This window comes from Bufo gargarizans, chromosome 3 (genome assembly GCF_014858855.1).
Source record: "Bufo gargarizans isolate SCDJY-AF-19 chromosome 3, ASM1485885v1, whole genome shotgun sequence".
Classification (NCBI taxonomy): domain Eukaryota; kingdom Metazoa; phylum Chordata; class Amphibia; order Anura; family Bufonidae; genus Bufo; species Bufo gargarizans.
The window spans coordinates 274,657,443-274,729,531 of NC_058082.1; positions in this window are offsets into that span (position 1 = coordinate 274,657,443).

The following is a 72,089-nucleotide window of genomic DNA, read 5'->3' on the forward strand; positions in this document are numbered from 1 at the left end:
TGGAATATGAGAGTTTCTAAGAAAAAAAATCATCATTTTCCGTTAACTTGTGACAAAAAATAAAAAGTTCTATGAACTCACTATGCCCATCAGCGAATACCTTAAGGTATTCCGTGAGGGTCATGGCAAGTTCCTAGAATTTTTAATTTTTTGTCACAAGTTAGCGGAAAATTATGATTTTTTTGTTTTTCTTACAAACTCTCATATTCCACAAACTTGTGACAAAAAATAAAAACTTCCATGAACTCACTATGCCCATCATGAAATACCTTGGGGTGTCTTCTTTCCAAAATGGGGTCCCTTGTGGGGTAGTTATACTGCCCTGGCATTTTAGGGGCCCAGATGCGTGAGAAGTAGTTTGAAATCAAAATCTGTAAAAAAAATGGCCTGTGAAATCAGAAAGGTGCTCTTTGGAATGTGGGCCTATTTGCCCACCTAGGCTGCAAAAAAGTGTCACACATCTGGTATCGCCGTACTCAGGAGAAGTTGGGGAATGTGTTTTGGGGTGTCATTTTACATATACCCATGCTGGGTGAGATAAATATCTCAGCAAAAGTCAACTTTTCCCATTTTTTTATACAAAGTTGGCATTTGACCAAGATATTTCTCTCACCCAGCATGGGTATATGTAAAATGACACCCCAAAACACATTCCCCAACTTCTCCTGAGTACGGCGATACCACATGTGTTACACTTTTTTGCAGCCTAGGGGCGCAAAGGGGCCCAAATTCCTTTTAGGAGGGCATTTTTAGACATTTGGATCCCAGACTTCTTCTCACGCTTTAGGGCCCCTAAAAAGCCAGGGCAGTATAAATACCCCACATGTGACCCCATTTTGGAAATAAGACACACGAAGGTATTCAATGAGGGGCATGGCGAGTTCATAGAAAAAAAAAATTGGGCACAAGTTAGCGGAAATTGATTATTTTTAGTTTTTTCTCACAAAATCTCCCTTTCCGCTAACTTGAGACCAAAATTTCAATCTTTCATGGACTCAATATGCCCCTCAGCGAATACCTTGGGGTGTCTTCTTTCCAAAATGGTGTTAATGCCCTGGCATTTGAGGGTCTCCGCAATCATTACATGTATGGCCAGCATTAGGAGTTTCTGCTATTCTCCTTATATTGAGCATACGGGTAATGAGATTTTTTTTTTCCGTTCAGCCTCTGGGCTGAAAGAAAAAATGAACGGCACAGATTTCTTCATTTGTATCGATCAAAAAAAAAAAAAGGATGGGAAAGGCGTCTGCCAGGACATAGGAGCTCCGCCCAACATCCATACCCACTTAGCTCGTATGCCCTGACAAACACGATTTCTCCATTCACATCAATCGATGTGGATGAATAAATCATTGCCGGGAATATATATATTTTTTTTATATACAAAGTGTTTGCCAAAGCATATGAACACTGCCACCTCCTCAGCTCATATGCCTTGGCAAACGTATCTTTTACTGCAGAGGAGAAATCTCGTCTTGCAGCGCCGCATACACCGACTTGTGTGTAATCTGACAGCAGCGCAATGCTTCTGTCAGAATGCACATCAGTGCTGCAGCTAGTCGATCGGTTGGTCCACCTGGAAGGTAAAAAAAACTAAACAAAAAAGAAAAAAACAGGCCGCAACGCAATAAATTTTATTAACTTTATAATAACTTTAGAACGGAACATATAAACTTTATTTAACTTTTTTGCTTACTGGTGTTTTTTTTTTGTTTTGCTTTATAGGACAAACCTCTCCTTCCCCATGGGACAATGTGCAAAGCGCAAAGCGCCCAAAGATGTGGCGAAGTACATTATGCACTTTGTCCCAGGTGAAAGGAGAGGTTTGCAGCAGCTCTGTGTGTGAATGGGCCCTAATAGCCCTGTGTGCCTGTCCTGGTGAGATGTGATCCCTATGCTAAGTGTACCTGTGTGTGGTACTTCCGGAAACACTCTCCAAAGCATAGGGCAGGGTGGTCAGGGCAGTCAGGACAGAAATAGCGAGTGTCACGCCTTATTCCACTCCTGCTACAGACACGACATCTTTTTCAGGGTGACGGTTGGGTTGAGGTACCAGGAACGACACTGGGGAAATGTCGCTCGTGTAGATGGCTAACTACACTGGTGGATGGGGCCACGGAACCTCCTGGGTACAGGAGGTTCTCGATGATCTCTTCCTGAAATTTGAGGAAGGATCCTGTTCTCCCAGCTTTACTGTAGAGAACAAAACTATTATATGCAGCCAATTGAATCAAATATACAGACACCTTCTTATACCAGCGTCTGGTGCATCGGGAAACTAAATACGGGGACAACATCTGGTCATTGAAGTCCACCCCTCCCATGAGCAAATTATAGTCTTGGACCGAGAGGGGCTTTTCAATGACTCTGGTTGCTCGCTCAATTTGTATTGTTGTGTCTGCGTCAATGGAGGAGAGCATGTAAACGTCAAGCTTGTCTCTCCATTTCACCGCGAGCAGTTCTTCATTACACAAGGCAGCCCTCTCCCCCCTTGCAAGACGGGTGGTAACGAGCCGTTGGGGGAAGCCCGCGCGACTAGTTCGCGGCGTGCCACAGCAGCCAATCTGTTCTAGAAACAAATGCCTGAAGAGGGCCACACTTGTGTAGAAATTGTCCACATAAAGATGGTACCCCTTGCCAAATAAGGGTGACACCAAGTCCCAGACTGTCTTCCCACTGCTCCCCAGGTAGTCAGGGCAACCGAGCGGCTCCAGGGTCTGATCTTTTCCCTCATAGAGCCGAAATTTGTGGGTATAGCCTGTGGCCCTTTCACAGAGCTTATACAATTTGACCCCATACCGGACGCGCTTGCTTGGGATGTATTGTTTGAAGCCAAGGCGCCCGGTAAAATGTATTAGGGACTCGTCTACGCAGATGTTTTGTTCAGGGGTATACAAATCTGCAAATTTCTGGTTGAAGTGGTCTATGAGGGGCCGAAATTTGTGGAGCCGGTCAAAAGCTGGGTGGCCTCTGGGACGAGAGGTGCTGTTGTCGCTAAAGTGCAGGAAACGCAGGATGGCCTCAAATCATGCCCTGGACATAGCAGCAGAGAACATGGGCATGTGATTAATTGGGTTCGTGGACCAATATGACCGCAATTCATGCTTTTTGGTTAGACCCATGTTGAGGAGAAGGCCCAGAAATTTGTTATCTAGCAATACCCGGCCGGGTACGCCTGGTGGTATCAGGGACCTCAACCTCCTCGTCCGAACTTTGAGTCAGACTGCCACTGCTTTCTACAAGTTCATATTCTGACCCTCTAGATTCGTCAGAAGAGGGTTCCCATTCCTCATCCGACTGGGTCATAAGCCTGTAGGCCTCTTCAGAAGAATACCCCCTGTTTGACATTTGGGCAACTAAATTTAGGGGTATTCCCTGAGACTACCCAAGAGAAAAAGCAAGCCTGTCTTACAAATGGGAGGCTAGCGAAGTACCGGAGGCTGCTGCGGTTGATAAAAAATATCAAAACAGATTTTTTTTTATCGCCGCAGCGCTTGTAAAGTGAATGTGCAGTGATAAAAAAAAAAAAAATGTTGTCACTGCGGCGGGGCGGGCGTGGGCGAACGCACGTGTGGGCGACCGATCAGGCCTGATCGGGCAAACACTGCGTTTTGGGTGGAGGGCGAGCTAAGGTGACACTAATACTATTATAGATCTGACTGTGATCAGTTTTGATCACTTACAGATACTATAAAAGTACAAATGCTGATTAGCGATACGCTAATCAGCGAATAAGTGACTGCGGTGCGGTGGGCTGGGCACTAACCGATCGCTAAACTACCTAACCAAGGGGCCTAAACTATCCTAAAACCTAACCGTCATTACCAGTGAAAAAAAAAAAGTGACAGTTTACACTGATAACTTTTTTCACTTTCACTAGTGATTGACAGGGGCAAGAAGGGGTGATCAAGGGGTTAATTGGTGTGCAGGGGGGTGATCTGGGGCTAAGTGTGCTGTTTGGTGCTACTCACTGTGAAGCCTGCTCCTCTGCTGAGACCAACCGATGAAAAGGACCAGCAGAGGAGCAGGGAAGCCATTTAACACATCATATTTACTAATATGATGTGTTAACTGGCTTCTGATTTGATATTTTAAAAATCGCCAGCCTGCCAGCAACGATCATTGGCTGGCAGGCTGGTGACGTGACCCCCCCTCGAACTTTTGCCGACCCGCGATGCGCATGCGCGGGCCGGCTAAGCGCGTCATCTCGCGTCTCGCGAGATGACGCGTATATGCGTGACTGTGCGCAGCGCTGCCGCCTCCAGAACGCGATCCTGCGTTAGGCGGTCCGGAGGCGGTTAAAGACCGGGCCCATTTTCATTTTTACATTAGCCATAACCTTTTTATTTTTCCATTCACATAGTCATATGAGGGCTTTTTTTGTGTGGGACAAGATGCATTTTTTAAATGTCGCCACTTAATTTACCATGTCTTGTATCAGAAAGCAGGAAAAAAAATAATTCTTTGTGGGTTAAAAAAAAAAAAAAAAAAAACACACAATTCCGCCAAGGTTTTTGAGGTTTTGACATCACGGTGTTCACTAAAAATGACGTCTTTATTCTGCGGCTCAATACGATACAAAACTTGTATAGTTTTTATTTGGTTTAATTACTTAAAAAAATTACTTTTCTATATTTCGGTCTATGTGAGGGCTTGTTTTTGTGTAATGATCAGTAGTTTTCTTGGGGGGGAGGGGGCCCCATACAAAAATTTAGTGTGGTGCCCAGTCACTTCTAGTTACACCCCTGCTACAGAATACACTCTAGAAAACTCTGCTCCCTAATATACCATCACTCTGCCACCTAAAAGCTACCACTCTGTCCCCTGGGTAGGCCATCACTGTTCCATTTGTACAGTATGTCACCACTCTGCCCCCTGTATGCCATCATTTTCCCCTGTGTATCACTACTCTGCCCCCTGTATGCCATCTCTTTCCCCTGTGTGTCACCGCCAGTGTTCCCTGCAAGCTGCGTGGACGCAAGGCCACGTAGCTTCCTTTATGCCTCCGCTCCTGACCTCTGCAGGCCTGCTCACTGCTGCAGCCCGGACTTCATGTAATGGTGCTTACACGATGGTCTACATAGCAGCCGGAAGTAAGTTTTATATAGTAATGCCATTCATGCTGGCTCCCTGCCTGTAAGGCCTCACGCACACGACTATTCCGCAAATTGCTGATCCGCAAAACAGGGAAGCCACCCGTGTCACTTCCTCAATTTGTGGAACGGAACAGGCATAGAAATGCATTGTAGAAATGCCTATTCTTGGCCGCAAAACGGAGTCACAAGACAAATAAGCAATGAGATGCCCTGATTCTGTCACTGCTTATTGGCCAGCTGTACTTCAGCATCACCACATCTAGCCTCTGGCACGGCAAGGGTGTGTCTCTGGCTGCTGGCACCATTGCAGTGAGGGGACAAGTGGCCCATGGTTCTTAAGGGGAAAAGTTTGGAAATCTCCCCCAGTGTGACAACCGTGGCCCAGTGACTGCCTCAGTGACCAGCACTTTGTCAACCTCGGTAAGTAGGACAGACTGCAGGCCTGGTGCAGCAGTCTACATCACTTTGTGTGTGACTGTACTAGTGTAATAATCAGTCAGTCACACACACTGTCCTGCAATGTGTAACGGGGGGGGGGGGGGGGGCTACACTGTGGTCTCTGGGTGGTGCGTATAGCCACAAAGGCTATCAGTAATTGGACAATGAGAGGCAGAGAAGGAAACCCCATCAAATTACAGCATTTCCTCCATAGACATATGCACTAATAGTCTTTGTTGATTGTATTAAATAATAGTTCTTACACCAATGAATAGTCCAGCAAATAAACGGCACTCCGGTAAATCATGAACAAATGACTCCTTTAATCACCCATGCGGTACAACGGCTCTAGTATTGAGCCGAAACGTTGTACCGCACGGGTGATTAAAGGAGTCACTTGTTCATGATTTACCGGAGTGCCGTTCATTTTCTGGACTAATACATATATATATATCTATACAGTACAGACCAAAAGTTTAGACACACCTTCTCATTCAAAGAGTTTTCTTTATTTTCATGACTATGAAAATTGTAGATTCACACTAAAGGCATCAAAACTATGAATTAACACATGTGGAATTATACATAACAAAAAAGTGTGAAACAACTGAAAATATGTCATATTCTAAGTTCTTCAAAGTAGCCACATTTTGCTTTGATCACTGCTTTGCACACTCTTGGCATTCTCTTGATGAGCTTCAAGAGGTAGTCACCTGAAATGGTTTTCACTTCACAGGTGTGCTCTGTCAGGTTGGATTTCTTGCCTTATAAATGGGGTTGGGACCATCAGTTGCATTGTGGAGAAGTCAGGTGGATACACAGCTGATAGTCCTACTGAATAGACTGTTAGAATTTGTATTATGGCAAGAAAAAAGCAGCTAAGTAAAGAAAAACGAGTGGCCATCATTACTTTAAGAAATGAAGGTCAGTCAGTACGAAAAATTGGGAAAACTTTGAAAGTGTCCCCAAGTGCAGTCACAAAAACCATCAAGCGCTACAAAGGAACTGGCTCACATGCGGACCGCCCCAGGAAAGGAAGACCAAGAGTCACCTCTGCTGCGGAGGATAAGTTCATCCGAGTCACCAGCCTCAGAAATCGCAGGTTAACAGCAGCTCAGATTAGAGACCAGGTCAATGCCACACAGAGTTCTAGCAGCAGACACATCTCTAGAACAACTGTTAAGAGGAGACTGTGTGAATCAGGCCTTCATGGTAGAATATCTGCTAGGAAACCACTGCTAAGGACAGGCAACAAGCAGAAGAGACTTGTTTGGGCTAAAGAACACAAGGAATGGACATTAGACCAGTGGAAATCTGTGCTTTGGTCTGATGAGTCCAAATTTGAGATCTTTGGTTCCAACTACCATGTCTTTGTGCGACGCAGAAAAGGTGAACGGATGGACTCTACATGCCTGGTTCCCACCGTGAAGCATGGAGGAGGAGGTGTGATGGTGTGGGGGTGCTTTGCTGGTGACACTGTTGGGGATTTATTCAAAATTGAAGGCATACTGAACCAGCATGGCTACCACAGCATCTTGCAGCGGCATGCTATTCCATCCGGTTTGCGTTTAGTTGGACCATCATTTATTTTTCAAAAGGACAATGACACCAAACACACCTCCAGGCTGTGTAAGGGCTATTTGACCATGAAGGAGAGTGATGGGGTGCTGCGCCAGATGACCTGGCCTCCACAGTCACCGGACCTGAACCCAATCGAGATGGTTTGGGGTGAGCTGGACCGCAGAGTGAAGGCAAAAGGGCCAACAAGTGCTAAGCATCTCTGGGAACTCCTTCAAGACTGTTGGAAGACCATTTCAGGTGACTATCTCTTGAAGCTCATCAAGAGAATGCCAAGAGTGTGCAAAGCAGTAATCAAAGCAAAAGGTGGCTACTTTGAAGAACCTAGAATATGACATATTTTCAGTTGTTTCACACTTTTTTGTTATGTATTGTGATAGGATTAGCTCACGGGACCGCCGTCTCCTGGGATAGACGGGCGCTATAGGCACATAAAACACAGTCCAGTCCAAGCAAGTATGGTGCAACTGGCCTCAGCCAGTTTTATTGACTTTTGCAGAAAAATAAATATTGAACAAAACAGTTCAAAACAAATGAAATACCTGGCCGTCTGGCCACTACGTCTTAACAGGCAGTAGTCCCTAACTACATGAAACGGAGCCTTGTGCCCAGCTCCATGAACAAAACACACTGTTGTTTTTCACTCACCCAGCAGGGTTCTTCCCAGGAGCAGACAGAGCAGCTAGTGAGCTATTTGCCCTTTTATAGCACATCCAGGTTCCAAGGTGATTAGCCACAGTTACCCTGAATACCTGGAGTGGCTAATTGGAGCAGGGACCCACCCATCTCTCCCTGCTCCAAGCAGCCAGGCCCTTCTAACCAGGTTTTTAACAAAACCCTTGCAAAGAGAAAACCTAGTTTCCCTTGCTGTCAATTCCCTGGCTGCTTTTTTTAGAACGTATAAGACAGGAACCTAGGTGAAATGTAGACTCCTTCTACCACTTTTCCCCTGGTCCTGTCACATATCCTCCCTCCCTGTTTCGACCTTGGGGTAGGAACTCTCTGTGCCCTTAAACAGTACATCCTGGACAGGGCATCGGCATTTCCCAGCTGATGCCCGGGCCTATGCTCAACTGTAAAACTATAATCTTGAAGAGACATGAACCATCGGGTCACTCGCCTGTTTTTTCTCACTGTTTTGGCACATCCATTTAAGGGGGGCATGGTCAGTTACCAGTTTGAATGTTCTCTCTACCAAATAATACCTGAGAGCTTCTACAGCCCACTTAATTGCCAAACACTCCTTTTCTACAATGGAGTATTTCTTTTCATGTTCATTTAACTTTTTACTCAGGTACACTACTGGATGCTCTTCCCCAGCCCTTACTTGCGACAACACAGCCCCTATACCAACATCCGAGGCATCTGTTTGCACAATGAACTCCTTTTTAAAATCTGGTGTGACTAACACTGGGTGGGCACATAGAGCCTGCTTCAGGTTCTGAAAGGCTTGTTCCGCCTCCGTGGTCCATTTGACCATGGTTGAATCCTTCCCTTTTGTAAGGTCTGTTAAAGGGCTCGCAATGCTGTCAAAATTTTCAGTAAAACGCCTATAATAACCCGTTAAACCTAGGAACGCTCCGACTTGTTTTTTGTTCAAAGGCCTTGGCCAGCTCTGGATGGCTTCCACTTTGTTTATTTGAGGTTTTATAACTCCTCGCCCAATTGTGTACCCCAAGTACTTTGCCTCTTCTTGCCCAATGGCACATTTTTGGGGATTCGCTGTCAAACCCGCTTCCCTAATAGAATTCAGGACAGCTTCTACCCTGGGTAGATGACTTTCCCAATCCGTGCTATGGATTATCACATCGTCTAAATAGGCAGCTGCGTATCTACGATGTAGTCTTAAAATTTTGTCCATCTTCCTCTGGAATGTGGCCGGGGCCCCATGCAAACCAAAGGGAAGGACTACATACTGAAAATTGCCATCAGGGACACTAAAAGCCGTTTTTTCTTTGGCCCCTTCAGTTAACGGTACTTGCTATTAACCTTTTGTAAGATCTAAAGTGGTAAAGAACCTAGCATTACCAAGCCTATCAATCAGCTCATCCACTCGAGGCATTGGGTAAGCATCAAACTTTGAGACAGTGTTCAGTTTCTTGAAGTCATTACAGAAACGTATGGTGCCATCAGGTTTGGGGACCAAGACTATAGGACTAGACCAGTCACTATGGGACTCCTCTATAACCCCTAACTGAAGCATTGTTTGGACTTCTTGGGAGACAGCTTTACGTCTAGCCTCAGGTATTCTATAAGGCTTTTGGTTGACTCTGACCCCTGGTTCGGTTACAATATCATGTTTAATTATATCTGTTCGACCAGGTAGCTCAGAAAAGACATCTTTATTTTTCTGTACAAACTCCTTTGCCTCTTGGGTTTGAGATCCCGACAAAGTGTCTGCAATTTTTACCTCTGGTATCTCAACGCTACATCCCGTTTTCCCACTGCTGTAAGCTGCTAACACCTCTCGGTCCTTCCAGGGTTTGATTAGGTTCACATGATAAATTTGGTAGGGCTTACGTCTACCTGGTTGGTGAACCCGGTAATTCACCTCTCCGACCTTCTCAACTATTTCATAAGGTCCTTGCCATTTGGCCAAAAATGTACTTTCTACTGTGGGGACAAGGATTAATACCCTATCCCCAGGGTTGAAGTTTCTTACTTTAGCCAACCTGTTGTAAACCCGGGACTGACTCTCCTGGGCCTGCAGCAAGTGTTCTTTTACAATGGGCATTACTTTTTCAATCCTTTCCTGCATTTGGGACAAGTGTTCAATCACACTTTTGTAGGGTGTAGCCTCCCTCTCCCAGGTCTCTTTGGCAATATCCAAAAGACCCCGAGGGTGCCGACCATACACTAGCTCGAAGGGAGAAAATCTGGTAGATGCTTGAGGCACCTCCCGTACAGAAAACATAAGATATGGTAAAAGACAATCCCAGTCTTTCCCATCCTGTGCCACTACTTTTCTGAGCATCCCTTTTAAGGTTTTGTTGAATCTTTTGACTAGTCCATCTGTTTGGGGGTGATAAACTGAGGTACGCAAGTGAGTTATTTTCAACAGTTTACACAACTCTTTTGTAACCTTTGACATAAAGGGCGTCCCCTGGTCAGTGAGTACTTCTTTAGGTATGCCCACTCTAGTGAACATCTGGAACAACTCCTTGGCTATCACTTTTGCAGAGGTTTTCCTTAGAGGTATTGCTTCAGGATAGCGGGTAGCATAATCAAGGACAACCAAAATTTATTGGTGACCTCTGGCAGACTTAACAAGAGGTCCCACCAAATCCATTGCAATCCTCTCAAAGGGAGTTTCAATAATCGGGAGTGGCACTAACGGACTCCTAAAGGTCGCTACCGGGTTGTGTAATTGACACTCTGGGCATGAATCACAGTATTCTTTTATCTCTTTATGTACCCCGGGCCAATAAAACCTCTGCAAAATCCGGTCTTTGGTTTTTTCATAAGCCAAGTGCCCTCCTAGCACATGTGAATGGGCTAGATCCATCACCTTTTGGCGATGCGATTTTGGGACCACAAGTTGCTCCACAACTTGTCCATTTTGCTCATCAACTCTATATAAGAGTTCATTCTCTATAGAAAAATAGGGAAATATTTTCTCTACCCCAGTTTCTTGAGGCACCCCATTGACTACTTTCACACTTTGCCATGCGTGGGTTAATGTAGGGTCCCTGAGTTGAGCTGTCCCAAAGTTATCATTGGAGACTGGCAAGTCAGGGAGACCAATTTCCAGAACATCATCAGTATCACCTGCAAGTACTGCTAAGGGAAAGTTCTCGGTTTCACTCTGGGTCACCCCTACTGTTTGCACATTTTCAGGTTCAGCCAGGGGAAGGGGATCTACAGCAGACCCACTTAAACACTTATCAAGCATATTCCACATTTGCCAAAACAGAGGAAAATCACACCCCACAATGACAGTATGCAATTAGGCTATTTACAACCCCCACTTCATGGGTTACTTTCCCGCACTGGGGTTTCAAAAGAGACTATAGCAGTGGGGTACTCTTTTGTATCCCCATGTATGCAGATAACCCCCATCTGTCTCTTTTGCAGCTTCCTAGTGTCCACCAGGCTACCATGCACAAGAGTCACTAGACTACCAGAGTCCAACAGAGCTTGAACTGAATGTCCTTCAATCACCAAGCTGCAAGTTTGTCGCTCCATATCTGGGGTCGGCAAGGCAGAGTAGGCCGGACCCGCAAACAATGACCTCCTCCGCCCACTGCCACACTCCATAGGCTCATCAGCCAAAGGGACAGTTAGGCAGCCACGTGGCCCAGTCCTTGACATCGCCAGCAAACAATGTTTTTGACCGCCCGAGGCTGTCTAGGGCTAACTGGCTTAAGAGGTCTGGCTAATAGATCAGTCTCAGTTCCTACTTTACGGCCCTCCCTCGCCCCCTTTAGATTAGGAACAGTCTTACCGCGATCAGTAGACTTCTGGCTCCCTGGGGCCGGCCAAGTAGGAGAGAGGTCTTGGAGATACTCCTCGGTGTTCAGGATACTGCTCCACTAGGGCGACGAGCTGATCCACATCCCTGGGGTCTGCTTGTCCCACACAGCGCTGTATCCGAACTGGAAGACCACTGAACAAACCGGTCCAGGACCACTCTTTCCACCACCTGAGTGGCTTATACCTCTGGCTGTAGCCTATTTTTTAGCCAGGTGAAAAAGATCATACATTTGCGACCTCGCTGGTTTATCCAATTGGAAAGTCCCAGTTGTGCACTCGCAGGGCTCTGACCGCAGATGTTACACCTAAGCGAGCGAGAATTTCTGCTTTCAGTTTTGGGTACTGTCTGGCATCCTGCTCACTCAAATCATAGTAGGCTTTCTGTGGCTCCCCACTCAGAAATGGAGCAAGGGTGTCTACCCACTGTTCGGACTGGGAGTTTCTCTCTTTCAGCGGCTCTTTCAAAAATGGTGAGGTAGGTCTCCACATCATCCCCTGCTACCATTTTTTGAAGGGAAGCTTGTACTCTCCTCCCCACAGAGATGGATTCCTCCTGGACATGCAGGCCTTTCAGCCAGCACCGCTATCTGCTCCACCAGACTTTTATTAAGCGATTGCTGTTCTCTGAAACCAGCTTGCGTAGTCTCCATGAACAACCGATTGGTTTCCTGCTGGTTAGCATTCGCCTTTTGGAGCTGTATGTTAGCCTGGATCAGCTGTTTCAGCACTTCCTCCATATCTGCACTGTTTGTTTTTTTCAGAACAGCAGACGTAACCCAGGACATAAAACTTGCTGGATTTTTTTTGCTCGCATCCTCCACCATATGTGACGGGATTAGCTCACGGGACCGCCGTCTCCTGGGATAGACGGGCGCTATAGGCACATAAAACACAGTCCAGTCCAAGCAAGTATGGTGCAACTGGCCTCAGCCAGTTTTATTGACTTTTGCAGAAAAATAAATATTGAACAAAACAGTTCAAAACAAATGAAATACCTGGCCGTCTGGCCACTACGTCTAAACAGGCAGTAGTCCCTAACTACATGGTCTTCTTTTCTTGGATGTTTAACCAAGCTGTTGTTCTGTTGGCAACGTGTACAACGGGAGAAGAAACTGACTGCTGACACTCAATGTTTTATATTTAGTTGGGGGAACCCACAATTTTTTGCTATGGGGCCCCTTGATTTCTAAGTGATCCTTTGGTCAGAAGTCAGTTACTGTGCGGCGCTCCAAGCTGGCCCCGCCTCCTTCCTAATGCGCAGCTGCTACTGGAAGAGGAGAACATGTGCAGCATGGGAAAAGAGGAGGGGACGGCATGTTCTTAAACCTGAGAAAAGCAATACAACAAAAGTCAGTCCTGTGTCCCAATAAGGGCAGATACTTGCGCTGCTGCAGGCTCCGGAGTAGTGTGGTAGGTATTCACACTCAATGCAAATAGTAAAAAGTTTGGAGCCGCGCTGCTCTAGACTAGATTCCCCGGTCACTGATGGATGGTATTGGGCTCCACAAGCCTTTTCTTTATCACCCCAGCAGGGTCCGATCTTCCAAACACAATAGCCTCTATGAGGTTCAAAAGGATAGGCAAAAATAGTGAAGTACCCTTTATCAGATGGTCTAAAAAGGTTTTAATCTACTCACAAGAGAGTTGTTCAACAAAGGCATATAGTAATTACACTTTAAAACGTCTCGTTCCTGCCCGACCCGGGTTTCGCTGCCTCGCTTCTTCAGGGGCGAACTGCGCATATGCGCAATCAGGCTCCTCAAGTAGCCCAGCTGCCTCGTTACATTCAATGTTTAACCGGATCGTATCCGGGAAATATACAGCAAACTTTTACATTATACACTTTTAAAACAGCATTATTTTCATCTGGACGTATGCATAAATACTGTGGAAAAAGAGAAAAAGGAAGAAAGTGACAACACAAAGGGAATGGTGAAGAAAAAGGAGAATAGGGACTATAAGTTTTCATTTGTGACAAAGTATTGTTCCATGTCCGATAATTTTAAAAAAAATGGTAAAAAAGAACTGGGGGACACTGAAGAATGATCCGGTTTTAGGAAAGATCATACCCGAAAATCCTTCCTTTATTTTCAAAAAAGCGGCTAATATAAAAACCAAGCTTGTACACAGCGCTATTCCACCTGCAAATATCAAAATAAATAGAGAGGGAGGAAAGTTTACTTGGTGTGGTTTCTGCGCAGGCTGCAGAAACCGGAACACAAAGGAACATAAGAGAAACAGCAATAACATAATATCTAGCAAGAATGGAATGGAATTCCGCATAAGAGGGAACTGTTCATGCGAAAACGAGAATGTCATATACGTACTGGAGTGCCCATGTGGGCTCCAGTACGTGGGTAGAACAATAAGGAAGCTAAAAGTTCGAATACAAGAACATATACGAAATATTAAAAAAGGTCTTATCACCCATAGCGTATCAGCCCATTTCAAACTTGTACACGGGAAAAATCCACGGGGTTTGAAATTTACTGGAGTCGAGACTGTTAGACCACACTGGCGAGGAGGGGATTCACTGGCACAAATAAATAAGAAAGAGGTCGAGTGGATCTACCAGCTAGGGACTCTGCAGCCAGGTGGATTAAATATCGAATTTGATCTGAAACCGTGTCTTTTGTGATATAACCTTACCTGGTGCGGTATTTGATTTTCCCCATCTCGCCTCTTGAGGACCTTCGGGTGACGTCAAGGGGCTGGACTGCCTTGATAGGGCAGCGTCATGGTGTGACGTGGCTGGAGGTAATAAGGGAGGCGGGATTGGGCAGACTCGAATGACGCTCTAGGAGAGGGTGGGGTGAAATGACGGTATTATGATTATTGATAGGTAAAAGGAGATGACGGACAAGGTTATGAGATGTGAAAATAATGTATAACAACTTTTGGAAAATGTGTTTAAAGTGTGGCTATTAGTAGGAATTGTTGTATTAGATAAATGTGGTCATGGATTATGATTAGGCTGACTATAATGATATTGTGACATAAGAGAAGAGTGGTCATGATTTATGATAAAGTTGACGATAACAACTATGATGAAAATAATGCTGTTTTAAAAGTGTATAATGTAAAAGTTTGCTGTATATTTCCCGGATACGATCCGGTTAAACATTGAATGTAACGAGGCAGCTGGGCTACTTGAGGAGCCTGATTGCGCATATGCGCAGTTCGCCCCTGAAGAAGCGAGGCAGCGAAACCCGGGTCGGGCAGGAACGAGACGTTTTAAAGTGTAATTACTATATGCCTTTGTTGAACAACTCTCTTGTGAGTAGATTAAAACCTTTTTAGACCATCTGATAAAGGGTACTTCACTATTTTTGCCTATCCTTTTGAACCTCATAGAGGCTATTGTGTTTGGAAGATCGGACCCTGCTGGGGTGATAAAGAAAAGGCTTGTGGAGCCCAATACCATCCATCAGTGACCGGGGAATCTAGTCTAGAGCAGCGCGGCTCCAAACTTTTTACTATGTTCTTAAACCTAGCCCCCCAGCCAAAGTGTTAAAGTGGTGTCCGAGATCCCCAATGGCCAAGCCAAGTAATTGTAAGTTTTCATGTGGAATATGTTTATGTTATACACATATAGCCTACACTGTGCCACACATTTCAGGAAAATTGAAATAGAAAATATATTGGGAGAGCACTCTAACATCAAACACACATTTATTATATAAAAATATATCAGACACTATAAAATCAATATAAAATCAATTAAATCACAATGTCCACAAGGGGGGCAACTACTAGTGTGTTTGATGTTAGAGTGCTCTCCCAATATATTTTCTATTTCAATTTTTCTCTCTTTTGAGAGGTAGTATGTCCTCTCTATTGGGTTGGCAGCACCATACCATAGGTAATAGGGAGTGAGCCACCACTACAATCGATTTTGATCTGAACACAGTCTGACATGTAAAACAGTACATTTATTAGTATAGTCCATGCAGGGAGATGCTCAGTGGCTGAGGTCCATGTGCTGGCGCCCCCACTTTGGAGGATCACATAGGCTGTGAGTTATTCCCACACCAGGTGCCTCTTTTCATTGATCGTTTCTCCTATAAAAGACTCCCCCTCTATCTCCACACTCTACTTCTACCTGAAGAAGACACACAAAACACGCATTGGAGGGTACTGAGTGGGAACACGGCAGGAACTTTGCAAAGAGACAAAAGGACAGTTTGAGTCGGTAATGCAGATATGTAATTCATTGAAGTGAGACTGTCAAAGTGCACATTGTATTTTTTTAGATTATTTTTTAAGACATCATTATATACTATATGACTTCTTGCTGTGTCCCCCCACTGCTCTTTTTTTGTACTTTTTTAAAATGTCTCATGTGATATCTGTGTTATGTGTGGACGTTATGACCCCTGCTTTTAATACTGTATTTTTCACCCCATAAGACGCATTTTTCCCCCCAAAAGTGTGGGGGGGGGAATACCCCTGTGCCTTATGGGGCAGATACTAATGAGCGCTTTCAATATGGAAGCGCTCATTAGTACCGGAGGACCAGGAAGCGGTGAAGGCTTTGTACTCACCGCTTCCTGGTCCTCGGCTGTCAGCTGTGAAGGCTACGCACAGCGTGAGGGGGCTCTGTGTGACCTCACACTGTGTGCTTCAGATCACAGCACAGCCGACAGCAGGAGGAAGAGGATCGCCGGCGGTGCGGAGCGGCGGCGTCCAGGAGTAGGAGAGGTAAGTGTTTCATTATTTTATTAAACGTGAGGCTGCTGGAGGCATAATGGGGGCTGCTGGATGCATAATTGGGGCTGAATGGCATAAGGGCTGATTATGGGGGCTGATGAGAGGCATAAGGGCTGATATGGGGGGGTGATGAGAGGCATGGGGCTCTTATCAGAGGTCTGATTGGGGGTCATTTACATTGTGGTCTGAGCTGAGGTCTGATTGGGGGTCTGATTTGAGGTCTTATTGGGGTCTTATTAACATTGGGGGTCTGATTGGGGCTGTCAGCTGAGGTCTGATTAACATTGGGGGTCTGATTGGTGGTCTGACCTGAAGTGTAATAAAAAATATTTTATATCTTATTGTCCTCCTCTAAAACCTTCGTCTTATGGGCCGGTGCATCTTATAGGGCGAAAAATACAGTATATTTGTCCATTTAATAATAATTATTGCAATTTTTTACAATCTAGTAGCATTGTTTTGTTTCTTTGTATATATTTTTTTGTAATCTGTTAGTACTTAGTCTTTGTGGTATGTAGGTTTATTACATGCAGGGAGATGAGAGGCAAGCAGAGAAGCTGTGCCTCAGCAGTTACAGTTAGCACTATGTATGTCTGCTTCACTCTGCCTTTGATTGGCTGAAATGGTTATACTGCTGTGACCGCTGAAGCCAATAAGAGAAGTGAGTTGTTGGCAGTAGTGATGGACGAACATCTGCCGGGACGGCTCGCGATCAAATGTTCGCGAACCGCAAGTTTGCGGCGGGTCCCATTCATTTTAATGGCAGGCGAACCTGAAAAACCTTCAGCTCATTGCACAAATAGTCCCACAACATGGACAGTGACATACCAGATGTATCATTCTAATTTGCGATCTCCATAATTATTTTTTTTCAATGCAAAATATCGGCAATATAATTTTCGCGTACGCGCATGCGCAAATGCACTATACAGTACCCAAATGCACTATAAAGAAAGTATATTGGTATATGACACCTCGCTTCAATCAGTTTTTTGGGGGGACGACTGGTATATCACACCAGTAGAAATTATGTGTTCCTCTAACGCTTGTCCCTCTATATACCTGCAGTATCGCAGCAGAACCACACAACTGCCGCACAATACAAATGCACTATAATATACTTTCTAACATATAAAGTATATTATAACATTGTACAAGGAAGGCAATCCATTAGAATATACATGAAGATAAAAAGTAACCTTTAATAATTTTACTATGAGGGTCCATTCACGCGTCCGTAAGTGTTTTGTGGATCCGCAAAACACGGACACTGACAATGTGCATTGTGGACCGCACATCGCCGGCACTATAATAGAAAATGCCTAATCTTGTCTGCAATTGCGGACATGAATAGGACATTTCTATTTTTTTGCGGAAACGGAAGCACAGATGCAGAAGTGCGGATCCACAAATGTGGAAGTGCGGATCCGCAAATGCGGGCAGCATATTCCGGCCCCATTGAAAATTAATGGGTTTGCACCCGTTCCGCAAAATTGCGGAACGGATGTGGACCCATTTTCCGGATGTGTGACTGGAAAAGATATCCCTCAAAATGAAAATAAATTATAAAAGTTAAGCAAAAAGCATAGATGTGGTAGGCAATAACAAGTGCTCGGCGGCACCAAATCAGAAACCATATGTCCTACCACAATCCAGAGGGTTCCAGTGCACATCCATGAATCCCGGAGGGAAAGCAAAAATCATCTATCCCTGGGCTAGATGATGATGTGGTATTGAAGGAGAGGGTGGGCAAAGAACTGTCCCTGATATTGCCCTACAGGTGGTGCTAATCTGGCCCTGATAGCCTAACCACAGACCACCCGCCCTGATAAGAGTGACTCCGTCCGGAGCCTTACCTTATATAAAAATGGCCCTAGTAGGCCCCTAGCCCCTAGGCCCCTGACTTCCAGGTGATCACTATATAGATCTATGTGTTTTTGACTCATTATAAAAGTATATTATAAATATATCGCACCTCTCTGTGTATCACACATATCGATAGCACACCTATACCAGTCCTTAAAATGACTTTTGTGGCCCTATTAGCTAGCTTTTGGTGTCCCTAACAGCCTGTCCCTGCTCCACACAGCAACCTCTCCCTACACTGGCACAACACTGAATGTAAAATGGCGGCCAGATCTGGTGTATTTATAAGGTAGGGGGTATGTCCATGTGCTGAAACGTCTCAATTGGCTATCCTGTACCACCTGATGGATGTGTCATGGGTCAAAGTTCTTTCACAATGTAAAAGAATATGGCGGGCGCAAATTTCTCCATATGTTCGCATGTTCGACGAATCGCAAACACGTAAAGTTAGACGCAAAACGACCGCCGAGCGAACCACAAGGCCATCTCTAGTTGGCAGCACAACTTGCCTTTTATATATTACTATAATATTTATGCCACACTGTAATAATACACAATTATTATTTTATATTTATAGCTCACAGTAATAATATGCAATACTTATTTTATATGTGTACCCCACTGTAGTAATGCAAAGTATTTGTGTTATATTTATATCATACTGTAATAATATACAATAATTATTTTGTATATACACGATAGATAGAGATATATATATATATACACACACAGTATCTTAAAAAAAATAGTACAACACTCACATTTTTGTCAATATTTTCTTATATCTTTTCACAATATTTTGTGTGCCACCATTATTTTCCAGCACTGCCTTAAAGGGAACCTGTCACCGGGAGTTTGTGTATAGAACTGAGGACATGGGTTGCTAGATGGCCGCTAGCACAACCGCAATACCCAGTCCCCATAGCTCTGTGTGCTTTTATTGTGTAAAAAAAAAAACGATTTGATACATATGCAAATTAACCTGAGATGAGTCCTGTCCGTGACTCATCTCAGGAACAGGACTCATCTCAGGTTAAGGCTACATTCACACGTCAGTATTTTCCTATATCCCGATTTTCGGTCCGTTTTTTGCGGATCCGTTCCTGAAAATGTTTCCGTATGTCATCCGTTTTTTGCGGATCCGCAAAAAACGGAAACATGTATAAATTTCAATAATCAAATAAAGTTGTTTGGATTTCTTTGAAAAAAATAAATAAAAAATAACATTTGTTATGTGTTTCCAGGAACGGATTCCGCATAAAACGGATGACATACGGAATGACATCCGAATGTCTTTCGTTTTTTGCGGATCTATTGACTTTGTATTGTACCAGGATCCGAATTTTGCGGAAGAGAATAGGACATGTTTTATATTTAAACGGACATGCGGAACGGAACAACGGAAACGGACAGCACACATTGTGCTGTCCGATTTTTTCCAGGACCCATTGAAAATGAATGGGTCCAGATCTGGTCCTGATCTGTTCCGCAAAAAACGGAACAGATCAGGAAAGAAAAAACGGACGTGTGAATGGACCCTTATTTGCATATGTATCAAATCAGATTTTATACACAATAAAAGCACACAGAGCTATGGGGACTGGGTATTGCAGATGTGCTAGCAGCCATCTAGCAACCCATGTCCTCAGCTCTATACACAAAATCCCGGTGACAGGTTCCCTTTAACTCTCTTATAATATAATGTAATAATATATCATATTCATTTATACTTATAATGCAATCTAGTAATGCACATTGTTTTTGTTTTTAGATTTATTGCACTGTAATAATGCATAATCATCATTTTATATTTTAACCACAATAATAATTCATAATCATTATTTTATATTTACCATATACCGCACTGTATTGTTGGGAAAGACATGCACCCCTGTGAAACAGGAAATGAGAATCCAGAGCATAGTGGTATTGTTATTGGAAAATTCTGCATCATAATGTTAGATCAAAGACCAGATAGCACAAAGTAAATTGCATCAAAGTTAATTTTTCATATTTTTTATACGTATACCTAAAAAAGGAATCGGAGCAAATCATCTCCATTAGTATTAGTAAGGAACATCTCTGCCAGCTTATGGAGAGTTTATCATTACAATTCAGACTCAGACAAGACTGCTAAACTGGTAGGAACCAGTGTAAGGCCTCTTTCACACTACAGTATGTCCATTTCAGTGTTTTGCGGTCCGTTTTTCACGGATCCGTTGTTCCGTTTTTTTGCTTCCGTTGTGGTTCCGTTTCCGTTCCGTTGTTCCGTTCCGTTTTTCCGTATGGCATATACAGTATACAGCAGTATTTCCCAACCAGTGTGCCTCCAGCTGTTGCAAAACTACAACTCCCAGCATGCCCGGACAGCCTTTGGCTGTGCGGGCATGCTGGGAGTTGTAGTTTTGCAACAGCTGGAGGCACACTGGTTGGGAAACACTGGTATACAGTAATTACATAGAAAAAATTGGGCTGGGCATAACATTTTCAATAGATGGTTCCGCAAAAAACGGAACGGATACGGAAGACATACGGATGCATTTCCGTATGTGTTCCGTTTTTTTTGCGGACCCATTGACTTGAGTGGAGCCACGGACCGTGATTTGCGGCCAAATATAGGACATGTTCTATCCTTCAACGGAACGGAAAAACGGAAATACGGAAACGGAATGCATACGGAACACATTCCGTTTTTTTTGCGGAACCATTGAAATGAATGGTTTCGTATACGGAACGCAAAAAACGGACCGCAAAACGGAAAAAAAAACGGTAGTCTGAAAGAGGCCTAAATGTGCAATCTCATAGTTTCACATATATTTGAATTGATTCAGTTAAAGCGGACCTTTCACCACTCCTGACATGCTTGTTTTAATATCTTCATGTATTTCCCATGTACTGACTATTTTGGAGCATTTATTCTTATGGCTTAATGTTGTGCCAGTCCTGTATTATTTCTACTAGAAGTTATGAATGTTATAGAGTGTGGGGATTCGCTCTGGTAGGCAGATTAGCGGACGCAGTACAGAGGCAAAAACAAAGTCTTTGACTTAAACAGTGCAGTGTTTATTCACACAAACAAAAATGACTGTTCATTAACACCAGGGCAAGTCCACAGAACAAAAAACATTCACCTTGTCAGCAGTTTTGGCAGTAGCAGTCCCCAACAGGCTTTAGGGTCTGTTTCCCAGCAACGAGGCTCTCAGCCCTTTAGTATGGCACATATCATGCAGATCTAATAAAACAGAGACTCCACAGCCTCCCTGTCAGATAGAGGATAATCCACACACAGCTGAGACTGCTGGCTGGGTTTTATATCTCTAACCAAAACCTGGCCTGGAACGTGGGGATCAGCCACCCACCCTGCACTTTGGCTGCTCCCAGTAAGAGCCGGCCCGGATCGGCTTTACAGCCACACTAAATAACCAATAGTGTCAGTCAGCACTAGCTGCCGCTGACACTTAAAATTACTGGCTCTTACCTCACAGAGGCCAGGAACCTCGGTGACACATATCTTCCGTTAATGACGGACCCTTTCGTTTCCTACAAGAGTCATAAGAACAGATGCTCCAGAATCATTGGTAATATGGGTAATGACAATACATTAGTAAGTGGCTTATATTAACTTTCTCTACATGATAAATGTCATTTGCTGAAGTGACAAAACCCCTTTAAGGAAGCAGTCAGGGAACCTGGCCATGCTGGATATACCTGACTGCTGTTTATAACATGAAGGCACTTTTAAGCGAGATTTTTCTTTTTCTTGCTAAAAAGTGTGTCTTATAAAGCGAAAAATACGGTACTATATTCTTACCATCACAAAATTTATTTATGTGAGGGGGGTGGTACAGAGCACCAACCCTGATCAGATGTTTAAAGAGGTTTATCGTTGTGGCCTCCTCACAGCATACCAAGCACAATACCTGTACATTGTATAGCTGCTGTGCTTGGTATTGCAGCCCAGGTCCATTCATTTGAATAGGACTGAGCAGCACATAGGCCATGTGACTGATGAAAGTGATGTCACTGACGCATAACTTTCTGTAGATTCCAAGATGTTATTGTATGCACACCTCTAGGCTACCAGCAAAAGGTAAAATGTACTTGGAGCATTTTAATAGAAAATGGGTTCAAAGAAAAAAAAAAAAAGATTAACCAAAGGGAAACTCACATTAGCAAGTTCAATGGGGGCCTGTATAAATCCCTATTCAGTGAGGCCTCTCTAGTGGCAGCTACCGGCAGACAGACTTTTATTGCTTAAGAGATAGACTATAGATGAGTGACTCTATTCTAAATTAATCTGATTCATTATGAAATTTGCCTGTCAAATGAATCTGACATTTTGGCGATTATTCTTTGGACGAATCATGTGACCTGAGAGCATGTGTCTTGGCTGTTCATAAAAAGCTATTACAGACAAAAACCAGTAACCTAGCTGTACTAACAACACTATATGGTGATATATTTGGGTAGATTCTAGGCTTTTATCAGGGAAAGTGTGACAGGGTTAAATTCAGACTTCCCAACAGCACAAAAACATAAGGCTGTCACTAGAGGGAGCTCTAACATGATTACACTGGTTGAGGAGAGTTAGGGCCTGGTGCTCATATTAAAGTTGGACATCAACTGAGCCACATGTCGTGTCTCTCCTCTGTTAAAACAGGTTAGTGTTATAACTATAGATGGAATATAATTGTTGTTATGTTAACCTATAGGGTTGCCTATTTTCTCTTCTGTATATTATTACAAGATACTGATATTAAAGTTGGACATCAACTGAGCCACATGTCGTGTCTCTCCTCTGTTAAAACAGACGCTGTCGGCTGCATCGTGGCACTAGTCTGCACTACCACTACAAACACGGGTAACATTTGGGGGCTCGTCTGTGATATGTAATTATCGTGCAAGACAGTCACAGAGTGAGAAGGCTGCCATTACAGTAAAGGGAGAGAGGAGGCTTCAAGCAACTTTACAGGATCTAAGATGGTGGACGCAGCATCAGTGAAGAAGCTGCAGTGGCAGATCCAGAAGCTGCTGCACACATTGTCTGAGGATCAGTTGCACTCACTTGCTGTACAGATTCAGGGAGATGCTGGAAAAGAAGTTCCCCAAGCTACAGGTTCAAGTGAGCAGGAGATCTGTGAGTACATCCTGGGACATTTACAGGGAGAAGCGGTGTACAGCATGGAGGACAGTGGCAAGGCATACCTGCTTCAGATAAAAGAACTGGCTGAGTCCTTGCTAGGAGAAAGACACTCTGCCACTCCACATGGAAGTGTGAACAGAGAGCACAGCACAATTCACACAATGGACAGGACAGGGCAAATGGCAGAAAGTGGGTTTACATTAAAGGACTTAGCAGCTTACCTGCCAAGAAAGGAGTTTAAAATTCATGGTGGGCAAATTTCAGACTGGGACTCTGAACTGACATATAGCAGTGTATGTAGACAGATTGATGAAGGTATACAAGAAAGATACTCAGAGTCAGAAATCATCAGAACTGTGCTGAAAACTGTGAAACCAGGAACTTTTAAGGAGATGCTGGTAAACAAGGAGGATCTTTCTGTAGCAGAGCTGAAGAGGTTCCTGCGCTCACATCTTCAGGACAGGAGCAGCACTGACTTGTTTCAGGAACTGATGAACGCTAAACAGCATGATAAAGAGACTCCGCAGCAGTTTGTGTATAGAATTATGGGGCTAAAACAGAAAGTTTTGTGGTCTTCCCAACAAGTTGGTGCTGCAATTACTTATGACAAGAATTTGGTACAAGGAGTGTTTCTTCACACGTTATATCAGGGGTTAAGTGAGAAATATAGTGACATTAGAAGAGAGATTAAGCTATATATTTCTGACTTATCTACAAGTGATGATGTGCTGCTAGAAATAGTTACCAAGCTTGCCAGAATAGAAGCAGAGAGGCAAGCCAGATTGAGTGGCAGATCCAGGCTGACTACTGCCAATGTCATCCAGACACAGGATGGAGGAGAATCCATACACCAGGCTGGTGACAACCAACCCTCTCTGGTAGAGCTGACAACACAAGTTGCTGCTCTCACAAAGAATGTACAATTGCTGCTACAAGCAGGGGCAATACAAAAGAATGAACATGGGCCGGTGAAGGTATTGAATGACAGTGTTAAACCCAAGACTGTGCCTAAATGTAAGCAATGTGTGCATGAGGGGAGAGAAAAATGTTGGCATTGTTTTAAATGTGGTCAGGAAGGTCACAGTGCACGTGGCTGCATGAAACAGAAAAGGTTCTCGGGAAACGAGGAATGGTCACAGGTGAGGGACAACCAGTGATCAGTTCTCAAGACAAGTCCCAGACAGTCACAAAACTTAGTGAAATGCCCCTCCAACCAAAGAGTGGGGACAGGAGAAAAGTAGCCAGGCTGATAGGGGATAAATGCTTGCTGACTTGCAGTTTGGGAGGTGTGTCCACAAAAGCACTTGTTGACACAGGGTCCCAAATCAGTATTGTGGCTGCAAGCTGGATAAAACAATACCAGCAGCACGCTACAGTGCAGCCTATTGGGAAATTGTTAGGAGAAAACGAATGCTTAACAATTAAAGCGGCAAATGGGTCTGTTATTCCTTATGATGGATGGGTTGAGCTTGAACTAAAAATTGAGAATAATAGAGAAAAGGTAACTATGGTTGTACCCATGTTAGTTAGCCAACATTGCCCCTTTACCCCAATTATAGGGTTCAATGCAATTGAAGAATTGATTAAAGAAAATGCTGACAGTGGTAACTCTGATCAAAGTAGTGTCACCATACTATTAAGTGAGGCATTACATGTAAGAAAATGTAAAGCAAATGCTTTGGTGGGTCTTGTATTGTCACCCATGAGTAAAGATAACGAGTTGGTACGTAGCATATATACAGGTAGTCAAAGCATTAGGGTCCTGAAAGGGAAATCATGTGAGATTCGGTGTAATGTTGGTCCCTGGCCTGGCGAGGAAACAGTGCTGTTTGAGCCACTATTGCCCAGTCAATGTCTTGAGGGTCTGGAAGCATTCCCTACACTTGTGAAGATACACAGGGGACGAACAAAACAGATAAAGATTCCCGTTCAGAACACCACTAAACATACTGTATACATTCAACCAAGGACTGTGTTAGGCATGATCTACCCAATTATGGAAGAGATCCCTGTGGATGAGATTAAACCTGCAAAACAAACGACACAAAAAAAAAATAGGAATACAATATCCATGATGCAAGCAAATGCCCAAAGCTTACAAGGCGAGAAATGGAATCCGCCAGTAGATCTACAGCATCTCACTGAAGAGGAGCAGACACTTGCTAGGCAGATGTTGTGGGAGGAGGCTGACATTTTTGCAAAAGAGGAGGAAGACATTGGGTGTATTCCTAATCTGAATCTGCAGATCAATTTAACAGACAAGATACCAGTGCAGAAGTCCTACAATTCCATACCAAAACCCTTATATCAGGAAGTAAAAGATTATATACAGAAGCTAATGAAGAGGGGGTGGATATGCAAGTCAAAATCATCTTACTCCTCACCTGTGGTATGTGTACGGAAAAAAGATGGCAGCTTGAGACTGTGCATTGACTTCAGAGAATTAAATAAGAAGACTGTACCTGATAGGCATCCCCTACCACGATCTCAAGATCTTTTAGATAATCTGAGTGGATTCTCATGGTTCTCTATTTTGGATCAGGGAAGTGCTTACCATCAAGGGTTTATCTCCAAAGAATCAAGGCACATGACAGCATTCAGTACACCATGGGGGCTACATGAATGGGTGAGGATCCCTTTTGGCTTGATGAATGCCCCAGCAGCATTCCAAAGGTGTATGGAAGAGACCCTGGAAGGTCTGAGAGATGAATGTTGCTCACCTTATCTTGATGACGTTCTGTGTTATTCTAAGACTTTTCCAGAACATATTGAAAGTTTAAGAAAGATTTTTCAGAGAATGCGTACATATGGGATTAAGTTGAGACCAAATAAGTGTGAACTTTTCAAAAAAGAAATGAGGTTCCTAGGAAGACTTGTGTCGGGCAATGGGATTCGACTGGACCCAAAAGATACAGAAGCAATTCAAGCAGTCAGAGAGAAAACACCAAGGACAGTGGGAGATGTGAGAAAACTACTGGGGTTCTTGAGTTATTACCGCTGCTTTATACAAAACTTCTCCCGAATTGCGAAACCTCTATATGACTTGCTGCAGACAAAGAAAGAATCCAAGAAGACAAGTAGAAATAATTTAGCGAAGGAGAGGCTGCATGTAAAGGCAGGAAGAACACAACAGTTACCCTCAGGAACCTCAGTGCAATGGACAACAAAGCATCAGGAAACCGTTGACAAGATAATTGCGTTGCTAACCAAACCCCCAATTCTTGCTTATCCGGACTTTAACCTGCCATTTATTTTGCATACTGACGCATCACAGGATGGGTTGGGTGCAGTGCTGTACCAACATCAGGAGAATAAACTACGTATTATTGGGTTTGGTTCACGGACACTGACACCCACCGAGAAAAATTATCACCTGCACTCAGGTAAACTGGAATTCTTAGCCTTGAAGTGGGCCATTTGTGATAAGTTCCGGGACTATCTGTACTATGCTTCGACTTTCACTGTTTTTACCGACAATAACCCCCTGACCTATGTCCTCAGCTCAGCAAGACTAAATAGCGTGGGACACCGATGGGTAGGGGAGTTAGCTGATTTCTGTTTTGATATTAAATATCGACCAGGGAAGAAAAATGCAGATGCTGATACTCTGTCAAGGATGCCATTGAATACGGCCGAAGATGAAGATGAATTTACAAAGGTGATTCCATCACAGACTATCTCTGCTATATGGAAAGGAAGCAATGCAAGGGTTGATGAAGCAGATCTTTGGGCCATGTCACTAGCCCTAGAACCAGAAGTTGAAGAAAAATTTCGAGCTATTGATCCTCAGGAAATTATTACAAAGGATAAGCTCAGAACTGCTCTGGCAGAAGACAAAGATATTCGAGTGGTGATGGATCTGAAACTGAAGAAGGACGTACCCTCAAGGGAAGACAAAACGGACCTGGGAAGGAGAGGGAAACAACTCATACATGATTGGGGCAAACTGAGTGTGAAAGATGACATTTTACTATGGCAGAACAAAATAGTGGTTCCAGAGAAACTAACCCCAATAGTGTTGAAATACTTACACAATGACATGGGCCACTGTGGAGCAGATAAAGTGATGCAGCTTGCAAGAGAAAGATTTTACTGGCCTTTCATGCAGAAAGAGATAACAGATTATGTCACTAAAAGATGTAGCTGTCTCAAACAGAAGCATCCAACAGTACCAGACCGGGCACCTATGGGTGCTGTTAAAACAAGTGCTCCCTTTGAACTTGTCTCAGTAGATTTCCTTCACCTGGAGAAGAGCAGAGGTGGCTATGAATACATACTGGTAGTCATGGACCATTTCACCCGTTTTGCCCAGGCATATGCTACTCGCAACAAAGCGGGAAAAACAGCTGCAGAGAAGATTTTTGACAATTTCATCCCTGTATTTGGATATCCTGAAAAATTACATCACGATCAAGGCAAGGAATTTGAGAACCACCTTTTTAGAAGGTTGAGACAGTTGTCAGGAATAGCCCATTCTAGGACTACACCGTACCACCCACAAGGCAACCCAGTTGAGAAACTGAACAGAACACTTTTGCAAATGCTTCGGACGTTAGAAGAAGAAAAGAAAACTCAGTGGAAAGAGTATCTCCCGCACATAGTCCATGCATATAACTGTACCAGGCATGAGGCAACTGGCTACGCCCCTCACTACCTGCTATATGGTAGGACACCTCGTCTACCAATAGATCTGATATTTGACCTGGATAATGGAAGCGGAGCAGCTTCACCTCAAGACTATGCTGAGAAATGGGCTTTGAAAATGAAGGAAGCGTATAGAATTGCATCTGAGACCAGCCAAAAGTCATCTCAAAAGGGGAAAAAGTACTATGACAGGCATGTCAAAGGAGTCGCTCTTCAGTCTGGTGACCGTGTTCTTGTAAGGAATTTGTCAGAGCGGGGAGGGCCAGGGAAACTCCGCACTTACTGGGAAAAAGATGTATACAGGGTGGTTGAACAGATAGGGCCAGAACATATTTATAAAGTTGAATCAGAAAAAGGCAATAAACCAACAAGAGTGATTCATCGCAATTTGTTGCTTCCTGTCAGAGATTTACCTCTGGAAAACACACCAAGAAAAACAGGGAAGAGGATTCACACCAGACCAGTAGCTAGACCTGAAGTTAACAGCAATGCAGAAAGCACAGACTCAGATTCTTCAGATGAAGGGTATTACTACTGTCCTGAACTGTTTCAATACAGTGAGCAAGGTATCACTCCTCAACTACGAGCTGAGGCTGAAGAATTTCATCCTAGGGATCTCAATGCCTCACAACAACAGCGGGAAAATCACAGTATGCGTGAGGAAAATGTTCAAGACCTGCCTGTAGAACTTGCAGAAGAACAACTGAAAAGCCATCGCTCATTAGATGAGGAAGTCCAAGACTTGCCCATAGACTTTACAGAAGGGTCTGTAGCACCATCCTCACAACAAGTAGATTCATGGTGTGACAAGGATGCAGTTATACCAAATGATCCTGAAGAACAGAGACATGACAGTCCTCCACGACAATCAGACTATTCTCAGAGAACAAGAATACCGAAGAAGATATTCACATATGAGACCCTGGGAAAACCATCTTTCCAAAAATGGAATGTTCATGCAGATGTGATCGAACAGCACTGTGATTTCCCAGAGGTAGAGGGGCCCATCTATATACCCTCATGTTCATACTTTTTGCCAGCAACATATGCCGATTGCGATGATCTGAACTATGGTTGCTTCCATGCATAAATGTCAGGAGACACTTATTAAAAAAACAGGGGGAGTGTGTGACAGGGTTAAATTCAGACTTCCCAACAGCACAAAAACATAAGGCTGTCACTAGAGGGAGCTCTAACATGATTACACTGGTTGAGGAGAGTTAGGGCCTGGTGCTCATATTAAAGTTGGACATCAACTGAGCCACATGTCGTGTCTCTCCTCTGTTAAAACAGGTTAGTGTTATAACTATAGATGGAATATAATTGTTGTTATGTTAACCTATAGGGTTGCCTATTTTCTCTTCTGTATATTATTACAAGATACTGATATTAAAGTTGGACATCAACTGAGCCACATGTCGTGTCTCTCCTCTGTTAAAACAGACGCTGTCGGCTGCATCGTGGCACTAGTCTGCACTACCACTACAAACACGGGTAACAAAAGCATAGAATAGGGAGTGAGGGACTGGTCACTCTGAGCTGTGTGTTACTTCATAGTCCATACAGCTGGCTGGCAAGTTCTGCATTATACAGGGTGGCCCACGAAACAGTAGCCGCCTCCAATATCTCCAAATCAAGCTGCCTAATAGTAAATCTGTCTTAGTTGTCCATAGAAACCCATCAGAGCTCAGCTTTAATTTTTTCAGAGCCCTGTAGGAACTGAAAGCTAAGCTCTGATGGGTTGCTATGGGCAACTAAGACTGATTTATTATTCAGTTTGATAAAAGTGACCTATTGTGTCAGAAAGATGGTGTTCCCCCTGGATCAGCAAATAGTGATTGTGGAAGGCTATGTACAAAGCAGATTGATTAAGGAAACGCAAGAGACCTTTGCTGACAAGTACCCAGGAACAAAACAACCAGCTAAACGTATTCAGAGTTTGGTTCGGAAATGGTATCAAACTGGCTCTGTTACAAATATTAAGAAACCGAGGCCTTCATCGATCGGGATGCCTGAAGTTGTGCATGAAATTCAGCAGCGGATTGCAAGTAGCCCCCAAAAATCCACTTGAAGACTGTCTCAGCAAGTTGGTGTATCACAAACGATGTGTTAGTGAGTGCTGAAATATCTGAACCATAAACCATACCGAATAACGTGTGTGCAGGAACTGAAACGTAAACATGCAAATGACTAGACTTGCTTGCTGATTATGATTGCTGACAGACATTTCGACTCATTGCTGTACCTCATGACAGACGAAGCTTGGTTTCATTTATCAGGTCATGTAAATTCCAAGAATACAAGGTACTGGTCTTCTGAAAATCCCCTTATGACTGTTGAAACACCACTTCACGACTAGAAAATTGACATTTGGTGCACAGTGTCAGGGACACAAAGAAAGGGTCCAATCTTCTTCAAATCAACTGTGATTTCTGAAATTTACTTGGACATCTTTGAACAATTTTACAACTAATACCAGAAGAAATAATTGTCCCCCTTTTTCCAACAAGATGGATCAACAACAACCTTTGATGCGGCCTCATCTGGAATATGCAGTTCAGTTCTGGGCACCAATCTATTTAAAGGATGCCCTGGAGCTGAAAAAAAGTACAAAGGAGAACAACTAAACTGATAAGGGGCATGGAGGGTCTTTGTTATGAAGAAAGATTAAAAGAGATATATTTAGTCTTGAGAAGAGACTTCTAAGGGAGACATGATTAACCTATACAAATATATAAATGTGCCATACAAAAAATATGGTGAAAAACTGTTCCATGTTAGATGCCCTCAAAAGACAAGGGGACACTGCCTCCGACTGGAGAAGAAAAAGTTCAGTCTCCAGAAGCGTCAAAGCTTCTTTACTGTATGAACTTTGAATCTGTGGAATAGACTTCCTCAGGACGTGGTCACAGCAGGAACAGTGGACAGTTTTAAAAAGGGCTTAGATGAATTCTTAAAAGTAAATGACATTAATACTTATAAAAAAGTGTAGAAATCTGAGTCTCGCTTCCTTCTGGGATTCACATCCCCACCTATCCCATGATTGAACTTAATGGACTTATGTCTTTTTCCAACTGTATTAACTATGTAACATGATACATCTCACGGCACTCACTGGCACGGGTTTATAAACTGTTTACAGAGGAGCAAACTGTGAGCAAGGGGTTATTGCCACCATGTCCCCTAGACTTGTCCACATGTCATTTTTATCTATGGTGAAATTTCTAATAGAAAGTGTACTCTAACAATCCACATACTCTGGATGAACTAAAAAAAAAACATCACAAATAGTGATGAGCGGCAGGGGCAATATTCGAATTTGCGAATATTTTGTAGAATATTCGAGATTACATTCTTGATTGAAAAAATTGGCAATGTATTATTCGCGTAATGCGCGAGAAATACCGGCGTGGGGTAGGCAACTTTTCTATAGGGATGTTGCTAAGCTGTGACCAAGCCTACTGATTTGCCTAGAAGCTAGAAGAAGGGAGGAATGATCGTCATTACGAATCAATAGCACTGTATTCAAAATATTCACGAATTCTCGATATGCCGATATTCGCGATAAAAATTTGCTCTATTCCCTATGTGCCACCACTGTGTTTCTGATAAGTATATTATTTGATAGATTTTATGCATTTGCATGTTACATTCTTGACTATCTTATATATTGATCGTTTGATGGTGGTACCGGATGTATTTTGCACATGATTTTACCCACGAGTGGGGAATGTTCCATGAATTGATGTTTTTAATCAGTATGCTTCAATAAATTATGTTTTATTTTTGGAGGTGCGGTCTAGCTGTGGTATTTCTTTACTTGGTTTAGTTCACGAATATTCACGCTCAACACTAATTACAAACACTATCTGCAGCATCTCTGTTGAAGAGCTGCAAGCAGTATCAGCAAACATAATCTGACGTGCCCAAAGATATATAGGAGTGAACGGGAATCTCTTTCAGTATCTTTTGTGACTTGTGCGTAATAAAAAATAAATAAAATCCACTTGCTTATTCATCTTGTCATTCTGTCGCTGGAGACGGGCTACTTTTTCATGGGCCACCCTGTAGAAACAAAAAATAACCCTCTTAGACAGCATTATTGGCTTCAGTTGTAGGAACATTTACAATTTACTATCGGTGAGTGGTGTGAACACATCACTTATAATATTCTCAGTGCACCACAATCAATTCAGGTACGTGTCACTACCAGAGCTTTGAGACGTTCTCACAGCTCTGTTTCTCCACCCCTGTGATGATGTCACTTAGAGTTAGGAGGAGTTCTCACTGCTCTGTTTCTCCACCCCTGTGATGAGGTCTTTACTCCCAGCTGTTCCTCCTGCATTTGATTTCCCTGCCTTTAAATCACCCCTCCTCCTATTGTAGGGCGTGGATTATATTTCTCATGTCAGTTGTAGCTCTTGCCTGAGTATCTTCACTTGTAAGCTATCAGTTCACTGGACCTGTGTTCTGCTGCAGCAAGCACTCCGGATATTGCCAGCTGTCCTTGGATCCGTCTTCTCTGCGGCTGCAGCTCCCTCAGCTAAGTGTGCAGACATTGTTGTGTACTTGGTTATTTTCTGACTGGATCTGAGGTGGCCACGGTTCCCTCCATATACTGAGCAGGGCACCGGTGGCCGTGCCCCTTCCACTATTGTAGGGGTTACAGTGGTCATCAGTCTTAGGTACGCGGGCATGCCTCGTTCCACCATTTGGATCTGGGCATGTGCTTTAGCAGCATAGGGAGAGCTTTGAGGGTCTGACAGGGGTAACCCTTTATCTTCCCTAGTTTGGGTCCGGTCAGTAGCTCTTTGTTCAGTGTATACTCTTGTTGCTCACAAACAGCCGTGACATTATAATCCACCAAAACCGTCCTTTTTTGACATGGATCCGCTTTCTGGCCTGGTTGACCGCATGCAGGGTCTTTCTTTGGAAGTAGCGGATCTCCATCAATCTATGACTCAGCTTCAAGCATTGGGCTCTGCTCCGGCTCATGGAGTCTGTTGCGAACCAAAGGTCTCACTTCCGGAAACGTTCTCCGGGGGCAGTGAGAATTTTGTTCGCTTCAGAGAGGCATGAAAACTCCATTTTTGCTTGTGTCCCCACTCCTCTGGTAAGGAGGAGCAGAGGGTGAGGATTGTCATCTCCCTGCTCAGGGGTAATGCTCAGACTTGGGCTTTTTCGCTGCCATCAGGGGATCCCTCCCTTCGATCCGTGGAAAGATTTTTTGTGGCCCTGGGGCAGATATATGATGACCCGGATCGTGTTGCTCTGGCCGAATCGAACTTACGTGTTTTATGCCAGAACAGACTGTCTGCGGAGCTTTATTGTTCTGAATTTCGGAGATGGGCAGCTGATGCAGGTTGGAATGATGCTGCACTCCGGAGTCAGTTCTGTCATGGTCTCTCAGAGAGATTGAAAGATGCGTTTGCTTTCCATGAGAGACCAACGTCCTTAGAGTCTGCCATGTCATTGGCGGTACGCCTTGACAGGCGTCTAAGAGAAAGAAACGAGACCTCTCTGTCCAGCCATTGTCAGTCTAGGGGCAATGGTGCGGACTCATTCAGTGTGCAGGGGCCTCATCCTGTCTCGCTCCCCTCTGAGGAGGAGCCCATGCAGCTAGGTCGACTTGCCCCTGATAAAAGAGGATTTAGTCCTCAGAATATGGTGTGTTTTTGTTGTGGGGGCATAGGTCATTTGGCAAATGTTTGTCCGTCTAGGAGATTCCTGAACTGTACTAAGAGCGATAATAAGAGAAAAACCTCAAGAGGTGGATCATCAAATTCTGCTTCATCTGCTACTTTGGGCAAAGTTGATGTAGGAATTGATGCTTTTCCTCTGACCTGCAGTTCCCGTTTTCTCCTGTCTGCCAGGGTGGCGCTAGAGAGCAAAGTCATTTCTTGTGAGATTTTTGTCGATAGTGGAGCGGCCGTCAATCTTATTGACACTCAATTTGTAGCCATGCATGGTTTTCAGGTTTGCACATTAGAAAAGGGTATATCTGTTTTTGCTATTGACTCTGCTCCACTCTCGCAGAGATCTCTGAAGGGCATTGTTCACAATATCCGGCTAGCTGTAGGTGACACTCATGTGGAGGATATATCTTGTTTTGTCCTTAACGAATTGCCTTCTCCTCTAGTTTTGGGGTTACCCTGGCTCACTAGACATAACCCCACTATTGATTGGCAAGGAAGGCAAATAAATGAGTGGAGTGACTTTTGTAGAGAGAATTGTCTCACAGCGACTTTTGCAGAGGTGTCCACTAAAACTGTGCCATCATTTTTCTCTGATTTCTCGGACGTGTTCTCCGAGAGCAGTGTTCAGGAGCTACCTCCTCACCGGGAGTTTGACTGTCCCATTAACCTCATTCCCGGCGCCAAGCTGCCAAAAGCACACCTCTACAATCTCTCACAACCGGAAAGAATCGCAATGCGAACCTATATCTCCGAGAGTCTCGATAAGGGGCATATTCGTCCCTCAAAGTCACCTGTTGCCGCGGGTTTTTTTTTTGTTAAAAAAAAAATTGCTCTCTGAGACCTTGCCTAGATTTTAGGGAGCTGAACCGTATCACGATTCGCGATCCCTATCCCCTTCCTCTGATCCCGGACCTCTTCAACCAAATTGTTGGGGCCAAGGTCTTTAACAAATTGGATTTGAGAGGCGCGTACAACCTGGTCAGGGTCAGAGAGGGGGATGAATGGAAAACGGCCTTTAATACCCCTAACGGGCATTTCGAGAACCTCGTTATGCCTTTCGGCCTGATGAATGCTCCGGCCGCCTTTCAGCACTTTGTTAATAGTATTTTCTACCATTTAATGGGGAAATTTGTATTGGTGTATCTTGATGATATTTTGATTTTTTCCCCTGATGTTCAGACCCATCAGGATCATCTTTTTCAGGTTCTGCAGATTCTGCGGGAAAATAAATTGTACGCCAAGCTGGAGAAATGTCTTTTTATGGTACCGGAGATTCAATTTCTGGGTTTTCTCCTCTCTGCTTCTGGTTTTCGCATGGATCCGGAGAACGTCCGTGCTGTACTTGAGTGGGAGCTTCCTGAGAATCAGAAGGCATTGATGCGCTTTCTGGGTTTTGCGAACTACTACAGAAAGTTCATTTTGAATTATTCTTCTGTTGTCAAACCCCTTACTGACATGACAAAAAAGGGGGCGGATTTTTCCTCTTGGTCGGAGGAGGCGCTTGCAGCCTTTTCTAAGATTAAAGAGAGTTTTGCGTCTGCTCCCGTCTTGGTGCATCCCGATGTTTCCTTACCTTTTATTGTTGAGGTGGATGCTTCCGAGGTGGGTGTGGGTGCAGTTTTGTCCCAGGGCCCTTCTCCTGCCAAATGGCGACCCTGTGCCTTTTTCTCTAAAAAACTCTCCCAGGCAGAGAGAAACTATGATGTGGGAGATAGTGAGTTGTTGGCCATCAAGTTGGCTTTCGAGGAATGGCGCCATTGGTTGGAGGGGGCCAGGCACCCTATCACCGTTTTTACCGACCATAAGAATCTGGCATACTTGGAGTCGGCCAGGCGTATGAATCCGAGACAGGCCAGATGGTCTCTGTTCTTCTCCAGATTCAATTTTGTCGTTACATTCCGCCCTGGGATCAAAAATGTGAAGGCTGATGCTCTCTCTCGCTGTTTTCCGGGAGGAGGAAACTCCGAGGACCCGGGTCCCATTTTGGCGGAGGGGGTAGTTGTTTCTGCTCTATATTCCGATTTGGAGGCCGAGTTCCAGGCTGCCCAGACTGAGGCACCTGCCCGTTGTCCTTCTGGGAAGTTGTTCGTGCCTCCTGAGCTACGTCACAAACTCTTCAAGGAGCATATATCACGATCGGTGTGACTATCACATACGTGACACAGAGGGAGGGAAAGAGGAAGGCCCTGCCCAAGTGAGAGGGAAGGTGGTGACCCCTGACTCACCTTGCGGCTGGGACCTGGCTGCCCTGACGTCCCTAGACGGGTTCCTCACCCGTACGCCGATCACGTGCCTAAAACCCTGGCTTTCCCTAAGATGAGCCCTAGATAGTGAACAGGGCGGTGGGAACACTAGTCCGCACCACTAGCTCTAAAGGAAAACACCAAGGGGAGGACAGACAATACAGACTAAACATATAATCCCAGGTGGGCGACAACAGGAGACAACAAAAAGCCCAACAGGGATCCGGAGGGTAGCACTCTAAAACAACAACCAGGATTCACAGCTCCAGTGGGTCAGTATAGATGTCCAGGCAGGAAGCTCTATAACTGGCAACTAGAGAAGTGTGAGAGGAGAATATAAGGAGGTTGGGAGTGGCAGACAAGAAACAGCTGAGGAGGAGAAGCTACGGATCCCTGAGTGAGACAAAAAGGATAGCAAGGCAAACACAGAAAACAATCACTAAGAAACAACGTGATCTTTAGACATAGAGCGCGCAGCCACCCGCTGCGACTTCCTGACCCCGGGTATAACGGAGTCAGACGTGGCTCTTGACACCCTCGTGACAGTACCCCCCCTTTCACGAGGGGCCTCCGGACACTCAGGACCAGGTCTCTCAGGATGAGAGGCATGGAAAGCCTGAATTAACCTGTTGGCGTTTACCTCTGACGCTGGAACCCACATTCTTTCCTCGGGACCGTAACCCCTCCAATGCACCAGATACTGAAGAGAGCGGCGGACCCGACGAGAATCAACAATTCTGGATATTTGAAACTCCAGATTACCATCCACAATAACAGGAGGAGGTGGCAGCGGTGATGGTTCTAGAGGTGGAACATACTTCTTGAGTAACGACTTATGGAAGACGTTATGGATCTTAAAAGTCTGAGGTAGCTCCAGGCGAAAAGCCACAGGGTTAATGACGGCTACTATTTTATAAGGACCAATGAACCTAGGACCCAGTTTCCAAGAGGGAACCTTCAACTTAATATTCCTAGTAGACAACCACACATAGTCATTCACTCCTAGGTCCGGACCTGGCGACCGTTTCTTATCGGCCATGCATTTATATTTACCACTCATATTTTTCAAGTTAGCTTGCACCTTCTGCCATACCGATGAAAGAGATGAAGAAAACCGTTCCTCTTCGGGAACCCCAGAAGACCCCCCCTCTTTGAAAGTACAAAATTGGGGATGAAAACCGTATGCACCAAGAAATGGTGACTTGCCAGTGGATTCCTGACAGCGATTATTTATGGCAAACTCGGCTAACGGTAAATATGATGACCACACCTCTTGGTTTTCAGACACAAAACACCTTAAATATGTTTCTAGGTTTTGGTTGGTACGCTCAGTCTGTCCATTCGACTGAGGATGGAAAGCTGAGGAAAAGGACAAGTGTACCCCCAAACGGGAACAAAAAGCTTTCCAAAACTTAGAAAAACTGGGTTCCCCGATCCGAAACCACATCGGAAGGGACCCCGTGAAGCTTCACGATTTCACTGATAAACACCTGAGCAAGAGTCTTAGCATTAGGAAGTGCGGGTAGCGCAATAAAGTGTACCATCTTGCTAAACCTGTCTACTACTACCAAGATAACTGTTTTACCCGCAGACAAAGGTAAGTCAGTGATGAAATCCATTGATAGATGTGTCCATGGCCTATTGGGGATGAAAAGTGGCAATAAAGACCCTGCTGGACGTGTATGAGAGACTTTCGCGCGTGCACAAGTAGAACAAGTAGACACGAAATCCATTACATCCTGACGCAACCTTGGCCACCAAAAACGACGAGACAATAGTTCCAAGGTTGCTTTACTACCCGGGTGCCCAGCAAGTGCCGAATTATGATGTTCCTTTAATAGTTCAAGACGCAGGTTTAACGGTACAAACAATTTCTCTGAGGGGCAAGAGGCCGGGGCGTCCCCCTGGGCCTCTAACACCTTTCCCTCTAGAACAGAGTGTACAGCAGAGACAACCACTCCTCTTTGTAAAATAGGTACCGGATCACTAACATTACCCCCTCCAGGGAAACTACGAGATAATGCGTCTGCCTTGGTATTTTTTGCCCCAGGACGATAGGTGATTACAAAGTTAAATCTGGTAAAGAATAGCGACCACCTAGCTTGTCTAGGGGTGAGACGCTTAGCCGATTCTAGGTACAGAAGGTTTTTGTGATCCGTAATCACCATGACGGGGTGGATTGCTCCCTCTAAGAAGTGACGCCACTCTTCAAACGCCAGTTTAATCGCCAACAGTTCCCTATTTCCAATATCATAGTTCTTTTCTGCTGTAGATAACTTTTTGGAAAAGAAAGCGCAAGGACGCCATTTGCCAGGAGACGGACCCTGAGACAATACAGCCCTCACTCCCACCTCTGACGCATCTACTTCAACAATAAAAGGCTGGGAGACATCAGGTTGAATTAGAACAGGTGCCGAGGTAAATCTCTCTTTTAGAGAGGAAAATGCAATTTTAGCGGCGTCAGACCATTTAGAAAAATCAGTCCCCTTCCTAGTCATGTCAGTAAGGGGTTTAACGATCACTGAATAATTTTTAATGAACTTTCTATAGAAATTTGCGAAACCCAAAAACCGTTGTAGAGCTTTAAGGTTCTCAGGAAGATCCCAATCTAAAATTGCCTGGACCTTCCTAGGATCCATACGGAAACCTGAAGCAGATAATAGATATCCCAGGAACAGTATTTCCTGAACGGCGAAGACACATTTTTCAATTTTCGCATATAATTTATTCGTCCGTAGGACCTGCAGTACTTGCCTGACATGTACTTCATGTGTTTTCAGATCAGCCGAATAAATTAAGATATCATCTAGGTATATGACTACAAACCTGCCGATGAGATGACTAAAAATATCATTAACGAAATGTTGGACGACAGCAGGGGCATTGGTCAGACCGAAAGGCATGACTAAATTTTCATAATGCCCCTCAGGGGTGTTAAAAGCTGTCTTCCACTCATCCTCTTCCTTGATACGAATCAGATTGTAGGCCCCCCTAAGATCAAGTTTGGAGAACCACCTAGCACCCGCAATCTGATTAAAAAGGTCAGGAATGAGAGGAAGAGGGTATGGGTCTCGGATGGTTATCCGGTTTAGCTCACGGAAATCTAGGCAAGGACGCAGGCCCCCATCTTTCTTTTTAACAAAGAAAAACCCTGCAGCCACGGGTGAAGAAGAGGGTCTGATGTGTCCCTTAGCCAGACTCTCGGAGATATAATCTTTCATGGCTTGTCTCTCGGGACCCGAAAGATTATCCAACCTGGACTTGGGTAATTTTGCACCGGGAATCAGGTTAACCGGGCAATCATAAGGACGATGAGGTGGTAGCTTCTGACAACCCTTTTCAGAAAAAACTTCCTCAAAGTCCGAAATAAATGTAGGTAGGGAAGCTATGGAGGCGATTAAGCAATTGTTATTTAAGCAATTCTCTCTGCAATGCTCACTCCACTCCAATATCTCCCTGGCCTGCCAATCCACCACTGGATTGTGCGCTACCAACCAGGGAAGACCCAATACCACAGGAGAGGGAAGGCCCTCCAGAACGTAACATGAAAGACACTCATTATGGTGGTCCCCTACCCGAAGGTGTAAGTTATGGACAATGTGAGTGAGGTTTCTCTGAGACAGAGGAGCAGAATCAATAGCGAATATGGGAATAGGTCTCTGCAGCGTACAGAGAGACAAACCCATAGTGCGGGCAAAATGGGCATCTATCAAATTTACCCCTGCTCCACTGTCTAGAAAAAAAGAAATAGACTCCGTCTTAACACCAAAAACAATAACCGCTGGCAACACAAATTGAGATGTTCGTATGGAGGAAACGTATACCCCCCGGCTGACATCCTCCGCACAGCCTGGGGTTAGAAGTTTTCCGACGGTCTTTTGTTTTTGAGAAAGGAGGGACAGACATTAATGAAATGACCCCTCCTCCCACAGAAAAAACAAGCCCCCCACCTACGGCGAACCTCAGGAGGACGGACCTGACGAGAAGTTCCTCCTAGCTGCATAGGCTCATCTAAGTCAGTACAGACTAACTGCTGCTTGGGAGAGGTTACCGATTGCTCAGGAATTTTCGATCTCTCCCTAAGACGTCTATCTATTCTGATAGAGAGGGACATAACAGCATCAAGGGAAAGGGGGGTCTCATACAGCGCCAGCGCATCCTTAACCCTTTCAGATAACCCAGAGCAGAACTGACTCCTGAGAGCCGGGTCGTTCCACTGAGTATCCGTAGCCCACCTACGGAACTCTGAGCAATATTCCTCTGCTGGCCGATCTCCCTGTAGGAGTCTCCGTAACTTCGACTCAGCCAGGGCGACTCGGTCAGGGTCATCATATATGAGACCCAAAGCCCCAAAAAATCTCTCCACTGACCGGAGAGCCTGGGAACCAGGGGGTAACGAGAACGCCCAGGATTGCGGGTCCCCCTGAAGCAGGGAAATAACAATCCCCACCCGCTGTTCTTCATTACCTGAGGAGTAAGGGCGCAGCTTAAAATATAATTTGCAGGCCTCACGGAACGTCACAAATTTGTCCCTTCCCCCAGAAAATCTGTCAGGAAGAACAACCTTGGGTTCTGTAACAACCTGGTTACCCATAGCAACCGCTGGGCTTGCGGTCTGCTGCATTTGCTGCTGTTGTTGGAGGACAGACGCCTTCAATCCTGCCACCTCCAAAGACAGGCCTTGAAGCTGTTTTGCCAAAGCAGCAATAGGATCCGTATTGGATTCTAAGTAGAGAAAAAAAAAAAAATATATATATATATTTTTTGTTTCTCAAAAAATAAGGGCTAGTTATAATATCACGATCGGCGTGACTATCACATACGTGACACAGAGGGAGGGAAAGAGGAAGGCCCTGCCCAAGTGAGAGGGAAGGTGGTGACCCCTGACTCACCTTGCAGCTGGCACCCGGCTGGCCTGACGTCCCTAGACGGGTTCCTCACCCGTACGCCGATCACGTGCCTAAAACCCTGGCTTTCCCTAAGATGAGCCCTAGATAGGGAACAGGGCGGTGGGAACACTAGTCCGCACCACTAGCTCTAAAGGAAAACACCAAGGGGAGGACAGACAATACAGACTAAACATATAATCCCAGGTGGGCGACAACAGGAGACAACAAAAAGCCCAACAGGGATCCGGAGGGTAGCACTCTGGAACAACAACCAGGATTCACAGCTCCAGTTGGTCAGTATAGATGTCCAGGCAGGAAGCTCTATAACTGGCAACTAGAGAAGTGTGAGAGGAGAATATAAGAAGGTTGGGAGTGGCAGACAAGAAACAGCTGAGGAGGAGAAGCTACGGATCCCTGAGTGAGACAAAAAGGATAGCAAGGCAAACACAGAAAACAATCACTAAGAAACAACGTGATCTTTAGACATAGAGCGCGCAGCCACCCGCTGCGACTTCCTGACCCCGGGTATAACGGAGTCAGACGTGGCTCTTGACACCCTCGTGACAGCATCATGATACGGTTCTTGCTGGTCACCCCGGGAGTAGAGCCACAGTAGATCTCATTGCTCGGAGATTTTGGTGGCCGGCTCTTCGTAAGTCGGTGGAGGGTTTTGTGGCTGCTTGTGAGACGTGCGCTCGCGCTAAGGTCCCTTGTTCACGACCTTCAGGTTCCCTTCTCCCGTTACCCATACCTTCCCGTCCTTGGACACACCTGTCCATGGACTTTATCACGGATCTTCCTCGTTCCTCGGGGAAGTCGGTGATCCTGGTGGTCGTGGACCGTTTTAGCAAGATGGCTCATTTCGTTCCTTTCCCTGGTTTACCCAATGCTAAAACGTTGGCGCAAGCTTTTGTCGACCATATTGTTAAATTGCACGGTATTCCCTCTGATATTGTTTCCGATAGAGGCACGCAGTTTGTGTCCAGGTTCTGGAAGGCTTTCTGTTCCCGCCTGGGGGTTCGGCTGTCCTTCTCTTCTGCTTTTCACCCGCAGTCGAATGGTCAGACTGAGCGCCTCAATCAGAATCTGGAGACATATTTGCGCTGTTTTGTGGCAGAGAACCAGGAGGATTGGTGTTCATTTCTCCCTCTTGCTGAGTTTGCTTTGAACAACCGTCGTCAGGAATCTTCTGATAAGTCACCATTCTTTGGTGCATATGGGTTCCATCCGCAGTTTGGGACATTCTCGGGAGGGGCTCTTTCTGGTTTACCTGAGGAGGAGAGGTTTTCCTCGTCTTTGTCTACCATTTGGCAAAAGATTCAGAGTAATCTTAGAAAGATGAGTGAGAAGTATAAGCGTGTGGCTGATAAGAGACGTGTGCCTGGTCCGGACCTGAATGTGGGTGATCAGGTGTGGTTGTCTACAAGAAATATTAAACTGAAGGTTCCCTCCTGGAAATTGGGTCCCAAGTTTATTGGGCCTTATACAATTTTGTCAGTCATCAATCCTGTTGCCTTCCGTCTTGATCTTCCACGGGTTTGGAAGATACATAATGTATTTCACAGATCTCTCTTAAAACCATATGTCCAGCCCACGGTACCCTCCTCTTTGCCTCCTCCTCCGATTTTGGTTGATGGCAATCTGGAGTTTGAGGTTTCCAGAATTGTGGACTCTCGCATTGTCCGCGGTTCTCTTCAGTACCTCGTTCATTGGAAGGGTTATGGTCCTGAGGAGAGGATGTGGGTTCCGGTGTCGGACATTAAAGCCACTCGCCTCATCAGGGCATTTCATAGGGCTCATCCTGAGAAGGTGGGTCCTGGGTGTCCGGAGTCCACCCGTAGAGGGGGGGTACTGTCACTACCAGAGCTTTGAGACGTTCTCACAGCTCTGTTTCTCCACCCCTGTGATGATGTCACTTAGAGTTAGGAGGAGTTCTCACTGCTCTGTTTCTCCACCCCTGTGATGAGGTCTTTACTCCCAGCTGTTCCTCCTGCATTTGATTTCCCTGCCTTTAATTCACCCCTCCTCCTATTGTAGGGCGTGGATTATATTTCTCATGTCAGTTGTAGCTCTTGCCTGAGTATCTTCACTTGTAAGCTATCAGTTCACTGGACCTGTGTTCTGCTGCAGCAAGCACTCCGGATATTGCCAGCTGTCCTTGGATCCGTCTTCTCTGCGGCTGCAGCTCCCTCAGCTAAGTGTGCAGACATTGTTGTGTACTTGGTTATTTTCTGACTGGATCTGAGGTGGCCACGGTTCCCTCCATATACTGAGCAGGGCACCGGTGGCCGTGCCCTTTCCACTATTGTAGGGGTTACAGTGGTCATCAGTCTTAGGTACGCGGGCATGCCTCGTTCCACCATTTGGATCCGGGCATGTGCTTTAGCAGCATAGGGAGAGCTTTGAGGGTCTGACAGGGGTAACCCTTTATCTTCCCTAGTTTGGGTCCAGTCAGTAGCTCTTTGTTCAGTGTATACTCTTGTTGTTTACAAACAGCCGTGACAGTACGAATCCCTGCTGCAATCCTTTCGATCACTTCTTGTCGCCTCCGTAATATGAGTGAGTAGAACTGAGAGAGTACTGCTTGCATGCAAGAACTATTAGGTCCAACAGAACCTGCTCTCCATATGTGTGTTTGTGTTTTTTTATGCATTAAAACGCATTTTATTACTACAATTACACCAAATGCATTTTACTGCAATAACACCAATAGTATAGCTGTGTTAGCAAATGCATTGTGATGCTTCAAGATACCATGTTGTTGCAGAAAAAGCATTTTAATACAAAAACTGCATTACTATACCACGTTATAGAAAGCATTTTAACGAAAAAACTGCCTTATTATACCCGTTTTAGGGAATGTGTTGCATTACTTTAACCCTGTGAAACCCAGATATAGAAAAAATCCGTATTTTTCACCCCATAAGATGCAAGTGGGGGCGGAATGGCGTCTTATTGGGCGAATGCTGCCATTTTTACATCTCTTATGCTGATACATCGCCAGCTGCGATGCTGTACAGCGCAGAGATGTATCAGCGGGGAGGGAGGAGGGGCTGGAGGCCGGAAACTCGCGGCGGAGCCCGATGCAGTCACTGTACTCTTACACCGGGCCCCACAACTCGCAGGAGTATACATATCTAAACAGTAATCCTTAACCTCGAGTAACTTTAACTTTAAAGCAGCGCTATCATGTTTACTACCTTACAATCAAGCTCTGGTAACAGGCAGAGCAGGTGGCGGAGGCATAACGTCACTTACTCACGTCACGCACCTGCTCCTCCCACTTTATGAATGAAGCAGGCGGAGCAGGCGCATGACGTGAGTGAGTGACGTTACGCCGCCACCTGCTCTGCCTGTTACTGGAGCTTGATTGTAAGATAGTAAACAGGATAGCGCTGCTTTAAAGTTAAAGTTACTCGAGGTTAAGGATTACTGTTTAAATATGTATACTGCTGTGAGTGGCAAGGCCCGGTGTATTTGGGGACACTGTTATGGTGGGGATCTGTGGATGACACATATAGAATAAGATGCTATATAGTGTCATCCACAGATCCCCCCCATAGCATGGTCATCCACAGATCCCCCCCCATAACAGTGTCATCCACAGATCCAACCTCCCATAACAGTGTCATCCACAGATCCAACTCCCCATAACAGTGTCATCCACAGATCCAACTCCCCATAACAGTGTCATCCACAGATCCCCCTCCCCATAACAGTGTCATCCACAGATCCCCCTCCCCATAACAGTGTCATCCACAGATCCCCCTCCCCATAACAGTGTCATCCACAGATCCCCCTCCCCATAACAGTGCCATCCACAGATCCCCCTCCCCATAACATTGCCATCCACAGATCCCCCATAACAGTGTCATCCACAGATTCCCCCATAACAGTGTCATCCACAGATTCCCTCCATAACAGTGTCATCCACAGATCCCCTCCATAACAGTGCCATCCACAGATCCCCCACTACAGTGTCATCTACAGATACCCTCCATAACAGTGTCATCCACAGATCCCCCATAATAGTGTCATCCACAGACCACCATTAGTTCAAACCCCACCAAAAGCACACATTTTGGTTCAAAATATATTTTTTCTTATTTTCCTTCTCAAAAATGTAGGTGCGACTTATGGGCAGGTGCGTCTTATAGGGCAAAAAATATGGTAGTATCTATGTGGCGTACAGTGCCATCCACAGATCCCCCTCCCCATAACAGTGCCATCCACAGATCCCCCATAACAGTGCCATTCACAGATCCCTCATAACAGTGCCATCCACAGATTCCCCCCATAACAGTGCCATCCACAGATTCCCCCCATAACAGTGTCATCCACAGATCCCCTCCATAACAGTGTCATCCACAGATCCCCTCCATAACAGTGCCATCCACAGATCCCCCACTACAGTGTCATCCACAGATCCCCCATAATAGTGTCATCCACAGACCACCATTAGTTCAAGACCCACCAAAAGCACACATTTTGGCTCAAAATATATTTTTTCTTATTTTCCTTCTCAAAAATGTAGGTGCGTCTTATGTAAAAATCTGGCATTTTACTTACTTGAATGTTGTAATATTCAGTCCAATAAACCAATGGGATGTGCTTCAAGGAGCTTTTAAGGTAGAATGAGTTCTTGACCAGATGGCCAGGCACATATACATATTTTTTTATCCAATAGTATTGCAGGGCTAAACAATAGGGTCCATTGACAATGTAAATGTGGTCTTAAAAAAAAAAAAAACATTTGCAAGTGTAACGGATCTCCTGGCACACCGACCGGGTACCTCCGTCGATAGATGCTCCTAGTGCTTCCCGAGGACTCCAAGCACTCCACTTGACACCGTAAGCGCTGCAGACCCCACGAACCGCCGAAGCTTGGTTGAGGTCTCACCGTCTCCTACCCACCCTGGACCTACGACAAGGCTCCAGGCTCCAGTGGGTGAACCTCTCCTAAATCCAGAGAGCAGGAACAGCTCTTACAAGAGCTAGTAGTTATGCCAGGGGAGTATAGCAAATCTTTAGCATATAGCAATCCCCCAGTGTCGATCAGTTACCCAAACACAAGCCTCAACATGGTAAAGGGTAAAAAGAGGAACTCTTTATTTTGACACACAAGCATTGATTTATACACATTTTCCAACAAGGTTACCACTCACAGGGTTTTGTAAAAACAGCCAATTACCACGTACAATAAACTCAGACACTCCCACACAAAATCCTCCCAGGGAAGACTAACCAGATACCTGACTTCACACCGGTCGGTACCTGAGTTAGTCTGGCAGTCCAACCACAACCAAATACTGGACCTGTTGAATTTTGGGGCCTGGCTCTGTTCTGTATGTCCCCAGCTGTTGAGTGGGCATCTGCTACTCCTTGCTTCCTTGTGGTTCTCTAGCTTGGAGCTGTAGGTACTTGGTGGGCAGAGGCCGACTGCGCTCTGCCCGGATGCCAGCTCTTCCGATGGGGTAGCCAGTGGGGAGTCAGCCTCTGGACAAGAGGATAGGGGAGGGCAGAGGCCGACTGCACTCTGCCCAAATGCTAGCTCTTCCGCTGGGGTAGCCTGTGGGAAGTCCGGCTCTAGAGAAGAGGATAGGGGAGGGCAGAGGCCAACTGTGTTCTGCCCAGATGCAAGCTCTTCCGCTGGGGGAGCCTGTGGGAAGTCAGCCTCTGCCCTCCTCGATCCTCTTCTCCAGAGGCTGACTTCCCACAGGCTCCCCCAGCGGAAGAGCTGGCATCTGGGCAAAACACAGTTGGCCTCTGCCCTCCCCTATCCTCTTCTCTAGAGCCGGACTTCCCACAGGCTCCCCCAGCGGAAGAGCTGGCATCTGGGCAGAACACAGTTGGCCTCTGCCCTCCTCTATCCTCTTCTCCAGAGGCTAACTGTGCTCTGCCCAGATGCCAGCTCTTCCTCTGGAATGGGGTCAGGGAATCCTACCCCCAGGACCTTGTTGCGGATCAGCTGTGGAGAGGAGGGATCGCTTACCTCCTCCTCCTGGCATTCCTGCGGGGTTGGTGGGGACTCTGTTCCGGCCGTACAGCCTCCCGGTAGGCCTGGTGCAGAGACTGCGGTCCCATCTGCATCATTGGAGTTAGGGGTGCTGTCCCCCTGTGGTTGGGGAGAGGGACCGGTTGTCTCCTCTCCCTTCAAAGTACACTGCCGCTGGAGAGCAGAACCAACTGTCCCTACTCCCTGAAACTCCGCCTGCCGTTGGGGATCTGGGCCGACTACCCAGCATCCCTGTAGGGCCGGTGGAGAGATCTCAGTCCCATCTCCACCTGCCATATGGGTTTCCCCCCAGGACCAGTCTATGAGGTCCCCTACCTCTGTAGCTGGTACTGAAGCAGGGGATACTTCAGTCAGGTTTTCCCAGCTGTAGGGTTGTAGGTCTGGGACTGCCACCCAGCTCTCTGGCAGTGTATATTGGGACCAAATTGAGCTGAAGAGGTATTGGTAATCCAGCTCCAGCTCCTACTCCTTTGACACTAAAGATGCCAGGTCTTGTGTCTCACCTCTCTCGCTGTAGCCCAATCATGCATAGCCTCCCTGTAGTCATAGATATCCCAGAACCGGGACTCTCCAGCATCTCCGAACTTCGGTTCTGCAAAGGCCTCAAACAACAGGCCAGGGCCATCATAATCCTTACACTCGGGTCTGTCGTGCTCAGCCATCCAGGGGGAGTGCCGAATCACATCCCACCAGAGTGCCTGGAAGGTGTTGTCTAGCCAACGCTCCTTCCATACCAGGCTCTCCAGTTCTGTCAACCACTCATCCAGGGGCTTCTCTCCCAGAAGGGGCATTCGCAGGGCCACTCGCATCCGCAACTGCTGCTCCTCAATGGGAGACTCTCACCTCGCCGCCGCTGGGCATTTTCCAGGGCATCATACCAGACTTCCTTTCTGTCTGCATCCCTGTAGTCCGCGGCTGCGTGCTCCTCCTCGTCATGGAATGCTGTCCGAAGACTAGTTGATTCCATCCTGCTGTATCCAGGGGTACTGTACGGATACTAGCGTTGCCCTCAATTTTGTAAATCCACAAACTGTGTCTCCGAGCTGCTTCTCCTCTTACTAGGACGCCATCCCACTGCTTGCCACCAATGTAACAGAACTCCTGGCACCCCGACCGGGTACCTCCATCGATAGATGTTCCTAGTGCTTCCCGAGGACTCCAAGCACTCCACTTGACACCGTAAGCGCTGTAGACCCCACGAACCGCCGAAGCATGGTTGAGGTCTCATCGTCTCCTACCCACCCTGGACCTACGACAAGGCTCCAGGCTCCAGTGGGTGAACCTCTCCTAAATCCAGAGAGCAGGAACAGCTCTAGTAGTTATGCCAGGGGACTATAGCAAATCTTCAGCGTATAGCAATCCCCCAGTGTCGATCAGTTACCCAAACACCAGCCTCGACATGGTAAAGGGATAAAAACAGGAACTCTTTATTTGGACACACAAGCATTGATTTATACACATTTTCCAACAAGGTTACCACCCACAGGGTTTTTTAAAAACAGCCAATAACCACGTACAATACACTCAGACACTCCCACACAAAATCCTCCCCTCTGCCTGTGATACAATTACCTCACAATGGGTTGATGCAATCATCACAGGCAGGAGAATACACAATAGTCTTCTGTCCTGGAGACAACCGAGACGTAATTTAATTATCTCTCAGGACAAAGGGACATCGCCAATACACACATAGAGACAATGGAACAGACCTCACTACTCAACGTATACAATGTACCACCCTTTACAATGCACATAGACATTCAACATCCCAAAATGGCACGAATTAGACCAGGGGTTCAAGTTAGTACAAGTCCTTTGTGAACAAAGGAAGCCTGGCTGATGAGAGGGCCCATAATCCTGGGGCAAGAGGCTGGTAGCCAGGCCCCTCCAAAACCCAGTGGCGAGGTTGGTTTCGCCACAGCAAGTATCTTTTCAGAAGAGCTAAAGGTAATGTTGGTGGGGTCTTACAGGGTTAAGATACCATGTAGTTAAAGCAAAACGATTTTAATACCAAAAGCTGCATTGCGTTACCTGTGTTAGTGAATGCATTTTTCTGCAACAACTGTATTATACCTATGTTAATAAATGCATTTTATGACAAAAACTGCATTACTATACCTGATTTTGTGATTGTGTTGTATTACTACAGGATACCATGTAGTTACAGTAAAAGCATTTTACTACAAAAACTACGACACTATACCCATGTTGTTGAACGTGTTTTACTGCAAAAGCTGTATTAGTATACCCATTTTAGTGAATGTGTTTTACTGCGAAGTCTATCTTACTATATCCATTTTAGTTAGCATGTTGCATTACTTCAAGATACTGTGTAATTACAGTAAAAGTGTTTTGATGTAAAAACTGCATTAGTATACCTATTTTAGTAAATGCCTTGTATTACTTCAAGATATCATCAAGCAAAAGCATTTTACTGCAAAAACTGCATTAATAATCCCAAGTTTGTGAATACATTCTACTGCTACACCTGTGTTAGTGAATGTGTTTTACTGCAAAATAGTATAGTATACACATTTTAGTGAGCGTGTAGTATTACTTCAAGATACCATGTAGTTATAGCAAAGCATTTTACTACAAAAACTGCATTTTTATATACCCATGTTAGTGAACATGTTTTACCACAAAAACTGCATTACTGTACCTGTGTTAGTGAATAGTGTTGGGCACGAATATTCGAATCGCGAATATCGGCACTTCGAGAATTTGCGAATATTTAGAATATAGTGATATATATTCGTAATTTCAAATATTTTAGATTTTTTTTTCATCAGTAACCTTGCTTGTGGGCCAATGAGAATGCTGCAATGTCTTTGTCTAAGCTTAGCAACCAATAGGAAAGTTGCCTACCCCTTACTACTGTATATAAGAACCTCCCCAGCAGCCATTTTCTACAGTTTTTTAAAGTTCTAAGAGAGACAGCAGTGTCATTACTGTGCTCTGTGCTTTCCACACTACATTAGATAGATAGTTAGATAGCTTATATCTACAATACAGATAGTGGGAGATAGTCAGAGTAGGTTATATCCTGATATAGTGGAGATGTTGCAGTGCAGTGGGTTAGGCAGTGTTATAGGTTCTGCTGTCCATACATACATGCAAACCTGCTAAAGTGTGAAGTTACACGTATTGCGCCCAAATATTCGCATCATTAGTGCTGATTAGTGCAATCGCGAATATATTGGAGCACTCTAACTGCATATAAAGCCGTTTTTCATGTTCTGCCGTTCCAACTATTTTATCCAGTCTCAGGAAAGTTCTAGCAGCTTGGAAAATATAGCAAAAGTGACCCACGTCTGTATTTCACTCGCATTACACGAATATTACATTGCCGATTTTTCACAATCAAGAAAATAATCTCGAATTCTCAAATATATGATGTATATTTTTCCCAAATATTCGTGAAATATCGCAAATTTGAATATAGCTCATCACTATTAGTGAATGCGTTTTACTGCAAAAGCTGCATTAGTATACCCGTTTTATTGAGCAGTCGGTCATGCCCTACTAATTTAATCAGTTTCTATGAGGAGGTAAGTTCTAGACTTGACAGCGGCGAATCAATGGAGGTCGTATATCTGGACTTCTCCAAAGCATTTGACACTGTACCACATAAAAGGTTAGTATATAAAATGAGAATGCTCGGACTGGGAGAAAACGTCTGTATGTGGGTAAGTAACTGGCTGAGGAATAGAACAGAGGGTGGTTATTAGTAGTACACACTCAGGTTGGGTCACTGTCACTAGTGGAGTACCTCAGGGGTCAGTATTGGGTCCTATTCTCTTCAATATATTTATTAATGATCTTGTAGAAGGCTTGCATAGTAAAATATACATTTTCGCAGATGGCACTAAACTTTGTAAAGTAATTAATACTGAAGAGGACAGTATACTACTACAGAGGGATCTGGATAGATTGCAGGCTTGGGCAGATAAGTGGCAGATGAGGTTTAACACTGACAAATGTAAAGTTATGCACATGGGAAGGAATAATGCAAGTCACCCGTACATACTAAATAGTAAAACACTTGATAACACTGACATGGAAAAGGACCTAGGACTTTTAATAAACAGCAAACTAAGCTGCAAAAACCAGTGTCAGTGGGTTGCATCAAAAGGGGCATAGATGCCCGTGATGAGAACATAGTCCAACCACTTTACAAATCACTAGTCAGACCACACATGGAGTACTGTGTACAGTTCTGGGCTCCTGTGAACAAGGCAGACATAGCAGAGCTGGAGAGGGTCCAGAGGAGGGCAACTAAAGTAATAACTGGAATGGGGCAACTACAGTACCCTGAAAGATTATCAAAATTAGGGTTATTCACTTTAGAAAAAAGACGACTGAGGGGAGATCTAATTACTATGTATTAATATATCAGGGGTCAGTACAGAGATCTATCCCATCATCTATTTATCCCCAGGACTGTGACTGTGACGAGGGGACACCCTCTGCGTCTGGAGGAAAGAAGGTTTGTACACAAACATAGAAGAGGATTCTTTACGGTAAGAGCAGTGAGACTATGGAACTCTCTGCCTGAGGAGGTGGTGATGGCGAGTACAATGAAAGAGTTCAAGAGGGGCCTGGATGTATTTCTGGAGCGTAATAATATTACAGGCTATAGCTTCTAGAGAGGGGTCGTTAATCCAGGGAGTTTTTCTGATTGCCTGATTGGAGTCGGGAAGGAATTTTTTATTCCTCTAAAGTGAGGAAAATTGGCTTCTACCTCACAGTTGTTGTTTTTTTTTGCCTTCCTCTGGATCAACTTGCAGGATGACAGGCCGAACTGGATGAACAAATGTCTTTTTTCGGCCTTATGCACTATGTTACTAAGTAGTGTTGTATTACTTCAAGACAAAAGTATTTTACTGCAAAAACTGCGTTGCTATTATTGTAAATTGTCAATACCATTATGCATTGTGTTTGTAGAAGGGAAGGGACATTTTAATTCCTTCTTATTGCTAGTACTGTTTAATAATCTGTATACCAAACCTGTGACTTTTCATTTATAGACCTCATAATAAAATGTCTGGCAAAAGGAAGAGTGGAAAATGGAAGATCCAGGCTTCATCATCGGATAGTCAGAATGTGGGTAGTAGTGCAAACAACAGTATCAGCACCAGCTGTCTGGACAGTAGTAGTCTTAGTAGGCCACAGGACAAAGAGGAAGACATTGTGGACTGGATGGTTCACTTCTCGTCTCAGTCACAGCAGGATCGTGTTGAGGTCACCTCTAAGCTGACAACATGCCTTGAAGCCAGGAATCACAGTATTTCTCCAGCTACTACTCATTGCGGCCCCATAGGAGCCTTTCAGTTGAATCACCCATGTCTTCAGTGCCTCAAAATGTGGAAGATTATTGTGCAGATGTATTGATGACCTATTGTCATGATACGTCACCAATATCTAGCTGTAAAGAATAAATCAAGGAAACTGGACGTACTGTAAATTTCTTGAAAATGTTTCACTCGTTCTTCCAACGAGCTTTCTCAATTCTGAGTGACTGTACAAGAATTCTCTGGGAATAAATATGTAACTAAATCAACATCTGGTAATTATACCCAGCATGAGGTCAATATACCCAGCATGGGGTCAAAGGTGTTGATCCCATTATCCTAATTGAAGTCGGTAGGTGATAAAGACTTCCCAGAAAAAGGTGTCAAGACAGCATTGTATGTGGCAGACAATAGATGTCTAACCCCCCGCCTCTATTCAAGCTTGGCTTCTCCATTTTTACGTAGATGGCCTCCTTCACACCTTGTTTGTACCAATCGGCCTCCTTATCCAAAACACGTACTTGACTGTCTTCTATTGTCTGCCACATACAATGCTGTCTTGACACCATTTTCTGGGAAGTCTTTATCACCTACTGACTCCAATTAGGATAATGGAATCAACACCTTTGACCCCATGCTGGGTATATTGACCTCTGACCCCATGCTGGGTATAATTACCAGATGTTGATTCAGTTACATATTTATTCCCAGAGAATTCTTATACAGTCACTCAGAATTGAGAAAGCTCGTTGGAAGAACGAATGAAACGTTTTCAAGAAATCTACAGTACGTCCAGTTGCCTTGATTTATTCTTTACAGATATACCATGACCTGGATAAATGAGAACCTTCACAGACGTCACCAATATCTGATCGACGAGGGTCCGACTCCTGGCACCCCTGACAATTAGCAGTTTGAAGAGGAGCTCCATGCAATTGTCACTTTCTATTTATTACATTGCACTTCATCCCGGAAGTGCAGTATAATGACAAGGACTAATTCCATTCACTTGAATCGAGCAAGCGCTTGTAATTACACTATTGTGATATAAAACTTTGTGGCACTCTACCAGTGTATGCTTGGAGACGTATAATAATGAAAAGAACTCCAGCGGTTATGATCCAAAAAGGTGAGTCTTTTATTGAACTGCGGCCTTTATATACAGTGACGTTTCGGCCGAATATGGCTTTTATCAAACTGTGATAAAAAGTAGTAAGAAAACAGTGTGTCAATAAACAAGCAACTCATGATTCAAACAGTCTATCAGAAATATAAGAAAATACAAGAAAGTACAGTACACACAGGTCCCATCCAGATTGTGGGATCCATTAAAGGACAACAAGATCCATACAGGGTATCTAGTATGGTCATTTAAGGAAGATATTGTAGTCCAAAATCAATAATCATAAATATTCTATACATGTCAGATATATACAATACAGTTGCAAGAAAAAGTATGTGAACCCTTTGGAATGATATGGATTTCTGCACAAATTGGTCATAAAATGTGATCTGATCTTCATCTAAGTCCAAACAATACACAATCACAGTCTGCTTAAACTAATAACACACAAAGAATAAATTGTTACCATGTTTTTATTGAACACACCATGTAAACATTCACATTTGATGTTTGATGACCTATCCTGAGGATGACCTATCCTGAGGTCATCAATATATATTGCCAGACAATCCCTTTGAGCCAATTGGAACTGTCATTTGGCATTTTTGGCACTAGAGGCCGCTGTTTCCCCACACAGCTAAAGTGACTGCTGGATTTGAATATGCAAAGGAGCTGATGACTCATGCTTATGACTATATATATATATATATATATATATATATAGGCTGCTTTCTGAGAAGAACAGGAAGGAGAGAGGCAAACATCTTGAGAGGATGGTGTGTGTGAGACACAAGCCGGTCTCATTACGGCGTTGGAGTGTCCTGCAGTGATCGGGGTGAAAGTAGAGAGGGACTGTTGCCCATTCTGTACCCAGATCCTATCCTCAGGAGACGGGATTGCCTCCAGCAGAGCTGATTGGAGCTGTGAAAGAAAAGGACATCTACTCAGCAAGGCCGCAGGTGTGCTTACAGGCCTGGAACTATCCTGATGAGAGACATCCTGTTACCAGATGGTATCAGGTCAGTGAACCTGGGTTTTGTTGTGTTCATCGCATGTTTTAATGGTACCTGAAGAATCTGAGACTGAGCTTGTGCCTGCCATTAGTTAGATAGGTAGGATCTGTATTCGGCAGGCTGCCCGGGATTGTTTGCGGCACAGTATCGACTTTTCAGGCTCTGCTGCGGGCGCCATCGGTCAGGGTTGTTCTATTCGGCGGCACTATATCGACTTTTCAGGCTCTGCTGTGCACACCACCGCGTTAGGGTCGGCTAGCCGGACTAGGACAGGACTAAAGGGTGGGGAAATATTACCTTCTGTATTCCTACATCGTTATGTTGGTTGTCAATGTTTAGTAAAGTTTTATTGGTTACTAAAAGCTGGAGTTTGTGTCGTCTTTCTCATCTGTGACTTCGCTGTATCCTGGGGAGCCCATCCCGGTACACGGCTTACACTTACACTCCCCCTGCTTCCTGTCATATGTGTAAATTTAAGTGTTGCCATGTTGTGTTAATGCTGCTCAGCCTGGGGACTAGAATATCCACACAGCCGATCACTTGCTAAAGGGTATTAAGCAACAAACATTCCACTGACTGTCTTACTGCCAACTCCAACTAAGCAAGGTGGTCAGTGACAAGGGCAGAAACATTATGGCTGCACTGCATTTGGGGGAAATAACACATGCCACCATCATGGCACACTTGATAAATTTAGTGGTGCAACTCTTTTTGAAAAAGTATCATGCCTTGCAGTTGGTGCTGATCATGTCCATGAGACTGTCCTTGCGTTTCAGTCTAGTCAGTCTTATGTGGCAAGGAACTCTCTCCTGCACTCGCAGTAACAGGCTGCCATTGCACCACTAGATCTGTGCTGATCCAACTCGCTGGAATTCCACCTTGCATATGCTGGGTCGTCTGTGTAGCATAAAGTGGTAAATGATTGTGTCAGGCACGAGACCTCCTCAGCAAGGAGGATGTATTGTTTTGAGGTCAGGCAGTGACAGCCTATCAGAGACACATTTCCTTCAAAAAGGTCATCACATTTGTCACTAGGGAGAATTGTGGCATGAATTATTGCAGCATGCCAGACCTGCAGGGTATTGCGATAGTGAGGTCACGGTTATGGGCAATCAAGGGTTACTCACTTTTTGGAGGGGAACCCTGGGCAGGCATGCGGCAGTGAAGGAGAGGTAGACACAAGTTCCTCTGGGGCACACTCTGGATGTAGGGACCAGGCCTGATGGTGGATGAGGTGCCCTGGATGTTGCAGGTATTTTGAGTGCCTGGGGCAAGGTCCCTTTAAGGATCGTGACACCAGTGCCTGTAACGGTGGCACACCGATTTATAGGAGTAGTAATTGAGGTACACAGCTGGTATGGTGAACCAAACGTTGCTTTACTTGGAAAACAGTCCAACTTTATACAGACAGTGGATTATGATGCAGTCCCTTGAATCATATAATTCACAAGCAGGTTTACTTCACAATATGGCAGGTATTAGTCTTGCAAGTTAATACTTCACAGTCAAGGCTGCTCTATCCCCTCAGGTATTCTAGCTGGCTGGATCCCAAGGCCCGGATGCCTAAATGCTGGCTTTAATCCTTGGTATTAAATCTTCCTCCTGTATTGACCCTTGCTTCTATTTTATAGTACCTCTGCCCATCAGCTTACTTCTCTGAGCTGGTAGTATTGTTCCTGTTGTGAGGGAAGCTGCAGGTTTCTCCCAGGAGGCAAATTCTTCTTCTGGGGTCTGGGGTGCCTCTACTGAGCTAAACTTAGACTCAGGAGCTTCAGGCTGACTAGGTTACACTTCTAGCCACCTGGAATGAACTGACCCTTCCCTGTCTGGGCCTACCTATATATACTTAGGGCTCTCTAGCGCCCTCTAACGTCTGGGAGGCTGAACTACACCCTAACAGGCCTGACACCCAGATAATACAGGGAAATGAACAGTAAACATTACAGTAATGCAATAGACATATTAACCCTTGTGTAGTGCCCACCTTTACCTAGTGGGACACTACATATGTCATCCTCCTGATATTTATCTTGGAGCAGATATCCACGCTCATGCAACAAAGGATGGGGGAAGAAGAAAAGCTTCTTCATTTTGCTGGCTCCCCTGTAGATGTTGGAGACCCACACAGATCCATGGCAGAGGAGGTGGAGTGGAGTGGATAAGAATGAGGAGTAGGAGAAGGTGATGGAGAATGAGGCTGATGATGATGACGAGCCTGGCCATGAAAGTGTGGGGTGGAACCAGAAACAAAAATTTTCCATGTCACAGGCATTGAAGGTGCTGCTTCACTTCAGCAAAAGACATTTATCAACAAAGTGAATGTAACATACAATGAAATGTAGTTTAGCCATAGGTAGCGTGCCAGAGGTTGCTGACCCCTGTCATAGAGTATGTACTCCTTATTGCCAGTACGAATACCAACATTTCACTGCAGTGCTAATTGCTAAAATAATTTGTTGTTAGTCAGGTCAAGACAGCAGTTGTTTAGCAAAATGTCTCTGGCAACCAGGCTGTCTCAGATTAGTCAGGTAGTCAGCTTAAGGAAAACTGGCGGACATCTGAGTAAGAACTTAAATCATGCCTTAACTTTACCATACCGTACTTTTGCCGAAAATGGGTGCAGAATCTGTTTAGGAAGGTGGATCTTGTCCATATTATTTTTACAACCTCTGCAGATGGGCAGCAGGAGAAAAGAGCCATTATATACCACAGGTAGACAATTGAAAAGCCTCTGGTAGGTTTCTTAATGTTGCATTTAGTAAAGAGTAATTTGTTTAAATAACTGAGTAGCCACAGGGAATAGTGGAAATATGTGTGTTAATTTTAATGGCTGCATTCACTTTCCTGTCTCTTAATGACTATGATCAGCAACGGCTGAAATTGATAGTCTTTACAAGCTTATTTTTCTTCCATTTTTCCCTAGGGTAGTGTTTGTGCATGCAGTGTTTTCATGTATAATGTATGTATATAAGCATCTAGCACTACTCCATGTATACGTACAATGTAATGGATGATCTGTCCACGACATCTCATCTGGGCACTTTTCTGGCTCAAAGCATCAGTTGTCATTTTTGAAGCTCCACCTTGTCCATCGGCTAGGATAGAGCTGTAGCTAAATACTGTATGGCAATGTTGCTTTTATTTATGCTGCAAGAACCTCATGGTTTACAGTTGACCAGTCTAAGGGTAACCAAACAGCTACAAGAAATGTTGGCTGAGCACTTGTTCTACCAACAGCTTTCTCTCACAGGTCCACAATATATATGCACCCTTGGCATGGCCATGGAGGTGTTTTCAATATAGAGAAAGAGGTAAAAAGGCTTTGCCAGACACATCTGGTGGCAGAATATCTCCTGGGAAATAAAGGAAATTGGAAAGCTGAGTAAGGCTACTTTCACACTAGCGTTTTTGCTGGATACATCTTGGATCAGCAAAACCGCTTCCGTTACTGATAATACAACCGTCTGCATCCGTTATGAACAGATCCAGTTGTATTATCTTTAACATAGCCAAGACAGATCCGTCTTGAACACCATTGAAAGTCAGTGGAGGACGCATCAGTTTTCTATCGTGTCAGAGAAAACGGATCCATCCCCATTGACTTGCATTGTGGGTCATGACGGATCCGTCTTGCTTCGCATCCCAGGACGGAAAGCAAACTGCAGCATGTTGCGGTTTGCTCTCCGGTATGAGAACAGAATGGAGTGCATTTTGGTGCATTCCGTTCTGTTCAGTTACGTTTTGTCTCCGTTGACAATGAATGGGGACAAAACAGAAGCGTTTTTTTCCGGTATTGAGACCCTATGACGGATCTCAATACCAGAAAATATTAACGCTAGTGTGAAAGTAGCCTGAGAATCCTCCTTGCTGTAGCATAGCTAGATAGATTTGTCTTTCAGGGTCCTGGTAAAGCTGGGTAACACATTATATGGAGCTGTAATATGGACTGCTAAATACTAAGCCTACCTTAATAGATCCACCTCCTCACTCCTATATAGTGTCATAGCTAGGAAGATTTGTCTGTTATGGTCCTGGGAAAGTTGGGTTACATCCATGTGGAGCTGTAAATGAGAATGCAGATTACCAAATCTACCAAGACTAGTCCTGCCCCCAACTCCTAAATAGTGCCATAGGTAGGCAGATTTGTCTTACAGTATCCTGGGAAAGCTGGGTTACCACCATGTGTAACTGTAAGGCCAGGGGCAGCAAGTCACAGGAAAATGAGGTCACAAAAAATATGTGCGACTTGACTGCAACTTGTTACGCACAAGTTCTATTTTAGAGGTGTGATTTGGCTGTAAAAGTACAGCAAAGTTGCAAGCAAGTCACAGGCAAGTTACATTAAAGCCAATGGAGTAAAAGTCTCATGTGTGTTGCGACCTGCAACACAAAATCCATCATATCTGGATTTTTGCAACTGTCACATAATAGTCCCAGCCTGTCATGTGTCACACTGCCATACCATATAATTTCCAAAGCTAATCCAGGTTGAAATGGCTGGTGTATTATGAGGTAACAGATATAAGCAGCTGTTTTAGTCCTTTATGTATCTTTATAAACAGTAAATCTGTATCAAGCAACTATTGCAATAAGATCATACTGACTATTGTATTCTATTCTATTGTGACAACTACAGAGTCGCTGGGTTACCAGTATGTGAAACTGTTAGGCCTCTTTCACACGGGCGTCATGTTTTTTGCCCGGATAAGAGCCGGGTGCGTTGCAGGAAAATGCGCAATTTTTCCGCGCGAGTGCAAAACATTGTCATGCGTTGCACTCGCATGAGAAAAATCGTGCATGTTTGGTACCCAAACCCGAACTTCTTCACAGAAGTTCGGGCTTGGGATTGATGTTCTGAAGATTGTATTATTTTCCCTAATAACATGGTTATAAGGGAAAATAATAGCATTCTGACTACAGAATGCATAGTATAATAGTGCTGGAAGGGTTAAAAAAATAAAAAAGTTAACTCACCTTATCCTCTTGTTCGCGTAGTTCGTTCCCAGTCTGTAGTTTGCTAGCTGTGGGCTTGGGCTAAAGGACCTTTGATGACGTCAGATCACATGCTCCAAACACATGGTCCATCACCGTGGTGATGGAGCATGTGATCTGATGTCATCAAAGGTCCTTTAGCCCAAGCCTACAGCTAGCAAACTACAGACCGGGAACGAACTACGCGAACAAGAGGATAAGGTGAGTTAACTTTTTTATTTTTTTAACCCTTCCAGCACTATTATACTATGCATTCTGTAGTCAGAATGCTATTATTTTCCCTTATAACCATGTTATAAGGGAAAATAATACAGTGAATAGACTGTCACCTAGAACCCATGCGTGAAAATCGCACCGCATCCGCACTTGCTTGCGGATGCTTGCGATTTTCACGCAACCCCATTCACTTCTATGGGGCCTGCGTTGCCGTGGATTATTGCACCGCAACGCACAAAGAGGAGCATGCTGCGATTTTCACGCAACGCATAAGTGATGCGTGAAAATCACCGCTCATGTGAACAGCCCCATAGAAATGAATGGGTCAGGATTCAGTGCTGGTGCAATGCGTTCAACTCACGCATCGCACCCGCGCGGAATACTCGCTCGTGTGAAAGGGGCCTTATAGATCACTGACTAGTAAATGTACCAAGACAAATTTTCTATATGGATGTAAAGGTGTTCATTTTAATTGTCTGTTATCGGGTGTCATAAAATCAATAGTCCTACTGTCATTAAGATGTCCATCTCACTGGGAGTGGATGTCCGCATATAATTAGGTGGGAGGTCTTCTGTCAGTGGGGGCGTTATCATGCGTTCGATAGTTCAAGATAGACTCTTAACTGAAGTGCTGCAGCTGTAACCCAGAGTGAGAGAAAAGCAAGTGATGGAGTCAGGAGCCAGAGGACACAGGCCACCACGCATCCAGATAAGACAAGTATCCACCTTGTGGGAGATGACATCACGGACCTCTACTCAGATAACTCCAGAACTGTGAATGTGCACCGGTGCTAATCCACGGTAGGGCATAGAACAGGGGACTTTAGATGTGCGCTGTAGAAGTGGACCCTGAGTAGCAGGGGTAGATAGGAGTATAGTAGCTGAGTGTAGCATGGACTCTGGTGTGTTTGCTGTAGAAGGCATTTATCCTAACTCTTGTTCAAGTATTCTGTGTAAACCTGTTTATACTGTTAATATAATTTTCCGGCAGTTACATCTTGTTCTTTAATAAAGCCGGTTTTTGTTTCAGTCTCCTTGTCTGCTGTACTGTAATTGAATCCTGCCTTGCGGTCTCTTCCTCCCCTGACCGCTACAGCATCATGCCACTGCTGCTGTTTGCCTGCCTGCCATCATGTTGTGTACCATTTTGCTGCTGCTGCCACAATCATGCCACTGCCATTGTCTGCCTACCTAGCATCATGTTCTGTACCATATAGACTGCTCCTCCCACCATCATGATACTGGCACTGTCAGCCTACCTACCGCCATGTGCCATCAAATGGCTGCTAATGTGACAGCCACCACTGCAGCTGCTACTTCCTGCTGCTAATACCTCTACTGCCACTTAAATTATCCCTTCTACTACTATCACTACTACAGGAGTCACTGCAGCTTTAAAATACTGTATGTAGCTGCAAGGGAGTCGATGCACCCGTCCTACTGTGCTACTGTTTGCAACAGGTCCCTATAAACATCAAATGGAGATAGGCAATATTTATTTAAGTAGGGGGCATCCTGCAGATAAATACTGCATTGGCCCTCAGATTACACTGCCTGAAATATCTGCTACAGGGATCTCTGGCAGACCATAGCTATAGTGTCCACTATTCTGCGGATCATAGGGTGTCTTAACTTGTTTACCATTTGCAACTGCAGGGTCTGGAAAGCTTTAAGCTGGGTTACCTTGATCTCTCTCTCTCTCTCTCTCTCTCTCTCTCTCTCTCTCTCACTCTCTCTCTCTTTCTCTCTCTTTCTCACTCTTTTTCTCTCACTAGCCATGCAAATCTTCCTCCTCTAGTTCTTGCTTGCTTTCATCCCTTGAAGCTCATGGAGGTGCCAAAGTGTCCAGGGCTTGGAGCTGGAGTCTGGAGGAAGGGAGCAGATGGAGGTATGCTCCCTTACACCTCCCTCTCTACAGGCATACCTCCCAACTTTTGAAAATAAGAAAGAGGGACTAAATGTGTGGCATGCGTAGCGTGTGGTGACAATTTTATACTAGGCCACACCTCTAACTCCACTCAAAGCATAACTATACACACCTCATCCCACCCAGTCCCCTAAATGCCCCCACATAGTAATTATCCCCCCTTTATGCCACAACACAATAGGTATACCCATATAAAGCCCTCTTCACAATAGTCATGTCAAGATGTGCCCCCTTCACAGTACTTATGCCCACATGTGCTCCCTTCAAAGTAATTACGCCCAGATGTGCCCCCTCCACAATAGTCATGCATCCATGTGCCCCTTTCACAGTACTTATGCAAAGATGTGCCCCCTTCACAGTAGTTATGCCCAGATATGTGCCCCCTTCGCAGTACATATGCCTAGATGTGCCCCCTTCACAGTAGTTATGCCCAGATGTACTCTATTCACCGTTGCTATTCCCAGAGGTGCCCCTTCACAGTAGTTATGTGCCTCCTTCACAGGTATTTTCCAGATATGTGCCCCCTCACAGTACTTATGCCCAGATGTGCACCCTTCACAAAAGTCATGCCCATATGTGCCCCTTTCACAGTATTTATGCACAGATGTGCCCCCTTTACAGGTTATGCCCAGATATTTGCCACTTTTCACAGTACTTATACCCAGATGTGCACCCTTCAGAGTTGCTATGCCCCGATGTGCACCTTCTCAATACTTATGCCCAGATATGTGCCAGTAGTTATGACCAGATATATGCCCCCTTCACAGTAGTTATGCCCAGATATGTGACTGCTCACAATGGTTATGCCCAGATACAGGTCCTTCTAAAAAATTTAGCATATTGTGATAAAGTTCATTATTTTCTGTAATGTACTGATAAACATTAGACTTTCATATATTTTAGATTCATTACACACAACTGAAGTAGTTCAAGCCCTTTATTGTTTTAATATTGATGATTTTGGCATACAGCTCATGAAAACCCAAATTTCCTATCTCAAAAAGTTTGCATATTTCATCCGACCAATAAAAGAAAAGTGTTTTTAATACAAAAAAAGTCAACCTTCAAATAATTATGTTCAGTTATGCACTCAATACTTGGTCGGGAATCCATTTGCAGAAATGAATGCTTCAATGCGGCGTGGCATGGAGGCAATCAGCCTGTGGCACTGCGGAGGTGTTATGGAGGCCCAGGATGCTTCAATAGCGGCCTTAAGCTCATCCAGAGTGTTGGGTCTTGCGTCTCTTAACTTTCTCTTCCCAATATCCCACAGATTCTCTATGGGGTTCAGGTCAGGAGAGTTGGCAGGCCAATTGAGCACAGTAATACCATGGTCAGTAAACCATTTACCAGTGGTTTTGGCACTGTGAGCAGGTGCCAGGTCGTGCTGAAAAATGAAATCTTCATCTCCATAAAGCTTTTCAGCAGATGGAAGCATGAAGCGCTCCAAAATCTCCTGATAGCTAGCTGCATTGACCCTGCCCTTGATAAAACACAGTGGACCAACACCAGCAGCTGACATGGCACCCCAGACCATCAGTGTCTGTGGGTACTTGACACTGGACTTCAGGCATTTTGGCATTTCCCTCTTCCCAGTCTTCCTCCAGACTCTGGCACCTTGATTTCCGAATGACTTGCAAAATTTGCTTTCATCCGAAAAAAGTACTTTGGACCACTGAGCAACAGTACAGTGCTGCTTCTCTGTAGCCCAGGTCAGGCGCTTCTGCCGCTGTTTCTGGTTCAAAAGTGGCTTGACCTGGGGAATGCGGCACCTGTAGCCCATTTCCTGCACACGCCTGTACACGGTGGCTCTGGATGTTTCTACTCCAGACTCAGTCCACTGCTTCCGCAGGTCCCCCAAGGTCTGGAATCGGTCCTTCTCCACAATCTTCCTCAGGGTCCGGTCACCTCTTCTCGTTGTGCAGCGTTTTCTGCCACACTTTTTCCTTCCCACAGACTTCCCACTGAGATGCCTTGATACAGCACTCTGGGAACAGCCTATTCGTTCAGAAATTTCTTTCTGTGTCTTACCCTCTTGCTTGAGGGTGTCAATGATGGCCTTCTGGACAGCAGTCAGGTCGGCAGTCTTACCCATGATTGCGGTTTTCAGTAATGAACCAGGCTGGGAGTTTTTATAAAAGCCTCAGGAATCTTTTGCAGGTGTTTAGAGTTAATTAGTTGATTCAGATGATTAGGTTAATAGCTCGTTTAGAGAACCTTTTCATGATATGCTAATTTTTTTAGATGGGAATTTTGGGTTTTCATGAGCTGTATGCCAAAATCATCAATATTAAAACAATAAAAGGCTTGAACTACTTCAGTTGGTGTGTAACTGAATCTAAAATATATGAAAGTCTAATGTTTATCAGTACATTACAGAAAATAATGAACTTTATCACAATATGCAAATTTTTTTAGAAGGACCTGTATGTGCCCCTTCACAGAACTTATGCCCAGGTATGTGCCCCCTTCACAGCTAGTAAAAAAACAAACACTAAATACTCACCTAGTTCCTCCGATGATCTGCGCTCCCCCAGCAGCAGCAGGCAGGATACACATCGAGCTGCTGGTCTGTGTAGGAGGAGTAAAGGCTGATTCTTGACCTGCACTCCTCTTCCTACCCAAGCCAGCAGTATGGAGCGCCAGCAGCTGAGGTGAATGTTGAAGTGGGGAGCGGAAGGCTCTCTGCTTCACCATTGCAATCAGCTATCTCTGTGTCCTATGAAAGCGGAACATACCTCAGCTGTCTCGGGACCACGGGACAGCCACTGAAATCCAGGACTGTCCTGCCGCATTCGGGATGTTTGGGAGGTATGCTAGAGCTACTCTTCTGGAACTGGGGATGGGGCCAGCCCACATTCTAAGCTCCAGAGAGGGCTGGGCCAAGATTGTTAGTTCAGGCCACACCTAGCTACTGCTTGAACATACTGGATGTAGGGTGCATTACATTAATATTACAGCAGTACAAACCCATTGCAGATATTCCCAATGCGGGGGTACTGCACATGCAGTAATGTACATTAAAAGACTAGAAACAGACGTATGCAAAAAAATATATAAGATGCATACTAAGTATATAACAAAAATAATTATCTGTTGATATCTAATAAATTGTCTGTTACAGCTTAACTTTTGTTATATACTTCACTGTGCACCATTGTTTGCTATATATCTGGTCTTTTGTTCTGCCCAGCAAGCAGAACAATAAACTATTACCCAGGAGATCATTTGTATTTTTTATGAAGAATGATGAAATTGTTTCTGTGAACAAAATTATTTAGTGCTGAACGATAATCGCTCCACGTAATACTATTGTGGTCCTTAAAATCTAATATTGCCCAGGGGCACAGAAATACCAGCTCCGTTTGATTGTTCCCTTTCACCAGACATTGCAGTCCTCTCAGAAGTGATTTGTCTTGCAGCTTCACATGATTACAGTATTTCAGCAAAATAAATTGTTGGTGGGGGGGAGGGGGGGGGAATGTTTACGAAAAAAATCACTGTGAATTGTGTTTTAAATGGTTAAAGATTTCAGTGCATGCTGGCTAGAAGAGGCCTCCTGAAATAATTAGAAAACGGAAGATGAATATAGATTAGACAGGTGAGCTTTGCATGTCTTATTATAATAGCTTTTGACTTCCACTAGCCAACCTACACTTTGACATGCAAGGCGCTGACCCACGTTTCTGGATTCTCGAGCAGATATCCGTGACTAGCAAAGAATCAGACCTCAGTAGGTGAGCTTCATTGGTATTCACGAAGGATTGGTAAATTACCCTGACATCCGGTATTCTGCATTCCATGGCCCTGAGACAAAATAGTATGGTAACAAATCCCGCAGAGGAGCTTGTCATAGCAGAGGATGAAATGCAGAAGGATCAGAAAACAAGTGAGCACGTCACTGCTAGATTTTCTCATGTCCGCGTTTCTCTTCTCCATCTCCACCAGGCATAACAAGCAAGCAGAGGCGAGAAGTGACACATTTCTCCTATTGTGCAATCACATCCCAGATTTTGCATACTGAAAGCATCGGAAAAATTCCTTTTTGCAAACCCATTAAGTCATACTTAGCAGACTACATGTGTAAATGGCAGAAAGGGATGCAGAGCAGCCATTAACATTAATGAGGCAGTTGTGTGGTGAGTCAATTAATTTGGTAATAGGGGGATTTAATTATCAGGCTATGCCTGAGACTGCAATATGGAGCATGTGCTTCTTTTTAGTCCACACCATGTGAAAGTGATCTGATAACCTGTCCTGGTCCTGTTCAGTGTGAAGCGGTGGTCATCATTGATCATGGCGCTACTCCTGGCTCTGGCAGTCGCTCAGCACTCCATCTAAGAGGCCCAGATCTGAGATTGTTCTTTGTATGCTTTTAGCAAAGCAGAAAACAGATTCTAGCAGCTAGAAGCCTCTTGGATATAATCGTGATATGACATCATTTTTTAAAGCTTTGTATGATTTGTGTATCTGTCATGCAATGATATCATTAAAGATTCAGGGGTTGGGTAGCAAATTAAGATCAAAGTACCTTGAACAAGATGAGGAAGGTCTTTCACATATTTGAACAATTGTATTGGTGTCAATTAAAACTTGTGCATCTTTGTCTCCAATTAAAAGGATCACTTAATAAGCTCTTTAAGCCATTTACCTCATTTACAATGAGAAGTATAGCATTCCCATGCCATCTAGTGGCCGAGCTGAGCATTGCAAATTTTCAAGCTAAATAACATATACTGTATAAACTGGCTATGTATTACATAGTTATTTTTTTCATACATATTTGAGTGTCCACAGGACAAGTTTACACATCTTGAAAACATTATGGGGCACATTTATTAAGACCAGCTTTTTAGATGCCAGTCTTAATTAGCCCCTGCTCTGGCGGTGGATTACCGAAATTATGTAGAGGCGTCGGCTGCAACATAACTCAGGCGTATCCACCACAATTCTAAATGTAAGACAGCTTCCTTGCTGTCTTACATGTGGACTATATTCTATGGCCAACATGATGTGCGACAGAATCTGCGACAGATATATGCCACAAAAGTAGTGTATATCTGTTTGTAAATGACCCCTTATATCTCTTATCCAGATGGCTTCCTCCACAATAGTATGATGCAACATTTGACTGCATTGTATACTGCGGTTTTGAATGCAATCAATGTAAAATGGGGTAAAAAATGCATGAGTTTACATGTCATTTTGACTTTGGCCACAAATGCTGTAAACTACATAAGACTTATGTTGACAGAGGCCTACTGCACCAATGGAAGGGCACCCTGAGCAGGAGTTCAGGTAGGCATTAAAAAGCTCAGGTCATATGCTAATTACAGTGCCCCCTAGATGGAGTGGCAGAAAAGAACTATTGTGACCAGCAGTTGAAGTTGAAGCTATGCCTTAGGCCTCTTTCACACGGGCGGCATGTTTTTGGCCCGGATAAGATGCGGGTGCGTTGCGGGAAAATGCACGATTTTTCAGCACTAGTGAAAAACATTGTAATGCGTTTTGCACGCGTGTGATAAAAATCACCATGTTTGGTACCCAAACCCGAACTTCTTCATAGAAGTTCTGGTTTGCGATCGGGGTGGTGTAGATTGTATTATTTTCCCTTATAACATGGTGATAAGGGAAAAAATTAGCATTCTTAATACAGAATGCTTAGTAAAATAGGGCTGGAGGGGTTAAAAAAAATAAAAAAAATTTAACTCACCTTAATCCACTTGTTTGCGCAGCCCGGCTCCTCTTCTGTCTTCTTTCTTCAGGCAGAAAGGTATAGAAAAAAGAAAGGAGGTTAGGAAGACCTTAAAACAAGGGAAATCCCACTCGCAAGGCGCCAACGGTAATGGGACTATGGAATATTGAAAGGTGGGGGGAAAAAAAAAAAAAAAAAAAAAAAAAAAAAGGAGTGGGTTGGAGTAGTAAGGACAACAGTGATAGGGGAGGCTGCACACAAGGAAAATGATTAGTGTTAACAGCAGGTTAAACACTTAGATAGCAAGAAGAAGAATTTATGTGTAAAATTTGGTCTATAATGTTGGTGACCTTCAGAACTTTTAAATACACATAGATGGCGCCTAATCCCCACAAACATATAACTATGTATAAAACGCAGTGGGATATAGCGATACCCCTAAAGGACGAGTACTCAGCGATACCTGTAAATATAACTTACTTTGGTGGGGGGCTGTCAACCGGTATAAAGGCACCTGTGGCAGTGGCCCCCCAAATAGGAGAAACACAAATGTATAACAGTGTTTGATATTTTGAAGTGAACTAAGGTACTCACTTCACTGGGGGGGCTGTCACATAGGTCAGGTGTCACAACTACCTAGGACAGTGAACCCCCCTCGCCTAGGTTGCTGTAATTCACTTGAGAAAACAGGTAGATAAAAAAAGGTGTAGTTTTTACTCACTTCACTGGGGGGCTGCCAAACAGGTGTAATGCAAATTACCTGAGACAGTACCCCCCCGGCCGAGTCTGCTTCTCACGGTCCTCAATTGGAAAATTAGAGTCCTCAATCTTTAGAATGGGTATCTTCAAGTAGTTTAATAAGGCTCAACGCGTTTCGGGGTTATGCAAAACCCCTTCCTCAGGAGCAAGGTATTGAGTAATACATAAAATAAAATCAACTTACATGTTAAATAGATTCCCTTCACCAGTGTATCAAATTCCCGCGCTCAGGGGACGAAAAAAGAGCGGGAAATCCCGTTCAAGCACTGCCTCCGGTCGGTGGAACGCATCCAGAATCCGGAAGTCGCGTATCTGCCGCGACTTCCGGTTTCGTGGAACGCATGCCGGCTGCGTGTGGAACGCACGCCGGCTCAGAAGAACGTCACTTCCCATCGCTGTGCGCTCCAACTAATGGAACGCACCGGCATGGGGAGAAAAAAGACAGAGGGAGGGACGTCTTGTATTGTCGGCGTCTAGCTCTCTCTGCCAATCGCCTGCTCATGGGATCAAGGGGGAGAGGAGGAAAATATATATATATATATGTCTACCTTCTACCAGATTAATTAGAATTTTATATAGGGACCCCTAATAAAAATTATTTCAGAGTTTGGGAATATATACTATATAATTAAAATGTAATAAGGAAAGGTTTTAAAAAAATTTTTTTAATAAAAATAAAAATAAAAATAAAAATAAAAAATACATATAAATATGACAAGGGTAGTGGATGGATTATACAATGGATATATATGTATCTATAAGGCCCCCTGATAGGGGTAATATCGTAATTTGGGGGGTTCTATAGTATAGGAGATTTCATAAATCTATAAAATTATATAAAAATAGGGAAGATATAATAATAATTTAAAAATAATAAATTCATGAGTTTAACACAGATATAGATATGACAAGGGCAGTAAATGTATGGATAAAAACATGTAAATAACTATGAAGCCTAAAAAATCTTCAAAAAAAAAAAAAAAAAAAAAAAAAAAAGGGGCACGGGTGGTTGATACATTGGTGTAGAGGAGCACAGAAGGGAGGTCTTTTCCAAAGTATATAAAGTACAAAATATAAAAACAAATACTTATAAATAATCGATCGTATATATAATTATTTCCAAAATGTATGGAATATAAAATATCAAGTAAAAATATCAAGTACATATCCAGTAAAAATATCAAGTAACAAGTATGAAGTAGTGTATAGACAACTCGTACAAAATCTTCGCAGGTAGATGTTCTTGGTCTTGAAATTAGTAATTAGCATATTCTAAGGCCTCATTTAGACCAAATGGTGAAAGTGTGTTCAATTTATATATCCAAAACATCTCCTTTCTTGATAGTGTCTGATAAGATTGGGGAACCCATTCTAGCGGAGTCACTTTTAGGCCCTTGGAGTCACCCTCATGGTACAGTGAAAAATGTTTAGATACACTATGTGTGATCACCTTCCGTTTTATGTTCGAGCGATGTTCATTCATGCGCTCCCTCAGAGCCTGTATAGTACGACCCACGTATAAAAGCTTGCAGGGACACTCTAGTAAATAAATAACATAGGAAGTATTACAATTCATGACTTGTTTTAAGGGGATCGGTTCTCTTGGTGGCGAGAGGATCAGTGTTTTTCCACAATATATCATTGGACAACACTTACACTTTCTTGAGCCACATTTAGATGATCCTACCTCGCTCATCGGACCTTTATAGTCTGTTTGTTTGTTTTTCTGAGGTAATTTGGGACATGAGGGTGCTAATATATTTTTTAGAGTTTTTGCTCTGCGAAACGTTAAGATAGGAGCTGATGGGATTGTTTTTTCAATAATTGGATCTTTCAATAGGATTTTCCAGTGCTTATTGATTATCTTCCTAATATCTGCGTGGCGATTATTGAAATTAGTAGTTAGGTTTACATTCGTATATTTTTGTTGGATTTCTTTTTTTGTAATTTTTGTAAGGCTCTCTTTTTGGCTTTCTTTCAATATTCTAGCTTCAGATTCCGATATTAGTTTATTAGGATAACCCTTCTCCCTAAATCTTTCTTTCAGAATGTCTAACTGTTCCTTCATAGTAGCATCGTTACTGCAATTTCTACGGATCCTTTTCATTTGGCCGTAGGGAATATTAGTTTTCCATCTCTGATGGTGACAGCTTTTGAAGTTAAGATAACTGTTCGTGTCGACTTTTTTAAAATGGGTTTTTGTGGTTATGGTTTTATTGATGATCTCTATGTGTAGATCTAAAAATATGGCCTCCATATTGTGGTGGTCTACAGTAAATTTAAGGTTCCATTCATTCGTATTTATTTTATCTACATAAGAAATCAATTCCTTTTCTCCCCCATCCCAAATTAAAATAATGTCGTCGATAAAACGCTTGTAAAACCGAATGTTTGGATGTGTCAAAAGTCCAAAGTCTCTCTCAAATCCCCCCATAAATAAATTCGCGTAAGCTGGCGCGAATTTAGTCCCCATTGCCGTACCTTTTTTCTGTTGGTATGTTGTGTTCTGGAAAGAAAAATAATTGTGTTTGAGGATAAAGTCTATGGATTTTAGTATGAATAATTTTTGTGTAATTGGCATCAAGGGATCTAAGTTAAGAATTTTTTCTATTTCTCTAACCCCTAAAGTATGTGGAATATTGCTGTATAATGAGCATACATCTAGTGTGGCCCACAAAAAATGATTTTCCCATTTTAGGGTTTCCAAAAATGCCAGAAGGTGTGAAGTGTCTCGTAGGTAGGACGGTAGATTTAGAACATATTTTTGCAGGATTCCATCTACATATTCTGAAAGATTGGTGGTTAATGATCCTATGCCCGAGATGATGGGCCTCCCTGGGGGTTCTGTAAGGGACTTGTGTATTTTGGGCAGAAAATAAAATCTTGCGGTAGAGGGATAATTGGTTTTGAGAAAGTTTTTTTCCTTCTTATTTAGAATACCTGCATGGAAACCCTCATCTATCAGTGTTCCCAGTATCTTTTTGTATTCTGGAGTGGGGTCGTATGGTAAGATATCATAATACTCTTTATCTGCAAGGATACGTAGGGCTTCTTTTTCGTAATAGCTGGAATTCATAATAACAATACCCCCTCCTTTGTCAGCATTTTTTATCACAATATCTCTATTATTAGTGAGGGTTTTAAGTGCTCTGGTTTCCCTTTCATTTAGATTTTTACCACCCATGTCTGGTGGAGCTTTTGAGAAATTTTCTTTGAAATCAGACATTACTAAATTATAAAAAGTTTCAATGTGTGGACCTTTGCTATCAAGTGGATAGAAATTTGACTTGATTCTAATATTGGGTATAATTGGGGCAGTGGGTGTTTGGTCTAGATTAGGTTCTTGGGATTTTAGAGTCGGATCTCTCAGTTGTGTATCTACCTGTAGGAACTTTTTTATGGTGAAGTGTCTATGTAAGGTTAATTTACGAACAAACTGATTCAAGTCAACAAAAAGTTCAAATAAGTCCGGTTGATTTGTTGGACAGAAGGATAGTCCTTTCGCTAGGAGATCTATTTCGTTCTCTTTTAGGGTATAATCAGATAAATTAAAAATGCCGATTTTCTTCTCCTGATTCTTAGTGTCAATTAATGTTTTGGTTTTAGTTTTTTGGTGAGTGGTGCGCTTTCTTCTCCCACCTCTACATCCTCTGTGTCGTCGTTTGGTCTTTTCTTTTTTTTCATAGAAGAGACAGGGGTGTAGAAATGGGTTATCTTTAGAGATCGTGGTGCTATTGGGGTATTCGTTTGGAGGGGTTCGTTTAATTGAATGACCGGGCTTAGGGCTAAAAAACTTGTAAGTATCTGTCTGGCCGGTGGCACCGGTGGACCCTTGTTGGGGGTGGACAAGACCTGGTCTAAAAAAGAGTTCCCTGATAGATTTGTTGGGAGTGCAAGAAATTTATTTTCTGGGCTTGGGGGAGACGTTGAGTAAGTGGATAGATTAATAATATCGAGTGGGCTTGACAAGACGTTTTGATTGTTTTGGTCTGTTACTGCTCCATCTTCCATAGAAGCTCTCAATTCCTTACTGCTATTACCAGAATTAGGGGTTAGATCACTCGCATTAATGATTGGAGGTACCTCAAGTTTATCAGATAAGATGGAGGTTGGGTTACATGGTGAGGATGTAGTTGGAGTTGCTAGACTGATCTGAGGATTTATAGGGAAATGCCCTTTTTTGGTTTCCATTCTTTTTCCTTGTTCACACGAAATTGTTGTGATTTTATTGGTCTTTCTTCCTTTATGTTCCTGACATCTCGTTTTAGTCGATAA